At 34.6% G+C, this 67,589-nt stretch overlaps 3 protein-coding genes and 1 pseudogene across 3 annotated transcripts; 3 read left to right on the plus strand and 1 right to left on the minus strand.

The window, feature by feature from the left end:
- The first annotated feature begins 13,267 nt into the window (after positions 1 to 13,267).
- On the plus strand, positions 13,268 to 28,761 carry LOC134243762 (uncharacterized). Its single transcript, XM_062726006.1, has 13 exons — positions 13,268 to 13,289; positions 13,389 to 13,500; positions 13,669 to 13,847; positions 17,787 to 18,017; positions 18,115 to 18,159; positions 21,560 to 21,685; positions 21,766 to 21,891; positions 21,988 to 22,254; positions 23,956 to 24,085; positions 24,976 to 26,140; positions 26,494 to 27,694; positions 27,792 to 28,457; positions 28,736 to 28,761. The coding sequence occupies exons 1-13, from the start codon at positions 13,268 to 13,270 to the stop codon at positions 28,759 to 28,761; spliced, it is 4,296 nt and encodes a 1,431-aa protein (XP_062581990.1).
- Positions 28,762 to 29,055: 294 nt separating this feature from the next.
- On the plus strand, positions 29,056 to 35,985 carry LOC134243764 (uncharacterized). The gene is made up of 11 exons (XM_062726008.1): positions 29,056 to 29,113; positions 29,195 to 29,873; positions 29,979 to 30,095; positions 30,350 to 30,657; positions 30,744 to 30,851; positions 31,035 to 31,188; positions 31,488 to 31,671; positions 31,764 to 33,334; positions 33,491 to 34,720; positions 34,902 to 35,417; positions 35,594 to 35,985. The coding sequence occupies exons 1-11, from the start codon at positions 29,063 to 29,065 to the stop codon at positions 35,866 to 35,868; spliced, it is 5,193 nt and encodes a 1,730-aa protein (XP_062581992.1). The 5' UTR covers positions 29,056 to 29,062; the 3' UTR covers positions 35,869 to 35,985.
- Positions 35,986 to 48,457: 12,472 nt separating this feature from the next.
- On the minus strand, positions 48,458 to 53,646 carry LOC134243765 (uncharacterized; annotated as a pseudogene).
- A 3,006-nt stretch (positions 53,647 to 56,652) lies between these two features.
- Positions 56,653 to 67,494, plus strand: LOC134243763 (uncharacterized; the record flags this gene model as incomplete). The annotated part of the gene is made up of 14 exons (XM_062726007.1): positions 56,653 to 56,725; positions 57,477 to 58,058; positions 58,285 to 58,431; positions 59,028 to 59,228; positions 59,952 to 60,143; positions 61,089 to 61,238; positions 61,406 to 61,776; positions 61,937 to 62,030; positions 65,078 to 65,335; positions 65,996 to 66,289; positions 66,412 to 66,441; positions 66,633 to 67,181; positions 67,343 to 67,366; positions 67,477 to 67,494. Coding segments are annotated over exons 1-14 (2,983 nt in total), but the record flags the coding sequence as incomplete, so codon positions are not given.
- Positions 67,495 to 67,589: the final 95 nt, after the last annotated feature.

The raw sequence follows: 67,589 nt of genomic DNA on the forward strand, positions 1-67,589 counted from the left end.
CCCAGACCTGTATAATTCAAAGACTTACTTTTTATTTAAAAATAAGAGTTACTTTTCCTAAATTCTCCTTCCGGGTTTAATTTCCTGTGTGACCCACACAAGGAGACCCAAGCTAGTTTTTCTTTATTTTTTGACTATGCTGCCACACACTGTAAGTAACCCTGTACTGTTTATGTTTATTACGCGTATATTTATTATATTTACAGTGTTTTTGTATGAAATGTTTGTAATTTGTTTATTAGGAATATCTATTGTTATCTCTTGAAAGTATGGAACACTGTTGCTGTCATAATCTTTAAACATAAAACTGGAGTATATGGCACGCCAAATTCACAAAAATGAGCTAAACATAGTTTCACAATTGATAAACTAGGTTTATCGACTGTAAACTATAGTTTACAAATCGTAAACTATAGTTAACGATTTGTTAACTATAGTTTTCATCTGTAAAACTACATTTGACGAATGTTAACTATAGTTTACGAATGATAATCTAAGTTTATCTGTCTGTAATAAGCGTTAACAATAGATTTTGTTGATAAACATAGATTCACGTTTGTAAACTATAGTTTACAATCGTAAACTATAGTTAAGAGTTGTTAATCATAGTTTCACAAATCGTGAAACTATATTTATCAGATCGTTAACTATATTTAACGGTTTGTAAACTATAGTTTACAAATCGTAAAACTGTATGTATAGATAATCATGTTTTGCAATCGCAAATGATTGTTTTAAGTGTTAAGTATAGTTTACGGTTGTGAAACATAGATTATCGCGTTAACTATGGTTTACGGATGTAAAATATAGATTAACGTTGTTAACTATAGTTTACAGTCCGTAAACTATAGTTTACAACCGATAAACCTAGTTTATCGACTGTGAAACTATGTTTAGCTCATTTTTTGTGAATTTGGCGTGCCATAGGAGTACGTTCATAACATTTTTTCTATGGAAACCCATCTGTGTTAAAACTTTATATTTTGGATTTAATAGTTATTTTTATTACAACTTATTACACAATTTATGCTATATCTATAGTTATATAGTGACATCATGTAACTGATGAGTAATTCCTTTGTTTTGTTTTGTTTCAGTTCTTTACCGTTAAAACAATAAAATCGATGCAATGCATGATAGTTGTGTGGTTAACTATCTCCAATATACAGGCAGAATACTATAAAAACTGCTGTCTGATAGGTGGTGGGATGATCGGCGTAAGGTCATTGTAGGTCTACGTAGGATCGACAGGAACGTAGAGAGTTCGTAGTGGGAACGTTGTAGGACCCTACATCACAAGTTCCTACGCTTTTACTGCGCTTTTACTACGATCATGATGATCTCTACACAATGCTTCCGCGCTGCTTGTACAATTACAGCGCTTTTACGATTTTACCCCGATTCTTGTTGGCCACGATCCCGACACGCCGATCATGAAGACCCTACCGTGATCAAACTGCGTTTATGAAGACCCCACTACGTTTTTTCTTCGATTGGCCACGTTTTTGGCCACGCTTTAATCGTAGTAGAAACGGCGTCTATGTGTGAACGGGGGGTTACGACCGTACTACGATAATTCTACGTCAAACGTGCTGCTAACACGCTTCTACTACGATGCAGACCGTTGCCGACCAGCGGCCGTGTTTACTGCGTTTACGCTACGCTGCCACTACGACATTTAAGATCATACTACAACGCTACGCAGATCTGGAGACTGTTCGACGATATTGCTACGGTAGTGCTGATCATATTACGATTGTTTTTTTGTTTTTGTTTTTTTTTTGTCACTTGTACGGTTTTGGCGATGATGTATGTATATTTTGCAACCGCAGATTTTTCTAGCACGATTTTGGCGATGATGCATATCTTGCAACTGCAGGTTTTTCACTGCCTTTACCATGTGGTTAAAAGGGCATTTTCAATTGTAATTGTAACAAGATGAGAAAAGTTTGGAGTCTCACCTGCAAAATGAAATGATTGACAAATATAGTGTCGCCATTTACATGTAGTTAACAGATAATGATTGGTCAAATATCAGCACTATAAAAACAAACTGCTGCCTGATAGGTCGTGGTATGATCGGCGCAAGGTCATGGTACAGTTATTTGACCAGTTTCAATAAGAAACGGATTCGGCGGCGCTATAAATATAAGAGGCATTATTTCAAAATGTAAGTTTTTTGTCAAGGTAGTTCAATGACTTGTGGAATTAAATATTGTTTAAAAAAGGTTCAGTACGGAAGCGTATTGCTGCCACTTGAAAAAAAAATATTGTAAGTGTACGTACGACATAATAAGTCGTACGTACGACATAGTAAGTCGTAGTACGAGATACTAAGTCGTAAGAACGAGATACTATGTCGTACGTACGACTACTAAGTGTACGTAACATAATAAGTGTACGAACGACATAATAAGTCGTACGTACGACATAATATCAAGTCGTACGAACGACATAATAAGTGTACGTACGACATAATAAGTCGTACGTGCGACATAAAAAGTCGTACGTACAGATACTAAGTCGTACGAACGACGTAATAAGTGGTACAACGAGATGCTATGTCGAACGTACAACATATTTAAGTCGTACGTACGACATAATAAGTCGTACAACTAGATACTAAGTCGTACGTACGAGATATAAGTTGTACGTACGAGATACTAAGTCGTACGAACGAGATAACATTAACCCCTTGTAGTCATGTGTTTATGTTACTTATACGATATAATATGTAGTTATCCGGATTTCTTTAAAATATCATGAATAGACGGGCGTGCCAATAGTTGTGCTTTTGATTACTAAAACGGAAGAACCTAAATTTCATATATATATGTAACTTCAATCTATTTAACTTTTAAAAAAAAAGTCAATTAAAAAATTATTTTACATGTTGACTAAGAAGTCCTATCCAAAGCAGCCCCCGTCCACCCCTCAAAGAATCTGATAATTTGATACGTTTTTATCGAAGGAATATTATAAATTAAGCTTTTAGGGGGTACCGATGTGGGTGAAAAGTACAAAAATCCCGAAAATGAAAAATATTTCTTTAATTATATTTATGGTTTATATTTATGTTTAATGTCCTTTTAATTAGAAAAGCTCGGTTGTTTTGAGACTGACATTCAACATTTTTCTGTGGCCTGGTTCGAATCACCTGGTGGCACACGTTTACTCCTATAAAAACAGACTTGTATATTTCACTTCATTTTCCTCTATAAATGATTTCTTTTTCTTTAGAGATAAACGACATTTATGAGAATGTAGACCAGAAATATTATTCTCTAAAAATTATCCCACAGTGTAAGCATTCATTGTTTGAGGACAAGAATTATTCATTCTTCCTCACGATGAAGGAGTCACACACAAACCACCCCCCCCCCCAAAAAAAAAGAAGAAGAAAAAACACAAAACATGAATGATATGCGGTTGATCCTATAGTATACACCCCCCCCCCCAAAAAAAAAAATAATAATAATAAATAAATGCGTGAATAATCTAATACATTTAATGTCGGAAAAGTTTCCAAACGAATAAATTAAAATGAAATCGCAGAAGTAATAAATGATGTGAGGGACAGAATATGTTATAGATTTGATTTTAAGAAGATTATTTATCTATTTAACAAAGATGACATTTTTCTAACAGATTTTACGTATATGATCAGCTTGAAGACCTGGGGGCCGTAACAGAAAGCATGCTATTTCGATTTTAAATGACTTTAAGCAAAGTTGCCACCCTAAAATTAATATATACACTGTATACATGAAATGTTTCTTTATCAAATAAATAAGCCGTAAACTATAATATGATAAGAAAAAAATTGATTTATTTCAGCTGTTAAATTTGATCATTTTCATATGGAGCTCTTCTTCTAAAGGAGAGCAATATTGTCTAAAATGGCCATGCACGACCCCCCCCCCCCTCGCCCTTTTAAGCAGGGTTGCGCATACAAAGTGCTCACCCAGAAAAATAAAGAAATTAAGATTTCTTGCAGTGACATAGCATCGTTTTTGAATGGGGAAAGGGGGCAGCCAGAGAAAAAAAAAACTTACCTGAAAAAGTTGACAAGTAAAAAATTGCCCTAACAAGAAACATTATTTTGGGGAGGGGGGTCTTTTTAAAGTTCCAACTTCTTTCAGTACAATTTTCCCCCATATAATACTACATGTACATTACCCTTATTTCACTTTACTGTATCACAAAGTGGGGGAAGGGGCAATGGCCTTTTAATGCAAATTTTAAACAATAATATTGCTACGTGCCTGTTTTAGTAATATGCACATCTATACATTGTGTCCTAATTATCTACAATTTTTCATGAAATTTTATGCAGCTGTTTTAGAATAATTATGTTTATAAATAAATAAAAAAATAAAAAAAAAGGACTGACGGACTAACTGACGTGCCAAAGACATTATACCACTCGCAACTTGTTGTTATAAAAGTAATTTATAATTTCTCTCTACATTTAAACACTCTTTCAGACTTTCTAGACGATATCCTAAATAGCCATTTACTCTTAATCATACCATTTTAAGCCCGAAATTAATAAGGCTTTGAAATTATGCTGGGTCACGGGTAGAATAAATATATCATATTGAATAAAATCTTTATCCTTCCTAGTCTATAATTTATGAATTGTAATAAACAGTTTTGCAGATAAATATGAAATAAACAATGTAAAATCCCAAGTTCGAATCGGGCAGAGGTGATAAACTTGCTTGATTTGAATTTTCTGCAATCCAACAGACAATTCAAATCAAGCAAATTATCGCCTGTAGAAACGAATATAAAGGGCTAGAAGGTTAATAAAATAAACATATTGGTTACAAAATGTGTTTAAAAATTAGGGATAGATCAATGCTGGAAAAAGTGAAAATTCTTCCCAAAAGTGCGTTTAAATCTTGCGCCGTAGATTGCCTATTATTTGCATTTAATAAATGATCAAAGACTAAAATACAAAACCATAAAGCTACAGTTCTGCAGCTACGTTCTGAGTGTTATCTCGTTCGTACGACATATTATCTCGTACGTATGACTTATTATGTCGTACGTACGACTTAGTATCTCGTTCGTAAGACTTATTATGTCTTACGTACGACATTATATTATGTCGTTCGTACGACTTAGTATGTCGTAGGTACGACTTAGTATGTCGTAGGTACGACTTAGTATGTGTACGTACACTTTTATGTTGTACGTACGACATATATCTGTCCGTACGACTTAGTATCTCGTACGTACAAATTATTATGTCTACGTACAAATTAATATCTCATACGTACGACTTATTATGTCGTACGTACACATAGTATCTCGTTCGTACGACTTATTATGTCGTACGTACGACATAGTATCTCGTTCGTACGACTTTTTATGTCTTACTTACGACTTAGTATCTCGTTCTTACTTATTATTTTGTCTAACGAACGACTTAGTATCTCGTTCGTACGACTTATTATGTCGTACGTACGACTTATTATCTCGTTCGTACAACTTATTATGTCGTACGTACGACATAGTATCTCGTACGTACGACTTAGTATGTCGTACGTACGACAGAGTATCTCGTTCATATGACTTAGTATCTCGTTCGTACGACTTAGTATCTCGTACGTACGACTTATTATGTTGTACGTACGACTTAATATCTCGTACGTACAAATTTTATGTCGTACGTACGACTTTTATCTCGTTCATACGACTTATTATGTCGTTCATACGACTTAATATTATGTCGTACGTACGACTTATTATGTCGTTCGTACGACTTATTTATTCGTTCGTACGACTTAATATCTCGTACGTACGACTTACTATGTGGTACGTACGACTTATTATGTCGTACGTACGACTTACAATATTTTTTTTTCAAGTGGCAGCAATACGCTTCCGTAGTTCAGCCTCCCCCAAAAAAAATAATATTTGCCAAAAATATACGCCCCACAGATTATCCATTGGCATGCCTAAGAAATGTTAAATTAATTGCTTACCAAAAAGTTATTTGTATTTCCAAATGATAAAGAGAAACTGGGGAACTGTGAGCACTGAGCTCACTTTAATGATACCCCACGCCAACTATATGATTATTATGACAAAGTCCATGTTTTGTTCTGGGAGACCCGAAGTAAGTATCAGATCAAAAAGTAAAATACGATGTCACATATATAATGGCACAATGTAATAAAGAATCTATGAAAGTATCATTAAATCATATTCAGTGGAATGGAGGAATTGAGGATATGAAATGGATATTCCCTTCAATATTAGAAAAAATGGCAGTATCCATGTAATGCTAAGGGGGCCCAAATTATGTGCCAGATCAAAACAAAGAAATTAAATAGGTGTACTTTGGCACTATTTAACAAAGACTCTGTGAAAACCTCATTAAATTCTGAGAAAACTCATTAAATTTCATTCAGTGGTAGAAGAGGAGTTGTGGATAAGAAATGGGTACCCCACAGCGTATCAGACGAACGGAGGTACAGCTAGACGGACGGACATACAGACGGATGGATGGACAAAGATCCCATCACTATATACCTTTCCCCATGCTTTTCAAGCGGAGGTATAATAAGTCATGTTTACAATGAAGAAAACAAAGAAGAATGAATTAATAATAGTGTTTAAAATGGGTATTCAGAACTAGTAAAATGACATCACGAAAATATTCCGATGTCTTCCAGTGTTCCAAATATTTATTTTAAACAAGTTTTTAGTATTTGCTAGAGTACATATCAAACTTACTTTTGAATCCTGAAATGTTGTTTTATGTGAGAAATTGGTGTCTCTGCAGAGGTTTTTTCTGCAGAATAATGCGTCGCGGTGATTCAGATTTGTTGCATTGAAAAAGTATGTCGACTCTTTAAAGTACGATAACGAAAACGAACTGACGGCAAAAAGTCAAAACTTCGCATAATTCTAACACGTCTAAATAAGCCTTCCTACAATAGGTATCAATTTATTTCTACACCTTTGAATGTATTAACTATCAGCTTTTAATAATTATACGGCACTGGTCAAAATTTGGAACTGGTCAAGCGACTGTAAGTCTTCGTAGGATCGCCAGGAATGTAGAGAGACCGTAGTGGGAACGTAAAAAACGTAGTGGGAGCGTTGTAGGAGCATACTTAATAAGTTCCTATGCTTTTTACTGCGCCTTTACTACCATGATTGATTGATTGTATGTTGTTTAACGTCCCTCTCGAAAAATTTTTACTCATTTGGAAAAGCCACCACATGCCGATGGAAAGCTGCAAATTTTGTCTTATACTCGGCTCTTACAGCCATTTAGCAGCGAGGGATCTTTTTCGTGCCAGCACCTACTGCAACACGGGACCTCGGTTTATACAGTCTCCTCCGAAGGACCGTCTCCACGTCCCACAGTGATCGTAGTAGAAGCGGCGTCTATTTGTGAACGGGGGTTATAAATTTGACACTAGCTTACATGCACATACCCGTGACATTCGTTAAATGAACAGTACACGTGATAAAGACGTAACTTATAATATTATGTTTTTTATTAAATGCATCGATACTGAGAACATAAAGATTAAAACGTGAAGACAAGATGGCATGGTTATCTTGCGCTCGCATGCAAATGTGTACAATTAAAAATGCATAAAATGACCTTGATATAGTCGTTACTTTTTTTTGCTACTTGATAACGAGGGTCATTAAAAAATACGTAGAAAATGTTCCTCATCGTTATATTATTAGTACACGATTATAGATCAACACAATTTTGTAAATAAAAACATTTATTTTGTCGAAGTGTGAAGTTTCATTTCATTTTTAGCTGAGATTTGCTGAAAGCAAAGTCCTGGCTATGGGCATCATGATCGACTGTCTTTCGATAAATAGCACAGAAAACAAAAAACCAAACAGCGTCAAACCAGACACTTTTAAAAATAATAGTCCCATTGCGAGACGATATGCAAACAAATATTTTTAACATCCCAATCATTGGAAAAAATACTGATCAATTTTTTTACTTGAGAATTAAACTGAAAGAGAAATTAGATATTTGCTTTATTGGGATAATCGTGATATAACAATTTGTGCACAGACTGCACACACGCTGCGGACTTCATATTGCAAGCGAACTATTTTCAATAGCGCGTGCTTTTCGAAATGTTTAAATTGCTGAAGAGTTAAATGTTTCATATCGTCTTCGTCGATATTATGTTAGTGGTTATATATTCTCTTTTGATTTTTAGCAAATTAGTAGTAAAGTGAATTGGAATTTTAAAACGTAGAATGCGTGAAGTCGCTTGACAATGTACATGTATCAGTGTCTCTACATGTAGTTGGCGATAAAAGTACTGTTTGTTTGTAACTATTAGAATGTCTATAAAATACACATGTGCATTATTCTAACTATTTCAAGACTGAATTTTTAAATTATAAGAAACTAGAGGTACTGTGAGCAATGAGCTCACTAAATGATACCCCCGCCTCCCAAATGAATATAATGGCAGTGTCCATCTTTTGCTCTGGAAAATCCAAAATATATATCAGATCAAAAAATAAAAATAAGAGGTGCACAATTGCAATATGTAATAAAGATTCTGTGCAAGATTCATTTAATTTCTTCACTGCTATGAGAGGATTTGTTGATAAGAGAAAGGTACCCCCAAAGCGTAACAGACGGACGGACGGACATACCGATTATTATTATACTTCTGTTAAAATGTTTCCAATATAAAGTTCAGAAGGTAAAATAACTATCCTTTATAGTTGAACACTCCATTATTTAAATACTCCGTTATTTAAATGTTCATGACTGTATGCCGACATGGTAATTGTCAATAAAGTGAATTGAATTGAATTGAATTATTTCAGTTTGTTCATTAACATGTTCATAAACATAAAAACTATAAGAAATGTGAAAACTTGACTATGTAACTCATATTTCAATATGACTGTACCTCGATCTATATTGAGAAATTCAATGTATTATCAGCTCATGAAAAGATGTACACATTTGACCTTTATTTATACCCCCCCCTCAAAAAAAAAAAAAAAACAAGAAAATCCTGTTCATATGACTTCTCGCTCTCAATTTTCACACAAATGCATAAAATAAAGGTAAATTAGCATATCTTGTATCGATTAAAATGCAACCAAAAAATTTACGGTGTCTTTGAATAAAAATTTCATGCTAAATTGACATATTAAAGATCTCACCTTCAATTAGCTATTTTCAAACTGTTTTCCCGTGGGTATTTATTTAATCGTATTTTATTTTCTTCTGTATAATAACGTTTGTATTCTATTATGACAGAGATATACAATTATGACTCGCTTATATTGTACTCTCTAACTGTTAGGGGTAATTTATATTTCACGAGAAAGGGACGCCATACATTTTTCAGTAAAAATACATAACACGGCGTTAGTCGTTTAATTTCTTTAAAATTTCACGTTTTGTGAATAGTGCACAAATTAGAAAAATAAGTATATGGAATACTTTAATGGGAAATAAAGACGAACGAAGTGTAGTTATTTGTTTTTAGAAATTATATTGAAAAATAATAACGCCATTGTGTCCTCTTTGTTACCCCAGCAGTGTTTGTCGTGTGATTTTAAACTTATTTGACAACCGTATGAATTAGGTTTAATAAAAATAAATCCACAAGATACTGATGCACAAGATACGTTACTCATAATGCGTTTCTTTTTCTTTAGTTTTATGAAAGTTACGAAATACCGATTTCGCGGATTCAACGATACCCTAATATCGAGTATTATACGCGATTTCACGGATAATACCCGATTTCGAGTATTCTTCGACCTGTTTAATGAAACTTTCACAGAATCTTTATTGCATATTGCCCTTGTGCACCTCCTATTTTACTTTTTGATCCGACACATATCTTGGGTTTCCCGGCCACAGCAAATCATGGACTTTGCCATTATAAAATGTAACCATAATATAGGAGGCGGAGGATATCATTTAGTGAGCTCATTGCTCACAGTACCTCTAGTTTTTAATCATAATCATACAAACTCTACCTGTTAAAAATCAAAGATCAAAAGGAAGATCACTAGAGGTACTGTGAGCAATGAGCTCACTAAATGATACCCTCCGCCTCCCATATGAATATAATGGCAGTGTTGTGGGAAACCCAAAATATGTGTAGATGCGTAACAGACGGACGGACATGACGATTACTATATGCCCTCCCCTTTTCAAGCGGGGGGTATAAAAAATATGTTCTAATTTCGGATCAGACAGATTTTTATTTTTCTTTCAAAATCTGCTTTTCAAAAAAAATTTAATTTTCCTACTCTAAATGTAATGCATTACAATAGTGTTATTAGTGCCATTGCAAAATGTTTTTAAAATATGGCAATTAAGAGAACAATGTTGAACAAAAGTTGTCTGCCTTATTTACCTTTTTATTTTGAATATATTTTTTCGAATACAAAATGTTCAAAAATCATTTACAATGTCATAAACAAAAATTGTTTGAAGCCTACAGCAATTTCAAAGTGGAATTCAGAGTTGTCCCCTCATGGAGTGAATGATATATGCACATAAGATGTTTTTGAGTGTGTTTCAAGACAACAAATGATTCTTCAGTACAATGGCTTCAATACCGACTTCTTCATAGAATTCTTCCTGTCGGGTACTATTTTAAGAAAATTAATATAAAAACATCTGATTTATGTAACTTTTGTAAGGAGGATACTGAAACTATTCAACATGTATTTGTAACTTGTTATGACGTGGTGGATTTATGGAGAAATTCGAGTATGCATATCTATAGAACAACTGCTAAAAGAATCGGTTTTAATTTCAAAAGAGCAGAGCAAACACGGACCTCCGAAACATCAGAGGTGGGATCAGGTGCCATGGAGGGGTGAGCATCCCCTGCTGACCGCTCACACCCGCTGTGTGCTCATGGTCATGATCAGGAAATAACGGAAAAATCCGTTCAGTGTATGAATAATGGACTAACAATTGGTATGAGAAACGTCAGTCAGCGTTTGACTCAATGATAAATTGTATTTGCTGACAAGGTAATTTTATCGACCATAGAACTTACGAAATGATGACTTTAAACGAGACTGCTGATATTCTTGTTTCATTAACTTGCTTATCAATAATTTACCTCGTTTTAGAAATTGTTCATACATAGAGCATCCTCTTGCGTATCGAATCAACTGATATATAAACTCCGTATGCAGGTGATGAAGGTTTATTGCTGCATAAGTAAGAAAAGATGACAATAGTTAAAGTCATCATGTTTATCATAGAGCTTAGTTGTTATATTACTATTTAAGTCTTTTTAAGTAAAATATCCAAGTATGAAACAGATGTGCCAGACTCTGTGGTATCTTTTATCTCGAGCTCACCAGAATATATCGTATCGACGTAGGAATGGAAATTACCATTGTTAATTGACAATACGTCGACATATCTAAATGTCGAGTTGAGGGCCACAGCAAGTGTTTTCTTCTTTTCACGCCTAAGATTTTGCATAAATTCTGCTTCATATGAATATAGAAATAAGTCTGCCAATAACGGAGCGCAATTTGTACCCATGGGATTCCAATAGATTGTTGGAATACCTGGTAAATGTATTATATTTAGCTTGTACCATATTTGGCAAAAATTGATTTTTGAACAAGTTAGCGTAGATTTCATTTAGCGTATTTCTTAATATTCTTAATGGAGTTTTATGAAGAGACTTACTTTTACATTTGACAGCTGACTTTTACATTTTAGTAATTTGAGTTTGTCTATGTTTAAGTTGCAAAAGTCGGTCGTCGATTGTAAAAGTAAGTCTCTTCATAAAACTCCAATAATGTTTATATGTTTAAGACATTTAGCGTTGTACTTAAATTAGCGGAAAAAAAAAACAAAAAAGAATATACCGCTAAATGTAATACGTTTACAGTAGTTTTCCTGATATTCACAATTCTAAAGTATCTTAGAAGTAGCAAGTATATCGGACTTTCAGCATCAGAATTATACATTTGAACCAGTTTTTACATAATTTTTATCATTATGTTTACAAAAAATGTACAATTTTTTATGTTGACATACACTTTTGTTTATTTATATCTCCTATCCTAAATGATATGGCGACCTTTACATTTCTTGCAATAATTAGTAAATTTAAACTATATTAAATAAAAAATAAATGCAGTTTTTGTACTTTGAACCATTAAAACTGTAAGAGTGGAAAAACCTTAATATTACAGTATTTTTAAAATCCCAAACAACCAAAATGAATTCGAATTACCAGATCTTTATTAGATTCCGAAACTTGGTAAAAACCCTTACAAACAAAGATACATATCGGGTTCCAGTAAATGTTCAACCAAGCTTCTATCTTTCTCTCACTAAGATATTAACTGTAGTGAAGGAGAAACTTCATGAGTACTGTGCAACAATATATTCAAGAAGCTCTGTTATTAGAAGACCCATTTTTGTATTCACATTAAGCAGAATTTATCCAAAATCTTACATATGAAAAGAAGAAAACACTTGTCGTTGTCTTCAACTCGACATTTAGATAAATTAACGACGTATTGTCAATTAACAATGATTGTTTCAATTATTAAGTCGATACGATATATTCTGGTGAGGTTGAGATACCACAGTCTGACACATCTATTTCATATTTGGATATTTAACTTAAAGAGACGGTAATGGTAATCCAAGAACCAAGTTCTGTGATAAACGTGATGAGTACTGACGACTGTAACTTTTCAATCGTCAACTTCCTTTATTTTCTGATGGAGCAATATACATGTACCTTCATCACATGCATGCGGAGTTTATATCTCTCAGTAGATTCCTTATGCAGGAGCATGCTCTAAGTATGTACAATTTATTAAACGAGGTAAATTATTGAGAAACAAGTTAATGAAACAAGAATATCAGCAGTCTCATTCTTAGTCATCATTTTGTAGGTTCTTTGATCGATGCAATGACCTTGTCAGCATCTACAATTAATCATGGAGTCAAATGCTGACTGATGTGTTTCATACTAATTGTTAGTCCATTATTTACACACTGACTTGACAACGGATTTTCCGTAATTTACCAATCATAATAGTGAGCTCACGGCTGGTGTGACTGGTCGGCAGAAGAAGCTTACTCTTCCATGGCACCTGATTCTTTCAAACCCTGATGTTTTGGAGGTCCGTATTTACTCTGCACCTATTTGTTTTCTTTTATGGGCTCTTGGGCTTGAATACTTTTAGTTATCTCCATATATTTCATAGACAAGATGATTTTATCACCATGTCCATGCAAGCACTTGTGCGTTAGTGTAATGCGAAAAACGACTAATTTTAATATACTTAATTTAGCCACCATTTATATTTCATACAGCAACAGTGTAACGTTTTATACTTTTTGATAGCATTCTTTGAAGGTTTGGCAGTAGAAAATACCAAGCCCAGTATGCTTGATATAATGAAGATTATCAGGAATAAGGCACCGAAAGTGGAGGGTGGGGCATTTAGAGAAATTCTGTAACGGTCTCCGTTCCAATTCAAACTAGAGAATTAATTTTAAGCAAGGAAATACGTTTCTTAAAACAGTGGGGAAAATAATGTTTTATTGTTTTTTCCGTGTGGAAGCAATTTGCAAAGTATGAAAATCTTCTTTATCATTAATTGAATAATTATTATTTTTTACAGACAGGTGAACTCTGATAGACACTTTTTAATCAGTAAACACGAAGGCGGACATTCATCTGATGTTGGGAAATTTTGGTTCGGAATATTTGGGACAAGAATTTATGATCTGCTGGGAGAGAATCCAAGCCTTCCAGCAATTTTATATAGTCCAGGTTCTATAGCCTCACTATGGAATAGCCGTAAGAACAAAATGCTACAAAGACAATATAAATGCTTTTTTGTGTAACCGAGCAGCAAGACAGAGGTTATATTTTCATGATAATTTTTTTAAGGAAATAAGGGAATTACTAGTACCTAAAATAACAAAGTGTTTAAAACTGAGTAAGTCAAAATTATAGAAATTATGAAAATAACACGAGATAATTTACCTACAGTTAACAAAAGAAAAATAACTCTGAAAAATTGTGTTCTGTAAACAATTCAAAATATTTACATTCGTTGTATTTTTCTATATACTAAGCCAACTGTGAAAATTATTTAAATTACCATTTTCGTGTATTCCTACGTGTAGGCGTAGGAATATACACAGAGAAACGTGCACAAGTTTACGTGACGTCACAATGAGGCTTCAGAGACTTTAGAAAAAAGCAACGAAATAGGGCAGCAAGAATTCAAATATTGAGTATATTTTTTATGCTTTATTAAGACATGAAAAATGTAAATATAAAAAGTGTTTTTTTTACTTCAGTATGAATTATTGGTGTGTGAATTACACAGACTTGCACGTAGGTATATTTTTCATGAAGCTCTAGCGTGCTTTATGAAATATGCCTACGTGACAAGTCTGTGTGATTCACACACCAATAATTCATACAAAACTTAAAATCATTCTTTAATTGAAATCTTACAGACTCATTATTATTTAAGTTACAACTTTAATTGCAATTATGCAATTAAGTAAAATATTTGCAATCAAAATGATTACTTAAATCGAATCTTTTAATGGCAAGAATTAAAACACATAATCAAATATATAAGATACATACCATAAAATGCATATGACTGACTCTGCATTAACTTCTTTACTCCTTGAAAGCGTATTACGGCTCTGACATACATAGGTTAAGAGCGGTAAGTTTATACTTAAAATGAAAAATGTATTATGAATGAAAAATAAGAAATAACCAATCAAAAAAGGACCAATGAAATCATAGAATAAAACTTCACTTACACCGTATACAACGGGTAACGCGGGGGAGTCGCTAAAAAGTAAGGGGGAGTCGTTTTCAACGTATGGGGGAGTCGATTTTCACCGCTTCGGAGTAAGAAGAGATGTGGGTCACGTCTTTTTTCGGTATATTGAAGATGTATATGCAAAAAACAACTCGCCCACGGAAGGTAGCAATAGTTAAGCTTTCTGTTGGTCATTTGTCCGGCTAGCATATACGTCTAGTTTTCTCAAACACTTGAAACTATTTGACAGATTTCGTATTTACGTTGATTGAGTGGTTAAAACATGCATAGTTTGCACAATCTACGACTTGTGTAGGGATTATGACAGTTAAAACAGCAAAAGCAAACGTTAATCTTTCAATTGCAACTATTCACACTTGGGTAGACTTTATAAAAATTAATAATTAAGACATTTTCTCTTCAGACAGTAATGGTTACGTAGGGGGGAGTCGTTTCTGGAAAAGCACAACGCATAGGGGAGTCGCAAAATAAAGTGAAATGCATACCTAACTGGTGTTGTTTTTAGTTCAAGAAAATATCAGCAATATACATGTACAATTGGAATATATATCTTGGGAGCACATGTGCTTGGGGACAAAACCCTTTCCTAGCTCAGTATGTAATTTTCTTATACATCACAAAAATTCAAAAAGAACACGAACCCTCACTTTCAACAATGACAGCCTCTCCATAAAAATCAGATTTATAATATGGAAATTTTTTAATCGGAAAAGTGAAAATCTCTGGCGCGTCATTCCCGCACCTTGACTTCTTTTTTCTTGGGGGGGGGGGGGGGGGTTTAGAAATTTTTAAACTGGTGTATGCTTTCAATTTGGTCCACATATAAATAATTTATTTTTATTTTATCATATAAGATAACACATCTTCAGGCACAAACGATGCATACTTAATGAGAATATTTGGGATGATCTGGGATTTATACAGTCATTACTACATGTATACATTCATAGACAGAATTCGAGGTCAACATGCGTTTTTTACGAACCGAGGAACCAAACTGTTTGCCCGAGGCTGTTAAGCCGAAAACAAAAAGTTTGAGGGGTCGACAAAAATGTCATGTTTAAACTTTGTTAATTCCGTCAAGTTCTGACAGTGACCCCACCCACACTGTGAAGTAAGCGGTGCAATATCTCATCGACAGGTCCAACATCTCACTCCACTGTCAAACAGATTTATTTGACCGCTCAGAAAAACAGTAGAAAGGCTTTACTTCTTTTAGTTATAATTTTTTTACAATAACAATTTTTCATGAATTAGTATGAAAAAAAAAATTATAAACAACTTAAATCTGAAAGAATTTGACAAACAAAAAAAAAGGTTGGTGGAAGAATGTTACAACAGAGTTTCTCAACCAAATTTTATCATAACACATTTGCAAATATAACAATGATTTAAATATTCTGCAACAAAACGTTGGAAGACCTTTCATACTACGCGCCTGTTTCGTGAAATGTTTTTCAGAATTGTTATTATGGGTAAGGGCAGGGTCTGAAGTTCTAATCATAATCAGAGCTATAAAAATTCACAAAGAAAATTATTAAAATATCATGCCCTCATCCCAAAATACATGTATACTCTTTAAAAGAGTTTCATGTTATGTGTGAGGGAAATTGGCAAAGCTGAAGTCCCCTTCCTTCACCCCCTGCATATTTGTAGTTTCAATATTTTTTTCTTCGACATTAACTGCCTAACGGTATTTAATTTAAAATGCTGAAAATTTTGGAATATGCCACTGATCATCCGTGCAGAAACCATATCAAATGTTCACGTAGTAATGTATATGAAGTACTGGTACATGTATATACTCATGCACTTCACAATAAGAAACGATAAATACATGTTTTTATTTTCACATGTACATATTGCTTATATTGATCTTTATTCATGTTACATTTTACTAAAATTATAAAATTATCAAAATAATTATGTATGGAAGCATTTAGCAAAGGAAAAGTCGAAATTTAAAAAAAAATAGTACAATTCAATTGTGTGACTCCCCTATGCGTTGTGTTTTTCCAGAAACGACTCCCCCCTACGTAACCATTACTGTCTGAAGAGAAAATGTCTTAATTATTAATTTTTATAAAGTCTAGCCAAATTTGAATAGTTGCATTTCAAAGATTAAAGTTTGCTTTTGCTGTTTTAACTGTCATAATCCCTACACAAGTCGTAGATTATGCAAACTATGAATATTTTAACCACTCGATCAACGTAAATATGAAATATGTCGAATAGTTTCGAAGTGTTTGAGAAAACTAGACGTATATGCTAGCCGGACAAATGACCAACAGAAAGCTTAACTATTGCTACCTTCCGTGGGCGAGTTGTTTTTTGTATATACATCTTCAATATACCGAAAAAAGACGTGACCCACATCTCTTCTGACTCCGAAGCGGTGATAATCGACTCCCCCATACGTTGAAAACGACTCCCCCTTACTTTTTAGCGACTTCCCCGCGTTACCCGTTGTATACGGTGACTTAGGCAACCTAATTCAGGTGCGTAAACGAAGTTGTGGTTATATTTCTCAAAATGATATGAAAAAAATTAATAAAAACGAATAAACACATACACAAATAGAAATCATAATATCACACTTGCATGTTAGTTTAAATATTAATGTCACACTAGATGCAAAAAAAAAACACAGCGCGTAGCCAGGTTACATGTACGTATTTTTTTTTTAAATAGATGTGACGTTGATACCTGTTCTAACAACCAAAGAAAGACATTTTATTGTTTATATTTATATCTGTATAAATAGACATTTAAAGTCGGGTTAAAAAAAATATTTGTATTACTGATACGTCATAATGCGTTCCATTGAAGAAACAGCCACTGGTCTAAAAAATTTTAATAAACATCTATCATTGAAACGATTTATGATCTGTTTCTTATGTCTTTTGATAGTGTTATTATTGTAGTGAGCGCAACGGCAAAAGAACATGATTATTTGAGCATAAACTGTGCGTCTCAAGGGACTATTCACATAAAAAGAGCTACCTATGGGTTAGGTGGTCGGTGGACTTATGGGACATCTCAAATGAGAAGCAGGTGTAACTACATGGATGCCTGTTCGGTAAAGGCCGACAATGCTATATTTTCTGATCCAGCCGTAGGAGACAAGAAATTTTTAAATGTAGATTACACATGTGGTAAGTTGGCAGTCTTTTTGTAAGCACCAGTTTTTCTATCTCAATACTTTTTTACTCTGTTGCTTCCTCTAATTTGTTTCTGTTTTCTTCTTATAAGGACCTAGTATCGCTGATGAAATCGGCATTTATGTAAAAGCAGAAGGTAAAGTAGTTCCTTTCAGAAGGCTAGGAGGTTAAAGATATGTATGCCGTGTTAAACAGTATTTTTGCACAGCTGAAACCGAACAAAAATTTCTGAAGTATGATAAGCTATCAAAAATGAAGCATTCTTGCAAATTCGACGAAATATCATTCGGTATTAACAAAGTTCTGGTCGGGAAAAGAACACGATATTCTCATGCATATTTATAAAGGACTGACGTTTATTCTGGATCTGCGCATGTGCGCTGGAAAAGCATCGCGAGAATCATCAGGTCGAGGAAAATATTTTTTGTGACGTCTGTTCAGTGAGGAATCAATATGACTGACAAATAGACCAATCAGCCCAATGAGTTGCATTTAATGCATTTATGGGTTACTACATAAAATACTACATGTGTTTTTCGAAAAGGCTAGTTTTTTAAATCGCTCTCGGAAAGACTTGATGCATTTTTCCAAGCATTTACACGCTTAATGCATTATGTACATTATTTTCTACTAGTCCCAGGCTCATATTTGCATACAAATGATCAACAATGATAAAAATTAAAGTTTTCCCCACTCCATTGTAAAGGTCCGTTTGTTTAGAGTTTCCCCGTGCTGTACTGCTAGTGAATAGACAATTGCACGTGATTATTCCTCCGTACAAAAAGCAACCAACTCTGAGGTGTGCTCATGTATTGACAATCTCTAACTCACGTGTTTGTTACAGTAGTAAAAACGTAGTAGACCATCATGCTTTTCGGTTCATTCACGAGATTGGATCATTGTTTGCTGTGAGCATGCGAGACCACGTCATCATTAATATTTCAATAAGAGGCGGTTTATTATCCGACTTGGAGAGAAAATAATTTTTACAAAATAATATTTCATAACTTTTAAAAAGTGATGGAGTGGAACTGTCTTATTTGCAGAAAGTAAATAACTTATATAACTTGATGAGACACCACATATATTTATTTCTTTTAAAATAAAACACTAAACGGCATATATATCTTTAACAAAGTATTTTTACTAACCACCAGATATAACTAGATATAACTTAAATTTTGGGATATGATATCTTAAGCTGTCAACTATCATTTGGCAAAGAAAAATTTCATAAATTTTAGTTTTAAAATTTAGTCATTTTGTTATAGCTTTATATAGAGCTCTTCTTCTAGAGGAGATCAAAATAGTCCACGAAGCCCCTTTAACAGGTCGGAGAGAATACTCGAAATCGGGTATTATCAGTGAAATCGCGTATAATACTCGAAATTAGGGTATCGTTGAATCCGCGAAATCGGGTATAGGAGGTGTAAACACCTAATAAAACTTAAACAATGGGAGTTAACTTTCATCTAGATACACATGTTTTCTAAAGGTATCACTAGCCATGTAAGAATTTGGGCGTCAAGATTAATGCGCTCGGGACAACAAATACCCGTGGAGCTCAGTACATTTCATGATCTGCACACAAAAAGGCGTTCGATTTGCTTTATATTTTTCCTTATGTTGAAAGTATATGCATCTTGCTAATGTTCATTCCCAACACAACAGAATTGTTAAGTATCAGAATTCGGGAATTTATCATAATTCCACATCAACACGACAAACATGAACAATTTGTAAATAAATCAAATTATACGGAAACACATTTCACACACCAGATATGATGCCATGTATAAACAAGGGATTGTCTATCGTATCTAATTATGAGTCATTAATTACTTTCACATTCATCTTGTGCATAAAATCAAATTTTTTAATGAATGTATAAATAATGTAATGATAAAAATGGAGGGGGGGGGGGGGGCTAAAGGCTTCTTGACCACCTCTGACAAAACAACCTCGACTGTGTTCTACATGTGTCCAAGAGACCTCTCTTTGAATGTCACGGTCGGTTAAACTCGGTCATATAATTTTAATCGTAGGGAAGATTTATTCATCAAATAAAAATCATATACATTGTAGGTAAACAAAAAGCAACCTGTTATTTTCTAACACAATATAAGACTACAAGTAACTAGAATTCATGTTTATTTTTTAAACATATTTTTTCATTATAGATGAGTATTAGGAAAAGTTATTGCCATGAGTAATACGTATCATAGATAGAATAACTAAAAGAAAACTGTGACATATTGTCTAGAACCAATCAGATAGTGCGTTGTATTAGCATATTATAATGAGGTATAAGATAGCGATATAAAAAAAATATAGAAAGTAAAGAGGTAAAATTTACCCTGTCTATCAAATAGTATAATAAAGAAAGGAAGTGGCTACGATTTTTATGAAATTTTAATGTCTGATGAGGAATTATATTCCCAGAAAGTAAGACAAGACTTTCCAAGGCAATTGAACACTCCATTATTTCAGTTTGTTCATTAACATGTTCATAAACGTAAAAACTATAAGAAATGTGAAAACTTGACTATGTAATTCATATTCAATATGACTGTACCTCGATCTATATTGAGAAATTCAATGTATTTTAACTTCATGAAAAGATGTACACATTTGACTTTTATTTATAACCCCCCCCCCCAAATAAAAACAAGAAAATCCTGTTCATATGACTTCACGCTCTCAATTTTCACACAAATGCATAAAATAAAGTTAAAATAGTATATTTTGTATCGATTAAAATGCAACCAAAAAATTTACGGTGTCTTTGAATAAAAAATCCATGCTAAATTGACATAAAAAAAAAAGATACTCACCTTCAATTAGCTATTTTCAAACTGTTTTCCCGTGGGTATTTATTTCCTCTTATTTTATTTTCTTCTTTATAATAACGTTGGTATTCTATTATTGCAGAGATATACAATTATGACTCGCTTATACTGTACTCTCTAACTGTTAGGAGTAATTTATATTTCACGAGAAAGGGACGCCATACATTTTTCAGTAAAAATACATAACACGGCGTTAGTCGTTTAATTTCTTTAAAATTTCACGTTTTGTGAATAGTGCACAAATTAGAAAAATAAGTATATGGAATACTTTAATGGAAAATAAAGACAAACGAAGTGTAGTTATTTGTTTTTAGAAATTATATTGAAAAATAATAACGCCATTGTGTCCTCTTTGTTACCCCAGCAATGTTTGTCGTGTGATTTTAAACTTATTTGACAACCTTATGAATTAGGTTTAATAAAAATAAATCCACAAGATACTGATGTACAAGAAACAGTTACTGGCATAATGCGCCGTTGCTTTATTCTCTAGTTTGTATAGAAAGTTGCACGGAATACCCGATTTCGCGGATTCAGCGATACCCTACGCGATTTCACGGATAATACCCGATTTCTAGTATTCTCTCCGACCTGTTTAATGTTATTTTTGAATACAGATTTTTGAATACAGATTTGTATCGAGTATAATTTAAGATTAAAAAAGATGTTTGTTTTTTTTTTTTTTAGATCAATCCAAAATACAAAACTGTGTGGAAATTGACTTGGACTGCTATCTCTCTCCACATGGTCATTGCAAAAGATGCCACCCGGCGTTACCTGTGGTACTGTACAATGGGAGCAGAGAGTGTGCCTGTCAGTAATTAACCTAAATAATTCCAATTTTATGCTTTTGGAGAGAATACACTACTAAAATTATTTCATTTTCATTTTAGGGTTATGTTCTCAGGAAAACAGACAGTGCTGGCCCGGGTCATGTGGCTCTGATAATGTCGCTCACCATTGTCAGTGCGACGAAGGATTTTCTACCGTAAAAAATGCAGATCAAGCAAAATGCATAAGTGCGAAATATTGAAATATTCTTTTTTTCATTTGAACATCGAATTTTCTGTGAGCAAATTTAATCCGAGTGTGTTTATTTTCTATTTATGTTTCAGTGACCCGCAAACCAACTATTGTAACCTGTTTCGTTGGTATACATGGAAGAAACGGAGAACACAGCATTCTGAAAAAAATAAATTCGTCTTCAGCTTGCCAAGACCAACGAGACAATTTCATAAAATTTCAGGCTACAAAGACAGATTTTACCTTACAATATACATTTACCATCAAACCAACCCACCCAAAGCCAACGTTCATAACAGAGTATAAATTTGGAATAGGAGGTGGAAGTCTTTCTCTGTACTGGAAACGAACCGTAAAAGGTGAATGATATGAATGGTTTCCTTTTTAGATTAAATCATTCAAATTAAGGAAATGATCATTGCAGGATTAGATAGTATGTAATACATGATTAAATAGAATATTGAGAAATTGCATATGATTATTTTAATGGCCGTTTATTTAACTTGTATTAAATAATCAAGGACATTTAAAACATATTAATAACGAACAGTGATCGGTCTCAGAAAGCAAGTAATCAAATCAATGAGCAGGGCAAAATCGCGGACCTCTTGCAACAAGATAGGTTAAATCAGTAGCCCAAGACAAGAAAGATTTCCCCATTGACCGGGTACACCCGCCCGTGAGCCTTACGTATTGATCAGGTATACGAGAACTCGGCAGCCAAACCCAGTACAAAAACATCAATGGTATAATAAATGTTTTAAGCCTGCCCAACAATATACAACTCACCAAAAGGCTGTACAAAATGTATTTACATACAAAGTCTTTAAAACGATCATAACATTTGTTAAAAGCTTACTGAATCCGTAAATTCTTGTAACAATAACTTATTTGTCAGTGGTGTTTTAATTGAAAAAAAGATCGTTTTCAGAGCAATCTCTTCCATATCTAATCATATGGAAGATAAATACCATAATCAAAATATACAGTTGATATTAAAATACGAGGGGTGATCAAAAAGTTCGCAAACTATCTCTATATCTACAAAACCACAATTCAGATTAGAAAAAAAAATTGGTACAATTGGTACATATGTAGCCATACATAAGTTCTATAAATAGCATATGCTGAATAAAGCTTTACTCCTTGTTCGTGACGTCACAGTGTGAAAATGACGTCACTATGCAGGTCACTTGTGACGAAAAATGGTTTTCTCAGTCGTACTCGTTCAACAAACGACTGTAGAATTTATGGTATATCTTGGAAATTCCTTTGAAGTAGCATATAATACATGTAATTTGTACAAGGTTTATGAAGGCAAAAAACTTGCTAGAAGTTTAATCATTAATTGGATTGATTGTTTTAGTGAAGGAAGGGAGGTGATTAAAAATGATGCTTGTTATTTTGCCCAGTGAAAGCAACTTTGAAAAGAGATGTGTTTTTAATTAAGCAATATAGCTATGAAAGACCTCCAATTTACTCTTTGAAAAATAGCTGAATATCCTAACAATAATATGATTATTAAATACCTAAAATATCGTTTACTTTAGGTTGTCAATATATTAGGTATGATAAAAAGGAAGCACCCATTCTCTATCCACCTGGAATAAACATCTCTCCCGAGGCAGAAGATTTGGGTTTTGATGGTGTCCATGCTTATTTTTTGGAACGATATTCTTATCCACCCATTCTTTTGCCGAGATTTGACCATTTCTGACAAATGAACTGTTCTTGTTATAGAAATTAACGTACATGGAAAGAGATATAAAACTCAGAAAAATCTTAAAGCTTTTGTGACAGAACGCTACGGAGGGAGTCACGTAACCGGCTACATCACGTGATTCGCGCATGCGCAGAACGATGGCAGATGTGCATTAAAATCGGAGAGGATTAATTTAAAATATAATCAATACTGAAACCAAATATTTTGTCTTTTTTGGAAGATAATTAATTAGTTCGCGAACTTTTTGATCACCCCTCGTATTACTTCGTAAATATGGAAGTTTACCATACAGTTTAATTTTTACATAGAATCAAATAATAAGGAATTTATATTTTAGAATCAAGACAAATGCTATTTGGTGAAAGACTCGCTGACCACGTCGTGGGAATTAACCGTCTTGAAGATACTGTCAACGTTAAGAACAACGATACAACATTACCAAATATTACCCTTGAAAATGGAGATGGGTGAGTTACTGTTTATTCCTGAATCGTTTAACATTACCATTTCTGTAGAATGATAAATTCTACTTATAGAAGAAAGAACATAATATGTGAGAGTAATGTGTCTGCTTTGTTTATCTTTTAATCGTTTGTCTATAAAAAAAAATTCAAAACGCCACACTTACACTTATTTTGGTTTCAGACCTCACAAAAAAACTGCATAAAGGGCCCTTATATGGTCGCTATATATATGAATTTCAGCTAAATGCTAATATTTCAAATTGCTACTCCTTAAACAAAATTTGTCATAATTTCATATGGATAACGAACAGTATTCAAGATCAAAAGTCCATAAAACAATACAAAATAGGAGCAGAACAAACACGGACCTCTTAAACATCAGAGATGGAATCAGGTGCCATGGAGGAGTGAGCATCCCGTGGCGACCGGTGATACCCGCCGTGTGCTCCTTGTCATGATCGGGAAATAACAGAAAATCCGTCTCCAATTCAGTGTATAAATAATGGACTCACACTTATGAAAAACGTCAGTCAGCATTTGACTCCATTATAAATTGTATTTGCTGACAAGGTCGATTGTAATGACTATAGAATTTACAAAATGATGACTTAAAACACGACAGCTTACATTCTTGTTTCATCAACTTGTTTGTCATTAATTTTCTTCATCATAGAAATACGACTTCTTTTAACAGTAAACAACACTTAAATACATAGCTGTGTATAGTACTTTTATTTGCAAAGAAAGAAATGATGTTGATGTTGCTGATGCAGATGATGACGATGATGATGATTTTGATTTTAAACATGGATCAATATTTTTTTCACATTTATAATCCCATTTTGAATTAGATTTTATAGTATGGAACATAATTGTCAACTTTTTTTCATTAGGCTTTGCTATACGTTTTTGGCTGTTGGAAAAGGATATCTTCAAACCACAGTTTTACATGATCCGAACAAGCCACTACCTAGAGAGTACTACAATGAAACGGTGACAACAAGAGAATTATGTTTTTGGTTCGACAATTTACAACCTCTTCATTGTAAGGTCACTAGAGAATGTAACAATTTAGACGTTATTCAAATTCCAAACTCAATAACAAAGTCGCCATTTGTTACAGTTGGAATAAAAGGTTGGAAAGATATGGATAATTTCAAAGGCAAACATATAAACGCATCAGGAATATCAGAATACGAAATAACTGTCTATGGAATACATGGTGATGGTGCTTTGTTGAAAGCTGATATTTCAGCTGATAAAAGTAATACAAGAACATCAAACACACCAACGCCTATGCATATTGAGTTATCTACTTGTGGACTTTACGAGATCCACCTTGAAATTAAAGATAACTCTGGAGAAGGAAATGTTCAAATAGCAAGAAGATTTGTGCTATTTGACAATTGCTCTGATGTTCATAAAGATCCTCAAAAGAATCTTTTTATTGCGACGGCAGATCTTAGTTCTAGCAGAACCTGGCAAACACAGAAAACTGAACTTTGCTTTGACTGGACCGGCCGATTTTATAACACTTTACACAAAAAGACTAATCTTCTCAAACCGATTGAACGAAAATCTTTAATTGCAGAGGAATACGAAGACAACGAATATCCCTTGCCCAGAAATGGCACCGTCAATTTAGACGGCATTATAGAGTTTAATTTCACAATAACTGTAAATGGAAATAAAAGAATTATAAACCAGATGCATGAAAATGTAATGATGCCGAAACACTGTACCAACTTGACTCTCCTGGACGGGGATTCTGTTTCTGTTGATGTTTTTGCTACTGACATAATGGGTAACTCTAATAACGACTCGGTTACGGTTCATATAGACACCTCTGTTCCAGAAATTACCGACATGGGCTTAAACAATGGCGATTTTAAAGGACTTTTTGTTCACAATGCTATTGAGCTATCAAAAATGAAGATGATTTTAACTATTCAAGACCTCCATAGTGGACTGAGGTCCATTCAGTGGTATTTTGGAACAACGTTAGGTGAAATGGATATTGGGAACGGATCTTTAGCAGTAAATCGTCTACCTAATGGCGTACGTAATATTATTAGTTATTATAGTGTGAGGGCAGTAATTGTATTTACTTGAACAGTTTTAACTTACACGTATAAAAGTTTCAAGCCAAGCAGTTGCTAACCAAGAAATTTTCTTGAACATGTACATTGTACTTTAAATTGTTTCTAAAAGTTGATAAAAATCAATCTTTTATGATATTATATGGATCATCGTTGGGGGCCGTATGGGAGAGGATTTGTGATAGGGTTTAGGGTGAGGGTGTGTTTATGTGTGTAAGGGTGTGTGTGCTGCTTATATGCTTTCTCATTTTTAAATTTGTTTGAATACATTAATAGTCATCTATTGAAATATTCATTTGGGCATCATTTCAGAATGACTGTAACAACTATACAAAGTGTTATTGTCCATCACTTGGCCCCGGTGAAATATCAACATACAGCATAGATATGTCAAAACTGATGCACAACAATAAGAACATTGGACAGCACAATAGAGATTACTTTTTTACTTTTGTCGTCACAAACAACGCCTTTTTGCGAACTATTGATCATGTGGATATCCTCGTTGATGAATCGGCCCCTGTAAAAGGAGTGGTTATGGAAGGTGCCCCGGAAGAAAAGGATAAAGATTTTACCAACGAAAACAATACCCTTTTAAACTGGAATGGATTTATAGACCATGAGAGTGGGATACGATTGTACCAGGTAGTCATGTTCTCTAGATGCCTCGGATCGTATGAAATTTTAGATGTTGAACTAAATGAAAGCATGGTTGCAGTTAATACAACAAAAACGTCTATTCGTCTTTATTTCCCAAAGAAAGGAAGGTATGTCGCATCCGTGATTGCATTCAATAACGCAGGTGAACGTTCCGATGTTGCATGTTCTGATGGTATAATGTATGACTTGTCCCCAGTTCAAATTTTTAACCTGACTGGTCAAAGGTTTACAACAAGGAAGGGTATAGCATGTGATGAAAACGACAATCCTTTCCTCATTTTGGATAATCTGTCAAAGATATCATTGACGAATTCTTCGCGGTGCACTCAAATTTGTAGAAATTTTACATTTCCTGGGTTTATAAAAAATTTACCGCAAGTTTCCAATCGATCTGCAGATGAGGCATACTCTGAAGGAATGTGTGAAAAGGTCTCTCCCTTCAACAATCGAGAAATTTATGTTCCTTCCGATAAGATCGAAGTTTCATGGGAATTTCGTGATTTGGAATCTCAGCTTGATGACTTTCTCGTAGGATTTGGCATCTCAGATTCGGAATATCTCAGTCCTTCTCTTGTTTCATACACTAAAACATTAGGACGACCAAAATATATAAATTATCACCCAGGGTTACGAAGTGCAGATATATTTTGGTTGTATATCAAAAGCATAAACAAGGCTGGAGTTGCGGAAACTGTTAGAGTAGGACCAATGATTATTGATTCTACACCAGTTGTTTTTGTTAAAGAACTAGACTTGGTTATTGAAAATGGAAATATTTATATTGGATGGCAAAATGATACATTCATTGATCAGGAAGAGATAGATCCAGTGAAATCTATTCTGTTTCGAATAGGTAATATATTTCACATGAAAGTAAATTTCTGTTCGGTAATTACGTATTATAAGTTTCTGATTTTAATATCATTTGAAATATATTTTTTCTCTCTTAGGTAAGGGGTCTAAATTCGTCACCCCTTTTCTGCAGCATTACAGTAAAAATGATTGTCCACGATCTAACATGGCTGACTGTATTATATACCCTATTCAACGTCTTCATCTCTCAAAAACAGAAAACTCGGCCGAGTATGTGGTAGAAATAATAGTTACCAACAAAGCAGGTCACATTGCGAGTGCAAAGTCAAAGTCATTTCGGATTCCCTCTCAAATTCCCCCCGGACCTGGTGTTGTTATTGATACTGATTCTGTAGAGTTTTCCGATCTGGATTATTTACTGTATCCATCTAAACTGTGTGTAAAATGGAAGGGATTTGAACACCATGAAAATATCACGTTTGAAGTTGGAATCGGAACGAGAAAGGGTAAAGATGATGTTGTTTGTTATACACAATCGTCTTCAAAAGAAAGCCATTGTTTTGACACAAATGTCTTCGAACCTTTTGTGAAGTATTATTCTCTTGTAAAAGCCAGTTCCTACGGAGGAGAGACCACTGTTTCCTCTGATGGAGTAACATTTATTGATGAGAAAAATTTAACGTCAAGCATTCAAGTATATGATGGTAAAGGATGTCCAAAAGACACTCCCAAAAATATCAATTTAAATAGGGTAGGCTCTATGAAAGGATTTGAAGTAACATTCAATGAAGCATTGAAAATTGGTAAAATATATTCATTTGTTTTCAACATATCAACCATTTTAATTAACTCCTCAGACGCGATGGTATTGAAAACAATCATAGGACTCAACCACAAAATTGTAATCTTCGTAGCAAAATCAAAGTCTCTTAAATTTTCCACAAAATATGAGACTGCATTTGAAATCAGTTTTTATCAATGTAATTTGGAAAAAGACTTCACGGATCAAACAGATGGTGTCATGCTACATTGGGCAATGAGACGGGATGATATAATTCAACCCACGAGTTATATTGTAAAGCTTATGAGGAAAAATCGGGGGTCTGAGGATAATCTTATTTCGATGAAAGAACAGTATAGTAAGGTTACTTCTGCTTCGTTTGAAAACGTCAAATTAATCGAGGAAACCGCTTACTTTGTAGAAGTCTCCCCGTGCTTTGGTCATGTCTGCCTAAATTACACTAGCTCAGACGGGTTTATGTTTCGTAAAGAAACTTTACAAATAAAATTTAAAGAAGCCACACTAAATTTTTCTGGTAAAAACAAAATTCTTACTGCAAGCTGGGAAAAACCAATCATTAAGGAACCAAACAAAACACTTGAAAGATGGACACTCTCTTTGGACGCCATGGCAAGAGACCTCCTCTTTAATTGGACCTTCGTTTTAAATGGGGAAGAGGTAAACTATTCTTACTTTTATTCAAGTAGTTGGATATTCTCTTTATTTTGTACAATTTACTTAAAATAATTTCCCTTTCAGGTCAATCAAGAACTCGATCATTTTATACCCATAGAGAGAAGAATTTATTTCTGTCTTCAAATTTGGACAGAAGATGAAAACTGGTTTCTTCAGTGTATTCCTGTGACTGTGATGAGCAATCCTGTTGTAAATAATCTTAATATTTTGGACGTGGATCTTAATGCAATTAATAGAAGCTTGGCTGATTTAATTTCTCGGGTATCGTTCAGTAAGAGTTTAGGGAAGTTACGCCACACAATCCAAGATCTCGAAATTGATTATTGTACACCTGATGCCAAGATGTCGGTTCTCGTTCTGGGGCATGACGGAGAAGACCTGGACGCATTCCTTATGACGTCACCATACACGCCCGAGTCTGTAGTTGAGTGTAGCAAACGGTTAGACTGTCTGTCAGCAGCGGATGTCAACAAAGGAATAGCAAAGTTCACAAACATACCACTAACTCATGGAACAATTTTGTTTTCTTGTATTCGGGGCAAGAATGACTCGTGTGGCTGTAGCGATGGTTTTTTCGTGGATTCCACTCCACCTCGACGTGGCCAAGTAACCATAGAAGATCATCATGGATTTATCACCTCCCTTTCAGATTTAGCACTGAATATTGAACCATTTATTGAAGATGCCAAACCTACAGGAGAGAAAACTCTTCCTCCTATAAGCTATTACGAATATGGAATTGGTAAAAACCAGCTAAAATTAAATTCAAAACTTTTCTTTTTTTCTTTTGAAAACTGCAACAAAATCCCCCAAAGTAAATGCATTTAAAATCATAATATTCTTTTAGGTACAGTGGCAAGAGCTGATGATGTACTGGTCTGGCAAAAGACGGCAACCCATGGGCCAATAAGAATCCGTGAACTTAGTCTTCATCAAGGAGAGTCCTATTACCTCAGTGTTTCTGGTATTTAATTTATTTGATTTGAAAAAAAATATCATTGTATACAATAAATGGTACTCTATAATTCTTTCCTTTGGGAGAAGGGGTGTAAAACTAAATATGTTATAAACTGATTTCACGAATAATTTATCTATAGTCTTAATGTTGATGGAAAGCGATAACTAATCTTATTTATTACTGTATTTTTGAAGTTCATATTTATTCTCAAATATGGAGAAAACGCGTATAGATAATTTTTATCATACGTATCTTCTTAGCTACAAACAGGGCAGGACTAAAAAGCGCGTACGTCGTTACCCAGTTCACAGTGGACATTTCTCCTCCCGATGCTGGTAAACTTTATGTAGGTGATGTCATGCAGGACTACTACATATCGAATCAGCCTATAATGGTCCACTGGCGAGAATTTGCAGATGATGAAAGTAACATTATGGAATTTGAGTGTGGTCTCGTATCCCACAATGGGGAAATCATCGTACCACTAACTCATGCAGATGGCGATTCAATGATTTTTGATAACGTTAAAAACCTGGTAGATGGTCACTCATACAGAGCAGTCTTAAAGGTTTGATACTTGCAGTTCTTTTAACAGCAATCCTATATGTTCCGATTTCTGAATGATCTTTTCACATGTAGTCATCATATTTTCAGATAACTAATCATGCTCTTCTGTCTTCGATTGTGTATTCTCATAATTTTACCTTGGATACCTCTCCAATTCATCCAGGAACAGTTTTTGACGGCTTTGAAATAAATACGGTAATGTTCAACTCTTCAACTCAAAATTTTAATTCTTGTTATACCTCAAGATAAACAACTCGTATATAGGCTGGATAAGTATTTACAGAATAAAGATAAATGGACTCTTGAAACGTTAAGTGTTGTCAACTATAGATATATTTGAAGATAACATTCATTGCTCGTTTATTTCCATTAACAAAGGACGAAGATTACCAGACAAGTATGGATGTCGTTTGTGCCAGTTGGAACGGATTCAGTGATCCTCACTCAGACACCGTAGCTTACCAGACGGGTCTTGGTACAAACCCAACTTTTCCTAATGTAGATCCACTTAGAGATGTCAGTCTTCGTCAAGGTAACCAAACGAGTACATGTATTAATCTTTTTCTTTCTTTGTACATGTAAAGAGATATGCTTGGGTTCCTTCAATCTAGGTTCGGACCAAATCTTTGATAAAGCCATAAATCAATTAAACAATGAACTACAGAATCGGTTTACTATAATTATAGAATCAATATATCTTGAAGGCTACATAATCGTTGTAAAAAGATTTTTAATGTTATATGTAACTGCGTTTATCTGATTGGAAAAAACGACGTACTCAAACTCGTACATTGAATAATGTTTTGTGATAATGTCCTTTTTATCCTTAAGATTACTGTTGGAAAATTAGTTTGACACCTGGACAGAAGTACTTCACGTTCATTAAGGCCTGTAATAGAGCTATGCTTTGTTCCACATCGGTTTCAGATGGTATAGTTGCGGACAATTCTCCACCTGTTGCTGGGATAGTCTACATAAAAGGTGTTTCAGGACGCATGGCATATTTGCATGATAGGTATGTTTTATGTTTTCAAGCATCAGTCTTAATTCTGATTTATGAATATAGACATTTTGTTCTCAATTTATTTATTTTTATGAATGTTACAGAACATCAATAATGGCATCTTGGGTAGGATTCCAAGACCCACACTCATCTGTTGAACACTGCGAATGGTGCATAGGAACGACGAAAGAAATTTGCGACATATTACCTTTCAGGAATTCTTTCCTTTCCAATGATGTATATCTTCCATCTCTGTGGCTTCCTTTAAGAACTGATTTATTTGTATCCGTTATGGCGTACAATAATGTGAATCTCACTACCAACATTAGTTCTCATGCATTTAGAGTAGACGACACACCGCCCAAAGTCATATCACAGCCAAAAATCCACACCTTGAAAAGTCCATTATCTGAAGCAACACAAATTCAATATGATAATTCTATTATCAAACTATCCTGGCTCTTTAGTGATAAGGAAAGTAGCATTTCTCATTATTCTATTTCTCTAAAGAGTCATCATAACAAAAGAGTACCGTATGAAGGAGTCATTCACGACAATGTGAACACAATTATTATCCCATTTAATGCCACTAATCGCCTGTTAAATGGAGATAAATATTCTGCGGTTGTGGCGGCTTGTAACCAGGCAGGCCTGTGTACAGTCAGTGAAAGCGAACCAATTCTCATCGATTCAAGCCCGCCCCACTTGGGCGGTTTTACATCTGAACACTTCTGGCAGGTTTCTACTAACCAGACCAATCAGACTAGTGCCACTATTTCTTGGTTTGGTTTTCTGGATGTTGAGTCTGACATAGCTTTCTTCAAACTTTCTGTTGGAAAAACATATAATGGAGGTGAATTTACTAATGGATTCCTACAAATATCAGGAAATCAGACATCAGCCACAATTCCTCTTTATGGTTTCAAACCTAATGCTCATAATGAAATAATTTTGTCCATTTATGCAATAAATTATGCAGGATTGAAGAGTAAAACTGCAAAGGCCACAGTGGTTACTTCGATGTCTGACAAATCTGGATTGAGAGGGCGATTTCTAACTCAGAGGTATTCCTGTAAAACGTCCTTTTGTAACAATGATTGTACTTGCGGGGTAGTTGGTTTGAAGTGTGTGTTTAATGGCAAAAATACTTGCAGGAAAGTAAATCACACAAACACCGAGGTTTTTATAGGTTCCTCAAATTTTTCGGACAATTTCATTCAGTCATCTACTTCCTGCATTGCTGGTTCCTGGAGATCAAACTCAAGCAATATCACAAGATACGAGTGGACAGTGGGATTGGCTAACGAATCTCCAGGGCAAGGAATATTTGACCTTCAAAAGGAAAATCCATGGACAGATAATGATTTGGAAACCACCATTCTATTTTGCTTACCCGCACACAAGACTTTAATAAACAAACAGAAGTATATTCTTTATGTTAGGGCTTGGGTCTCACAGGATGAGTATGCTATCTTCGAAAGCAAAAGCATAACAATTAAAGATACCCCACCTAGAGTCAGAAAAGGAAAATTTATTTCTGAATCCAGAAATAAGGCATGCGGAGTAGACATCGAGTTTGCCGAAAGCCAGTGGAAAATATGTGCGTGCTGGAAAAATGTGTTTAGTGATGCTGATCGATTAGTGTACAGTTTCAGCGTCGGAACCTCTCCAAAACGTATTTCTGTTTTGATTATCTTGTAAAATTGCCTAATATAATAAACTTAATTTTGTTCGATTTCCATAATTCATATATAAATCTTTAGGTTATTCATTGAACATATTGTACGCAAAAAATTTATCAGTCATATTTAATTTTGTTCATTTATTCTAGTGGACGATGTACTCGAGCCAACCAACCTTGATAATCAGACGGAATATTGCCCATCTCTGTCGCTAGTTCCTGGTGTGCGATACTTCTTTACAGTTAAAGCCGTCAATAATATTGGACTTTATACCACTTTATCGTCAGATGGATTTCTTGTTGATGACAGTTTACCAACCTCTGGCGTGGTATTCAACTCACTCTCGCAGGAAAACAAACCATTCTTCTCAAGTAAATCACCTACTGGGGCATCTTGGATCGGCTTTACCGACACGGAATCCTTCGTAAGAAACTTTTCATTCGGGACTCAAATCTTTGAAAATGGTTCGTTCCATCTCTTAGAGTTAACGTCCGCAAATTTCTCTACAACAGCTATATCACCCATTTTAAAAGATAGCTCGACATACAGGTATTCTGTACAAGCCAGTGATGCAGCAGGACATGAGGGTGTTTTAGCGTTTTCCCCTTCTTTTACTGTAGACAACACTGAACCGAGTAGCTTTCAATGTAAAGATGAAAGCTTGATTCGACAAAAACTCTTGCATTCGGAGAAAACATCTTTTAATATTTCAGTTCAACAAGGACTCTTTTATAAGTTTTACATTCATGATACAGAGGCTTCCTGGGACACTGAAATTGTCCTGAGATTTGAAGATGAAATTATGCGACTTCCTGTGAAAATGAATGCTAATGGATCTGCCGATATCCATCACGGCATACTGGCAACAACGTCTGGAATAAAAACCATTTCGGTCATACAACAACAGATGCCTATTCATAAACTAAACATTAGCATCTATCAATGTCATCCTGATGAATTTACTTCAAAACGTGTGATAGAATTCACACAGCTTTCACCAGACATGTTGCAAGCATGTGTCAAAGCTATGGATCCTGAAAGTGGAATACAAAGATTTGAGCTTGGCATTGGAACAACTGAAAATGGAACCCAGATAAAACCTCTAGCTGATATTGGGAGAAAACATCATTTTTCGATGCACTTCTCTCTTCCCCATGGTTCTCCAATATTTTCGCATGCTGTTGCTGAAAACGCCGCCAAATTACAAAACTTTTTTACATCGAACAAAAGTATTGCCGACCACACACCACCCTATATAGAGATTCTTTCGGAAAAACTGGAATATCAAGAGGTTGACAACAGCACTCTGATTAAAATGATCCTACAATTCCGATCGGAAGACATCGAAAGTGGAGTCAAATTCTGTAAAGCTTGCATCAGTAAGAATAATAAAAGATGCATTTTCTTGTTTCTTATTTATAAAATTCATGCTGTTTTCTGCTGATTACTTTTCTCAACCTTCAGAAAATTGTATCATAATGTAACTACAGTGTATTTTATCAATTAAACAAACAGATCTTTGATACTTTTCAGTACATTTTCAAATTTTAATTATTGTAGAGAGCATACAAGGAGCTGTTATTTATCCCTGCGAGACTACGGCAAGCCCCTTTGTGTCAAACTACATTAATGCCACACACGGAACGAAACTCGTACCGGAGGTGGTCTGTGTCAACGAATTAGAACTACAAACAACACTTCGAGGAGGAATCAATATCGTTTCCATTGAGAAACCGTCACTTGAGAACGCAAGGGTCGAATTCGTGGTCCCTGATCCATATTTTCGTATCGAGGGTGTTCCAGTCCAAAGTGATACAGCCATAATAGAATTCCGGTGGTTTGGCTTCGAAGATGACTCTGAAATAATCTCCTATGATGTCAAGCTTCAGAAGGGTTCAAGTATCATTCAAAACTGGGTCAATGTTGGCAGACATGACTATGCTTCTTTCAGTAACCTTATACTCCGAGATGCAGAAATTTACACAGTCTTTATCCGGGCAAGGAACAGTGGTGGATGGATAAGCCCTGCTCTAAATGCTTCTGTTAGAATTGATGTGCAGCGACCTGTCCTAACAGGTAGAGTTTTCAAATTTCTTTTTGTGGAGCAATTAAACTATATTACAGGAAATATTGCTTCCAAAATTGTATCAAGAATGGTAAAATTCAGCAAATAGATGTTCATGCATTTAGTTTTTATAATTAAAACAGCGTAACATAATTTTATAATTATAACTTTTGAGCTATATGTGCAGGTTTTCCCGCCATATTACATTCACTGAATAAAGACGGATTGTACAGACTTGACTGGAGCCGTGTGTTCGTTTATAACGAACGTCATCCTACTAGATATGACGTCAGCGTTGGGACTTCTGCTGGAGCTAGTGATATTCTGCGCCAAGATGGCTTAGTGGACACCACCTACGATCTGGACGACATGGAGCACATAAGTGTGGTATACGTCGTTGTGAGAGCCTCGTTTCCAACTCTAACATCTAAAGTATACGCTGGAAGAATTGTGTTACAATAATTTGTGTGATTATATTTCAGACGTGAAATATACAACTGATATATAATCAGATTTGAGGACTTCTGTATTTCTCTGGCTTTTACTGAAATGCTAGTACAAATTGATTTTTTGTTTGTTTTACCCATTTTGCATTTTAAATACTTGTATTCTGCAGAATAAAGTATGCTATTAATATTTTGATGTTACAATTCACAAGCACTTGACGTTTTAAACCTTTCTTTTTTTGATAAAAATTTCCCAAACTATAATAGTACGTTGATACATGTATTTTCATAAATGAAAAAATAGTTTAAAACGCCAAGTACCGATGATAAGAGATTATCAGAAAAATTAACGATTTGGAATCATGAATAACAATGCCCATTCTTCGATAACGTTACAATCAATGTTACCCGCGTGGTGTAGTGGTAAGAGCGGTTGCCCGAAGTCCGAAATGAAGACTTGATCCTAATAACGTCGTGATCTAGAATCCCACTGCGGGAAGTGGATAGCGGTCATAGGGATAAGACCGTGAACTAGTATAAAGCGACGTCCCATGTTGCAGTAGCTGCTGGCATGAAGAAGACCCCTTACTACTCAATGACCGAAGTGCCAAGTAAAAGTCTCCAATTGCAATTAATCGGGGCGTCTCAAAAGGAGTGAAAACTTTTCGAAGGAATGTAAAACAAACAAACAAGCAGTTGTCTGAATTGTTGCGAATTTCTGTAACAGGTGTTAAGGAGGCTGGTGGGTCAACAATTTAATCCAAAATTAACCACCAGATTTAACTTATTTTTTTATATACGGTATATTTAGCTGTCAACTATAATTTGGCAAAGAAAAAATTCATATATTTTAGTTTTAAAATTTTACTATTTTGTATATCTTTATATGGAGCTCTCCTTTTAAAGGAGATTGAAATAGTCTAAAAATGGCTGCCACCCCCTAGCCTCGTTAAACATCAGTGTCGCGAAAGCATTTTTTAAACTTGAAAGTTCTAACATTTAGCATGTTTAAATTTACATAATTCAGTAAATTTCGATTCAAGATCGTATAACATGCTTATTATAAGGGTTCAATGGTGTGTGTCTTTTTTGGAGAAATATTGCTTGCTTATATAACAAGAGGCCCACGGGCCACAGCGCTCACCTGAGCACATCGGCTAAAAAAAAGCACATATCAGATCAGAACTGAAAGTTTACTGAGGTTAGTGGGGGGGGGGATCATGATTTGAACAAACTAGAATCTACACTACCTGAGGATGATTCCATATAAATATTACTAATCATGGCTTTGAAGTACTTGAAAAGAAGATTTTAAAAGGTTTCCCTATATATTCTTATGAAAAACTTTGGTTGGCCATTTTGACCCCACCCTAGCCCCGGGGGTCATGATTTGAAAAAATTTGAATTTACATTACCTGAGGATGATTCCACATGAGTTTCATCTTTCCTGGCCCAGTGGTTCTTGAGAAGAAGAATTGTAAAGATTTTTCCTATATATTCCTATGTAAAACTTTGATCGGCCATTTTGGCCTCATCCTACCCCCGGGGGTCATGATTTGAACAAATTTGAATCTACACTACCTGAGGATGATTCCACGTGAGTTTCATCTTTCCTGGCCCAGTGGTTCTTGAGAAGAAGATTTTTAAAGATTTTTACCTGTATATTCCTATGTAAAACTTTGATCAGCCATTTTGGCCTCATCCTACCCCATGGGGTCATGATTTGAACAAATTTGAATCTACACTACCTGAGGATGATTCCACGTGAGTTTCATCTTTCCTAGCCCAGTGGTTCTGGAGAAGAATATTTTTAAAGATTTTTCCTATATATTCCTATGTAAAACTTTGATCGGCCATTTTGGCCCCACCCTTCCCCCGGGGGTCATGACTTGAACAAACTTGAATCTACACTACCTGAGGATGATTCCACATGAGTTTCATCTTTCTTGGCCCAGTGGTTCTGGAGAAGAAGATTTTTTAAAAATGCCATTAATTGTTCATTAATTCATAATTATCTCCCCTTGGAAAAGGGCATGGCCCTTCATTTGAACAAACTTAAATCCCCTTCACCCAAGGATACTTTGTAGCAAGTTTGGTTGAAACTGGCCCAGAGGTTCTTGAGAAGAAGATGAAAATGTGAAAAGTTTACGACAACGACGACGACGACAAACAACGGACACATTTTGATCAGAAAAGCTCACTTGAGCCTTCGGCTCAGGTGAGCTAAAAATTGTTTGGGAAAAAAATATTTGTAAAAAAGTAATTATATCATTATCAGATTGCTTTAAAAGTCGTTTATTCTTTTAATTCAGCTATGACGGGTTTTTAGGGTGAGGGATGGTGGTTGAAAAAAATCCTGAAGTCCTTCTAAATGATACAGGGTTTTTTTTGGATATTAAACCGGATCCAACAAGTAACGTATGGTAAAAACTGAATTCTTTGAATGAAAGAATATGAAAGAACATGATAGATAAGGAATACACATGTTTTTTTCAGTTTTGAATTCAATTAGTTTTCTCGCTGATACTATGTTCTCTATATAAAAACTAATAAAATCACAAAACTATTGAACCAGCTTCGGCTTGAAAAATAGGCGAACCTGTATATAGAGACATGTGGTGGCATAACAGTTTTAAAAATTGTTCAGATATTATCATAATTTAGCACATTTATAGTACAAACATGTATAATCCTTTATATCTCCTATTCTGGTAGTGAGAGATAAGACATTTCTCCAATAAAAGTCACAGGTTTGCCAAGAAGAAAATATGGAAATAATAAATTCGGTAAAAACGGTGATATCAACTTTACTGATAGTCCAAGGTAATTCACGCACTATCTTTGAACTTTATTATATAAGCATGGCACCGGTATCTTGCAATCGGTTTCTTGCAATTCTGTTCTCATTTGTCTGATATTACAGCATATTTGGTGTATGGGAAGACGTACTCAGAGTGCTTACAGGACGTAGAAAACGGAGTCTGTCAGAGATATACCCACATCACAATCTGTACCAATGACGGCATCGTCCATAACGGTCAGTGTGAAGGATCATCTGTTTAGAAACGTGTCTAAGTTGATTGATTGAATACAATCATAACAGTCTAGAATTAGCTTAATCATCAACCATTATACAAGAAATATATTTTCTCAGATAATGGGTGATTATAGAGTTAAATCAGATTTTGAAAACAATATTAAGCCTTATTTGGTTTTAAAAGTAATAAAACTCGCTGTTTGCAAATTGGCTTTTTGTGCACTTCAAAATGCACCTTTTCTTTCCACACTACCATTGTTATAATTATATAAATAACAAAATGACATTTTCTTTCACAGGTGTATGTGATTATCAAAGGGCTATTTGTGATGCATTCTATAACCGTCACATTTCTCTCACGGTAATAGGGACTGGAGCGAACGGTGTCTGTAACTTCACCCATCATGTCACTTCCACGTCCCCTCGCACTCTCTCTAGTGTGGAGACAAACCTATACCGAGCCATCGCTGATGGTATTGACGACAGACTCCTCAGGACACAGTCAGCAGGTACAGAAGTATCAGAAGCCATTAAAATCTTCTCCAAACAGGATCACGTCCACAACGTCTATGTCAGAAATTCGGAATGCTGGGCCCATGACCTTGACCTTACCTGTATGTCACCTTGGAACAGCAATGGCCACAACCGTAAAGCAGGAACCTTGCTCTCTCCTCGACATGCTATTTGGGCCAGGCACTATAACATGCCAATCAATACGACGTTACGTTTTGTTGATATGAACAATAGGGTTGTGGAACGAAAGATTATCAAAATCCATGCTCTTCCTGTCCCAGCTCATACAAACTATCATAACGGATACGACATGATGATAGGGCTCCTTGATCAAGACGTACCTTCCTCCATTACCTTTGCAAAAGTCCTTCCCAGAAATTTCACGGAAATATATGGTTCCCAAGTGAATCACGCCCTTCCAGTTCTGAGTACTGATTACGAAGAGAAGGCTCTCGTAGACGATCTCCGAATGATGCACGACAAAATGGTCAGCCTTACTGCTCCAAGTTTATCATATCGCCATGCTTTCTATGAGAGTAAAATTGTGGGTGATAGTGGGAATCCCAGCTTCTTTGTAATCGACAACCAGTTAGTGTTCTTATTTGTCTTCACGTATGGTGGGGCTGGAGCAGGCACTTCCGTACAGTATCACTTTGACGACGTCAATCACGTGATGAAGAATCTTGGTGGCGGATATTCTTTAACCGAGATCGATTTGTCCAAATACGCTAGTGACTCGCAAATCACAAATATATTTGGATAAAAATTGTTATGATAAGTTCTTAAAAGCTAAGAAAACAAGCATTATATATATAGTCTTATTACTCTTATTAAATTGATGAAAATTTTGTTCATGACGAAAATGAGTATACGCAAGATATCATGATGATTTCCACATATTCAAAAGCGTGAATTATATGTTTGACTTCTTTCAAGGCGCCATAAATTCTTATATACTTTGTTTTTTTGTGTATAAGTAACGAAAACATGAATTCAACTGTTTTAGATCCCCTGTCTTCTAGTGTATAAACTCTCCTTATTCTTTTCTTCGTTCTGTTTAAGACTGTGCCTTAGATGTGATTTCAGATCTTTCCATCCCCGCCTTTGTCAATGTGTAACTTAATCAAATTGAATTTTATCATTTTCTTTAGAGATGAAGTTTCTGGTTTTTCATAGTTCTTTCTTGTGTGTTTGTTTTATGACCTTTCAAGAATAATTTACAAAATGTCCAGAAGCAAAGGGCACTTATGGCCAATGAAAAAATGAGACATGAAAAACAAATTTATTCTAAGAGACTTACAATACAAAACAAATCGATCTTAAAGCTGACATGAATTCTTAAAAACGCAACATTTTCATCTATGTACGACTTGTTTCATACCAACTATAGCCGTATTCCGCCATATTTCTTTCAGATACTTTGTCTCATTGTAACGATATATACCCCAAAGCGCTCGTTACAGTTGAATGATTTTTTGGTTTGGGTATCGCCTTGTGCACATCTCCGATGGTAAAGCATATGAGAACACATGAGTTGATGAAGACATTTCAAAACCACAATAAACAACATAATAATCATATTTCTGAAAAATTATTGATTTGAATCAAAAGAAAAAAATGCAAGTTTGATGAGAAATTCAGATGCACGTCACGCGTACGTATTTTTACAGTGCGCCAATTTATGCAGAATAAACTTGAAATAAAAAGCAGTAAAATCTGCAAACACATTTTGAAATTATATCATTTGAACGGAACAAAACAACCAACGTGCAGCCCCTATGCAATTGGTGCATATTGAGAAAACGCCTCGAACGCTGTAAACGTACCCATACCTGGTAATAAGGTTACTGCATCGGTTCGAAGATGTGCACAAGTCAAGTGATATACACCCTGAATTCCATTTATTGAAATATGCATCACAAAAAAGAAATAAATTCCGTAAAAGCTCAAAGGTAAACACACTGTCATTACTCCCTACAGACTAGCAGGCCGATACACTTAGTCCGTGCTGATCAGATTTTGGTCAGGGAAAATATCACAAGTGGAAAGAGAAGTTATTTGGTATTTGCGCGGCTGAAAGGGGGGGGGGGGGGGTATTATAACTGCTGTTCATAAGCTATAATTGTGAAATGTCTATCTACATGTAGTTCTAATATACATTCTATACAAAGTCATGTATATAGTCTGCAGTTGGTTTGCGTCGCAAAATTCATTTGTCAATTATAACTGATTATTTTAGTACTAATCTCAAATCTAAACCAAGTAATTTGATGTACGGTAATTATTTACTTCAAATCGTAAAAGCAATTAACCAGAATACAATTTTCTTATGTGTACATAGATCTATACGTTCTTTAACACACAAACACACGAAGAAATGCCATCCCCTGTTCAGATTGACATCTAGGCATTTGACTTTTAGGCGGGGGGGGGGGGGGGGCGTGCAAAAATAATTGACATGACCGTTATCTAAATATTCTTGGAAGACAGACATCTCTGCCGAATTCAATTTTGAAATTTTTTTTAAATGTGTCACTCCGACCACAAAGTATGTGCATTTTGAGGAATGTATAAATGTTTTATAATTATGTTGTTATAGAGAGTCTATCGAGATTTCAGTATCCCTGATAGTCTCGCTATTTTTTTTTTATATGAAAATAATTTCTGTAGGAGTATTTGGGAGATATTTTTAAAAGCTAGGGTAGGGATTCTTGACACTGGTTGAATACGGATAATTTTTATTTACTCTTTTGTATATTGAACTAACTCTCTCTCTCTCTCGATCCCTCTCTCGATCCCTCTCTCTCTCTCTCTCTCTCTGTAACCATCCCTTACAGCAATAATAGGTATAAGATCCTACGCACTTTCTGCTGTACCATTTATTAAGCCTTAGGACAGATCAAGGATTTTTTTTTCAGGCGGGATGTCGAAACTTCATAAATTGAATAATAATTTAAATTTGGACAAAAAGATAACCCAAACGGCCAAATTGAAAGAGAAACTAGAGGTACTGTGAGCAATGAGCTCACTAAATGATACCCCCGCCTCCCATATGGTTATAATGGCAAAGTCCATATTTTGCTGTTGTCGCTAAACCCAAAATACGTGTCGGATCAAAGAGTAAAATAGGAGGTGCACAATGGTAATATGTAATAAACCTATAAGATTCTGTGAAAGTTTTAGTAAATTTCACTAAGTGGTATAAGAGGATTTGCGGATAAGAGATGGGTACCCGAAAGCGTAACAGACCGACGGACGGACATAACTATTACTATATACCCTCCCACTTTTCAAGCAGGGGATATAATAAACGTGAAATATACATCACAGGAATGGGTACATGGGGAACTTTCTCAAATACCTTCTCAAACGCATTGGCGTCGGAAGCAAATTGAAAGTGGGGGGGGGGGGGGCTAAGTGCAAAGAATTTTTTTTATACATTCAAAAAATCTGAGAAGCTTAAAAAAAGGGGAAATTTCCTTTTCCAAAACGCGAATATCATATTTCGTTTGGGGGGAAAGGGGGGGGAGGAAGGTAGGTTCGAACTTCAATAACAAAATTTTTCTCCAAACACCAACACTTTCCTCTTTTTTAACCTATACTGCGACTTGTCTGTGGAAAGTGGGGGGGGGGGGCGGGGGGCTAAACCTACGCAGCAATATTCAATGTCTATACTAAGTACCGGGTATATATTTGTAAAAAAAAAAAAAAAAAAAAAACATCCCCCGGTTCCGACACCTATGCTCAAACGTACGAGTCGAACCTGAACCTGGACAATAGATAAGAGAATTTTTAAAAAGCTAATTTTAGGTAGAATGTGAAATTCTCACGGGGGGGGGGGGTTGCTCTCTCTTTCTATCTGCTTTTTCTAGTAATCATTAATTATTTATGTCTAGAAATTGAATTCACATTAAATTCTGGTCAGCGCAACTTCTTATAAACAACTGAACAGAGTTTTGTCGAATTTTCGAGATATTTATAGGAGTCAATGTGTGTCTAGATTTGCACATCACCAGGAAATTCCGAATTCTATAATTTTTCGGGAATTTCCGCACTTTTACATTTAGATTTTGGCCATATCTTGAATATAAAGATGAGCAGTTTGTCAGCGCAATTCCTCATAAACCGCTGCACACAATTTCGTCAAACTTCGCAGATATTTAGGACACAATGTGCATAGATGTGCATATAACAAGAAAATTACGATTCCTTTATTTTTTCTGGGATTTTCAGCACTTCGACTCTTGGGGAAGCGTGCATTGGGTATGTTTTCATTCATTGTGCATAAAATTATAAATAACTTTAAATCAAATTATATTAGGTCTAATAAAGCCAATACACAGTATTTATTTGATGATAATTAATCATAAAGAAATCAATCTGTTTCAGACGTTTTCTTAAATTATTTTTATGAGAGTGTTAATATGCATGTTTTATTACACCCCCCCCCCCTCCTATCACAGGAAATTATCTTCAAAAGGTGAATGATTCGTAATAATGCATGCTTTATTATAAATTTAATGAAGTTAAACCATGTAATCATAAATTCTATTTGCAACATTTACAGACAAGAGTAATGTTTAGTTTTGAAAAAATCACTTGCATTTTTTTCAATCAACCCCACTGAGCTTTCAACCTTTGATATTTTCCCTGAGCAAATAAAATGATCGGCATGGGCCACGTGTGTCCAAGCATCTTTTACTGTTGAGTTAGCAATGGATTACTGAGATGCATTTTTCAATAAAAGTAAAATAGGATAATTCTTTCGACATGTGCACATCCCTGTAACGATAGCAGTATATTCAGGTAAATGTTTTATCACGGCGTTTGACGCGTTTTCTCGACCTGCATGGATTTTTGCTGTACATGAATGTATTCCGTGTTAGTGTATTTTCTATATTGCAGCAAATGCATTCAAAAATAATTTAATTCTCGGTATAGTTCTATTGTTTGGTTGAATTCTTACTTTTCAAACATGTATTTGGTCAGTTTATTCAGTTTATGGACTTCTAAAAACTATGCTATCGGAGATGTGTACCTGTCGACAGCCAGGCTAGAAAATCACTGAAGTGAAACAATTCTACAAGGCTATATATAGCAGGTACAGGTGGCCAAAAATCTTCGATAAATATGGCGGAATTGAAGAAATATGGCGGACAAGGGCGTACAGGAATGTAGTAAGTCGTACAAAGATGAAAACTGAAGCCTTTTTAAGAGTTCATGTCAGCTTTAAGCTGTTTAATGTGTGTTTGAAAACTGTCCATAAGCTTGCTGCATACAACTTCTGCATACCTATACTACATGTTATCAAAATATAGCTCTTAATTTTACAAAAAATCAACTTTCTGCTTGTATAATCAATCAAATATGACATTACATGTACACTTCAACATAAACAAAAAGCATGTTTTCAAAGTATTTTCCATTAGCAAAAACATTTTCATTGTTTTATAAATATACAAGAAACTGATACATTAACAAGTGAAAAAAATATATATACTGCCGACCAGTGACTGCTTAAAGGTGATTAAAACCGCTGTTTATCAATAAAAATAGATTATGTACAGCAATTAAAAAAAAATTCACTTATCAACAAATTTCCTTAAAAAGAAATATCATTTCATAAGCACGAGTATATACTTACCAGAGTTACCCTCTTCCATCTGAGCATTTATTATTTAACAGTTTGGTTTTTTTTAAACATCATTTAAGGTTCACTACCTTCTGATAAGATAGATAAATACAACTGGGATAAATAACTTATGTTCCTCAAAAAAACTTATGCAAGAGCCATATCTGTGAAATTGCATGCATCACTATATATATATCACTATGACTAGAAGGCACATGGCTGATATTGTAAAATTTAACAAAAAAAATTATTCATGAGGTGCTAAAACAAAATTTTAATATGTATGAATGGACAGAAGGATTTGGAACCTTAATAACTATAGATATCTATATACAATGTAGACAATATAGCAATATATACAAAGGTTTCTAAAGGATTAAGGCCTGTACAAAGTGAAAAGCAAAATTATTAGTGCTTTGAATGCGCAGCATCTATTGATAAAAAATACCTCTATTTTAATATAGAGATAAAATATACTTCTCTTTTAATGCAAAATAAAAATATATATGAAATGTAAAATTAATGAAAAAACAAGTATTTTGCCAGATGAAAATAATAGATAAATAATATATACTGATATGGCACAAAAAATGAAATTCTAAAAATATACAAGGCAAGATCCTAATACCAAGAAAAATCAATACAAATATACAGGGCAATTAAGATTCCACTACATAGAATAAATGAATATACAGTTCATCTGTAAATCTGTTTGTGGCCTGGTGACTTTCCTGGTTACTCTTTTATAATACTCTTTAAATCTGTTTGTGGCCTGGTTACATTCCTAAGTACTCTTTTATAATACTCTCTAAATCTCTTTGTGGCCTGGTTACATTCCTAAGTACTCTTTTATAATACTCTCTAAATCTGTTTGTGGCCTGGTTACATTCCTAAGTACTCTTTTATAATACTCTTTCAATCTGTTTGTGGCCTGGTTACTTTCCTAAGTACTCTTTTATAATACTCTCTAAATCTGTTTGTGGCCTGGTTACTTTCCTGGTTACTCTTTTATAATACTCTCTAAATCTGTTTGTGGCCTGGTTAGTTTCCTAAGTACTCTTTTATAATACTCTCTAAATCTGTTTTGGCCTGGTTTATTTTCTAAGTACACTTTTATAATACTCTTTCAATCTGTTTGTGGCCTGGTGACTTTCCTAAGTACTCTTTTATAATACTCTTTATATCTGTTTGTGGCCTGGTTACTTTCCTGGTTACTCTTTTATAATACTCTTTCAATCTGTTTTTGGCCTGGTTTATATTCTAAGTACTCTTTTATAATACTCTGTAAATCTGTTGGTGGCCTGGTTACTTTCCTAAGTACTCTTTTATAATACTCTTTAAATCTGTTTGTGGCCTGGTTACTTTCCTAAGTACTCTTTTATAATACTCTTTCAATCTGTTTTTGGCCTGGTTTATATTCTAAGTACTCTTTTATAATACTCTGTAAATCTGTTGGTGGCCTTGTTACTTTCCTAAGTACTCTTTTATAATACTCTTTCAATCTGTTTGTGGCCTGGTTACTTTCCTAAGTACTCTTTTATAATACTCTTTAAATCTGTTTGTGGCTTGGTTACTTTCCTAAGTACTCTTTTATAATACTCTTTCAATCTGTTTGTGGCCTGGTTACTTTCCTAAGTACTCTTTTATAATACTCTTTAAATCTGTTTGTGGCCTGGTTACTTTCCTAAGTACTCTTTTATAATACTCTTTCAATCTGTTTTGGTCTGGTTTATATTCTAAGTACTCTTTTATAATACTCTTCAAATCTGTTGGTGGCCTGGTTACTTTCCTAAGTACTCTTTTATAATACTCTCTAAATCTGTTTGTGGCCTGGTGACTTTCCTTAGTACTCTTTTATAATACTCTTTAAATCTGTTTGTGGCCTGGTTACTTTCCTAAGTACTCTTTTATAATACTCTTTCAATCTGTTTTTGGCCTGGTTTATATTCTAAGTACTCTTTTATAATACTCTGTAAATCTGTTGGTGGCCTTGTTACTTTCCTAAGTACTCTTTTATAATACTCTTTAAATCTGTTTGTGGCCTGGTTACTTTCCTAAGTACTCTTTTATAATACTCTTTCAATCTGTTTTTGGTCTGGTTTATATTCTAAGTACTCTTTTATAATACTCTTCAAATCTGTTGGTGGCCTGGTTACTTTCCTAAGTACTCTTTTATAATACTCTTTAAATCTGTTGGTGGCCTGGTGACTTTCCTAAGTACTCTTTTATAATACTCTTTCAATCTGTTTTTGGCCTGGTTTATATTCTAAGTACTCTTTTATAATACTCTTTCAATCTGTTGGTGGCCTGGTTACTTTCCTAAGTACTCTTTTATAATACTCTCTAAATCTGTTTGTGGCCTGGTGACTTTCCTAAGTACTCTTTTATAATACTCTTTAAATCTGTTTGTGGCCTGGTTACTTTCCTAAGTACTCTTTTATAATACTCTTTCAATCTGTTTTTGGCCTGGTTTATATTCTATGTACTCTTTTATAATACTCTTTAAATCTGTTGGTGGCCTGGTTACTTTCCTAAGTACTCTTTTATAATACTCTCTAAATCTGTTTGTGGCCTGGTGACTTTCCTAAGTACTCTTTTATAATACTCTCTAAATCTGTTTGTGGCCTGGTGACTTTCCTGGTTACTCTTTTATAATACTCTTTAAATCTGTTTGTGGCCTGGTGACTTTCCTAAGTACTCTTTTATAATACTCTTTAAATCTGTTTGTGGCCTGGTTACTTTCCTAAGTACTCTTTTATAATACTCTTTCAATCTGTTTTTGGCCTGGTTTATATTCTAAGTACTCTTTTATAATACTCTTTAAATCTGTTTGTGGCCTGGTTACTTTCCTAAGTACTCTTTTATAATACTCTTTAAATCTGTTTGTGGCCTGGTGACTTTCCTAAGTACTCTTTTATAATACTCTCTAAATCTGTTTGTGGCCTGGTGACTTTCCTAAGTACTCTTTTATAATACTCTCTAAATCTGTTTGTGGCCTGGTTACTTTCCTAAGTACTCTTTTATAATACTCTTTAAATCTGTTGGTGGCCTGGTGACTTTCCTAAGTACTCTTTTATAATACTCTCTAAATCTGTTTGTGGTCTGGTGACTTTTCTAAGTACTCTTTTATAATACTCTCTAAATCTGTTTTTGGTCTGGTTTATTTTCTAAGTACTCTTTTATAATACTCTTTAAATCTGTTTGTGGCCTGGTGACTTTCCTAAGTACTCTTTTATAATACTCTCTAAATCTGTTTGTGGCCTGGTGACTTTCCTAAGTACTCTTTTATAATACTCTCTAAATCTGTTTGTGGCCTGGTGACTTTCCAAAGTACTCTTTTATAATACTCTCTAAATCTGTTTGTGGCCTGGTTTATTTTCTAAGTACTCTTTTATAATACTCTTTAAATTTGTTTGTGCCTGGTGACTTTCCTAAGTACTCTTTTATAATACTCTCTAAATCTGTTTTTGGCCTGGTTTATTTTCTAAGTACTCTTTTATAATACTCTTTAAATTTGTTTGTGCCTGGTGACTTTCCTAAGTACTCTTTTATAATACTCTCTAAATCTGTTTTTGGCCTGGTTTATTTTCTAAGTACACTTTTATAATACTCTTTAAATCTGTTTGTGCCTGGTGACTTTCCTAAGTACTCTTTTATAATACTCTCTAAATCTGTTTTTGGCCTGGTTTATTTTCTAAGTACTCTTTTATAATACTCTTAAGAAGAGTTATACAAGTATGAGTTCTATTCAATGAATACTCTCCTATATGTTTATGAATACTCTCCTATATGTGTATGAATACTCCTCTATATGTGTAGGAATACTCCTCTATATATGTAGGAATCCCTTTCTATATACACTGTATGTTTATGAATATTTTCCTATATGTGTATGAATATTCTCCTATATGTGTATGAATACTCCTCTATATGCATGTGTATGAATACTCTTCTTTGAATACCTTCCTATACGTGAATGAATATTCTCTTTATGTATGAATACGGTAAACCAACTTTTATTCACGTGGAAAAATTTTCGCGAAGTTTGCAAGAGCCTTATGATCGCGAATATTTCTCGCCGTGAACCAGTCCTTAAAGTCTCCGAGACTATTAACAACATATCAAAAAAGGCTAGATAGCAAAAATTAATCGCCGAGAACTAGTTTAACCCAAGTAAATTGGGAAATAAAGTTGTCCCGAATAAAAGTTGGTTTACAGTACTCTCCTATATCTGTATGAATATTCTCTTTTATGTGAGTGAATACTCATCTATATGTGTATGAATATTCTCCATTATGTGTATGAATATGTTCCTTTAAATTATGTGTATGATTTCTCCTATATGTATAAGAATACTCTCCTATATGTGTATGAATATGCTACTTTAAATCATTTGTATGAATTCTTCTAAATGTATATGAAAACTCTCCTATTTGTGTATGAATACTCTCCTATATCTGTATGAATACTGAGCTATATGTGTATGAATACTCTCCTATATGTGAATAAATATTCTCCTATATGTGAATAAATATTCTCCTATATGTGAATGAATACCCTCCTTTACGTGTATGAATACTCTCCTACGAGTTTTGACAAGCATTTCTCAAACTACTGTGTCCTCCAGAGCAAATGTGAACTGAGCCAATGTTGATAAATCCTTTATCTTCAGCATCTCATTCAGAGTTTTATAGAAGTAATCCGGGGACTGAAAGCATATTAAAATACCTTTATATTTCTAGGTTTTATTAAACAGCAAAATTCATCTTCCTATATTTTTTTAAAGAAATAAAACCTATTTTTTGTAAAATTTAAAACATTTGGAGATTCCTCATTTATAAAAAACATTTCTGAACTTGATGCAAAATCATGCAAGTTATAGTTTAATCCTTAACTGTGTCAAATTGTTTTAAATTACCTCCTGTCTTAGAACCTGAAGGAAGGCGATTTCTGTCCCTGTCAGCTTAGAAAACTTGGAGCTACAAGAGATAATAATTTTGTTACAATTTAGACTGTAGTCATAAAAAATGTATTTTAATCTGGATCTTTTTTTTTATTTTATCTATACTGGCACTATTGCACAAGAAAGGGAAGCTGAGGAGTTTGTGGTGATTGTTTGAGCTTACCTACACAGATTGTACACATGAAGAACTTAAATGTGGTTTACATGTGGAGCGTACCTTACCGTGGAATTTTATTTGTGGTTTATTTGTGGTTAACATGTGGAGCGTACTTTATCAAGGAATTGTGGCGTTTATTTGTGGTTTACCTGGGGAGTTTGTGATGGTTGATCCATCTGAGAACATCACTTTCCGTCCACCTCTTCACCACTTCTGAAGCCTGAACCTTAACCATTTTACCATTAGAACTCTCAGGTGTCTTCTAAAAGAAGGAATAGTTGTATTAAACAATTAGGAGTTGAAGTCAGGAGAAAATTTATACCTTTATATATTTGTAATCACATAGACGCTCATACAATACCATAAATATGGTAAATCATAATCAAAAAGTGTCATATGAGCTGTACCTCTGTAGGAACTTGTGCTGTTTGAGGAATGATAGTCTTTTCAGGGACCTCCCTTTTCTGTCTGGTGAGGATTTCCTTTACTAGGGCATTAATCTTAACCTCAAAAGGATACTTGTCTGTGAACTCAAAGAACAGCCTAGAACCAATAATAAAACCCAACCACTCCCTAGCCTGGTAGTTTCTCTCCATTTTAAGAGGAATTATTTGTTTTCTCAGCTGAAAAGCATATTCTGCCTCTGAAAAGGTACAGAAAGCATTCAGTGATCACATTAAGCCATGTTTGTCAAGTTACTGTATAAGTACATTTTTTCCACGGGGTCATAATTCCGTGGAATCTCAATTTCTGTTTGATCCACAGGTAGAAAATTATGCGGATTTCTTAGACGGTCACTAAATGCCTTACGTTTATATTAAGTATGCTTGGATAAATTTTCGCAGAAAATTTGTGACCGCGTACATAGCATAAATTAATACCACGCGGAAAAAAGTACTTCTACAGTATCAAAAAGATCTTGAACATCATTTGATTCTTTGTCCTCATCTTTTTTTCTTAATATATGTCTCAAGAAATATTTTCGGAAAAATAGCTTAAATACTTAGTTCAAAATATGTTTTTAAAATCATAATTTGTTTTACATAAAATATAGAGATTCATGCAAATTAGGTAACTTATGTCCACCAACCTGCCCTGCAGTTTGGACTGTCATAGTATTTTTTTGAGTAACAAATCAGAATCATATCAGCTCTTTCCACAGCCCGAGCCATGGCGTTGAGAGTAGAACCCTGCATATCATCAATATCCATCCAGCATTTGATCCCATTCTCCTGCAGACTGTCCCGAATCCTCTTGATAATTTTCTGATTGGCCCATTGGTAGCTGATCATCACATGACCTCTATGTGAACCAGATGACTCTGAAGTTACTTCCTTTTCATCTCTCTTGTATTCATTACCTAATGTAAAATATAAATAATGTATCTGTGGTAGGCTTCAGTACTTTACAATAAAGAGTTCATTGGAAAGAAATAGAATTTTGCAAAATTTAGCTGGAAAATGAATATATCAAATATATAGGACAAAAACTTGCAGCAAGATGGTACATAAATCTCAAAGTTGACAGTATCATACATGACACAAAGGATATTACCATTAAACTATTACCTAGTTCCTTATACTTGTCTACAGAACTCAGCTTTTCCCTCATATTCCACAGGGCCCCATGACAGCATTCTTGATTTTCTTTGTTGGGGATTTTTGGAGGTCAATTAAAGTTTTCATGACAGTATCGTCCTTTACCATGACATCCTGGTTTTCTTTGTCAAAAGACAACATCCACAATGCTCCCAGAGCCTCTGTATTAAAAAAAACAATCCCAGACAATTTAAATTTAACCTTCAACAATGTGTTAAACAACTAATATTTGTGTAATCTTTTTTTCGCGATTCGTCAGCTTGCAATCAGTCCGCGATGTTTAATTTTTGCATCTGAGGAAACATTCTCTACCAATGCAAGGCTAAATAATATAACACTATTATAGCCTGTCATTACCTATTTGTTCATTTTCATACTTGGACTGCGCTAAGGACACAAGCACTGGAAGGCAGCCCTGGGCAACCAAAGACTTCTTGTTAACATCATTTCTTGCAATTCTCCTTATAGCTATGAAAGAAACCAAACATAGTATTTTAAAAAACTGCAAAATTAATAAAACTGCAAAATTAATCAGAAATTTCCTGCATGTCTTTCACTGTAATTAGATGAAGAGTTATCAACAAAATAAGTACTTCTAGCCAGTTCCCATGCGGCCCATCCTTTACATCTTCTATGCCGATCTTCCATTGATGACCTCAGACACTTCAGCAGGAAGGTAAAGAATTCTCCGTGACTCTCTAAATACATGGCCTGGGTTTCATCCACCAGGTCGGCCAGAGTGGCCAGTGTAGACAGAAGGATTCTCTCCTTGGTGGATTTCAGGTACGGCAGGAGCACTTCCACAAAGCCGTGATCTCGCAGCTCAGTGATACTGCTCTCCGCCTGGGCAATGTTGTGGATTATTGACAGGTATGATTGAAGAATTTTGGCATCCTTTTCCTGTTCAAATAAAGATTAAATACCTGGTACATGTATATCTAGTTTCCCTATGAAACATTTCTTAATGTATCATTTACAGACTCTGACTACTCACCAACATATTGTCCTGTAAGTGACTCTCCCTCAGTCTCTGAAGAGCTTCACAGATCTGGGGCAGGAAGTCCCCATGTTCCACCAGTAAGTGGGCAAAATTAGGATTAATGTCAGTAAAGTTAATCATCACAATGGCCGAGTTAATGAGAGGAATCCAGATCCCCTGAATCAATTTACCATCTTCCATATAATACCCGCGCCTTTCACAGTAAACAATCACATCACACACTGTCTTCACACCCCCTAGTTCCACAAAAACAGCACCTTGTTCTTGTTTGAAAGCATCATTAATTTCTAAACTAGTCTTATTCAAAGCAAAATGACATTTTTGTAACTGAAATGTTGCCCCTTTGAAAGCTTGGTTAAAGGTTCCTTTTTCATTCAAGTGTCCCTCAATGTCTGATAGAATCTCCAGATTGGTTTGAATGGACTTCAGAGTCTTAGTTTTGATCGCCTGGATTTCCTCCTCCGTGAGCTTTTTATTCTTTTCTTCAGTCACTGTCTCTTCTTTCTGAGTCTCCTCTTCATTGCTGTCTTTTATTTGACTTTCTGCTGGTTTGGGAGGCTCTGAGACTTCCTGTGTTATGGTGCTGGTATCTGTAGGTTTTGACAAATTTTTCTCCCCACTAGACATAGCTGTCTCAGATATTCCTGTTTCTTTAACTTCAGTCTTTTCATCCTTTGCGTCAGACAAATTTAGTTCTTCTTCCATGTCTTGTACCACCAATTTTTGTGTTTCAGAAGCTGAAATATCCCCGTGATTTTTTTTCTTGTCAGAATCTGTGTGTTTCTTTTCGGTTGGAGATGAGTTTCCTTTTGAGATTTTACTATTTAAGGAGGAAGTAAATATCTGACTGTCAGTCACCACAGTCTTACCCCGTGTAGAAGGCCCTGACCCCATCAGATATTTAAGATAATGACAAACTCAATCCAGTTGAAAATCTACCAAAGGAATTCAAAATATATATATTTCAATCATTTGACGCCATTACTTTAATCAAGACTGTATTAAAGAGCATCAATGACTTTTCCATGTCTAAACATGCATGTGGCAATATATGTATTACATGTATACTAATCAATTAACTCTATGTGCCCAATGATTTTTTAATTCCTTCAACACTGTTCAAATTTTTAAAAAATGGAACCATATTCCATTTAGATTATTGTTTACAGGTATTGATTAATCCTCCATTGAATTGATATATTGTTGAAAACTTGTAATAGAATTTACTGAGTACGATACAAACTGTCAATAGAGAGAAAATGAAGTAAAAATAAACATTTGCATGTCAGTTATTATAACAGAGACTGCATGCTAAAAATTTCTGGTTCCTCACCACCAAAATGTAAAATGCATATTTCTTATAAAAAATATTTGAGAAAAAATTATTTAGGCCTATATTAAGCCATAAAAAGAAGATCCTTTTTTACAAAATCATCGGAATAGGCTATTGCGTAATCGTGTTTACCTTATCAACATGTCCAACCTTGATGCAGCGTGCCCATAAGTGACTTCTGGAAGTAAAATCCAATGCTTCCTTCAAAATCCTTCATTCTTGCTGATAACTTTAACGATCAAAGCAGAGTACTGGGTTAAAATCGTGGGGTATGTTCACACAAAGCATCCAGGACAGTTTTGTTTTGTTCAATTCAATATAACCCAATTCTACAAAGGGAGGTTATTAAGAGAATGATTCCCGAACCCGACTAAATAAAAACATAAAATAGCAAACAACAAAGAAAACAAGATGTGTTTGTGAAACACTATGCGCCCGACAGCAACAAAGTTCGAAAAAAGCTATTTTTAGCATATAGGTCACAGTCAAGGTCCCAAGGTCATTGACCTTGGTGTCATTTGAAAGAGCTTAATTAGTGGAGTATGCATACTAAATATGAAGTCTCTATCTTTCATGGTTCAAAAGTTATGGCGAAGGTTAAAGTTTGGGGACAAACAAACAGACAGACAGACAGGACAAAAACAATATACGCCTCGGATCTATCGATACGGGCGCATAAAAATTAACATCTCTGTAATTTTTTTGTTTAATAAATGTTTTCATTTTTCTTAAATATTTTTGATAAGTACCTAAGTGTAATAGAATTATAAGTGATTTGATGTCATCTAACAAGCTTGGATACTTGTTGAGGAATGGGAAAATTTTTGTCTTAGTCGTAAGATTTTTTGTGAAAAGGGTCAGTATATTGCAAATAGCGAGATCTATCCGATCGAGTACCTGTTCATTTTATTACCGGGTATGTATTAATTTTGAACAAAAAAGTCCATGATAAAAATCACTGAAAAATAGGACTGAACTATTCGTAAGACTATAATTTATACTAGGATCGGAATATTTTTGGGGGAAATAATGCAGGTTAACATATACATGTATATAATGTAGATGAACTCAGAGTAATTGTGAGCACTGCGCTCACTATATGATACCCCCTGCCTCCTATATGATCATAATGGCAAAATCCATCTTTTGCTCTGGAAGAACTGAAATTAGTGTGAGATCAAAAAGTAAAATAAGAGGTCACAATGGCAATATGTAATAACGAAATCTGTGAAAGTAGCAATAAATTTTATTGTTCAGAGTGGTATAGGGCATCGGACACTTCCGAGAAAGGTGTCTTCATCTTCATCGCCTTAACCAGATTTCTAGAAAGCGCAAAGGGGGGGTGTTAGGGACATCTCCATGCTGACAGAATTTTTTTTTTTTTACCGTTTTCTTGTGTTCTAGTGTCTTTTTTTCCACCTATCAAATAAAACAAAATCTAGCAACAGTACTTAAAACGGATGAATTAGGATGGAATTAGTTTGTCTTTTATATAAAATTTAACAAATGTTCAATGTTCTTTTTAAAAGGGGGGGCTGATCGCATCCAACGCATATCCGTTCACCGACGGAGTCATATTACTTTTAAGAAAATGGAGAGAAAAAAATCAAATTCCGGTGATGATGAGTGGTTCTGACGTTTAGATTTCTCCACGTGACCCGCCTAGAGCCAGCTTCAGGTGGAGTGTAATGGATTTATTCACGTGTAAATTTCCCGTTATCTCAATGTATACCCTACGGTTATCATATATTGACGAAACAAAACAAGATTTTGTTCTTTCATAACCTATTTTTTAACCCTTCAAAATTAATTATGTTTTTTACCTCATTTAATTGTTGATAATTTTAATAATTGTAATAAAATGATGAATTCGTAAAAAAAAAAACGTACTAGAGCAATACTTTCACTAGAAAAGGGAGAAAGAATGAAAAGTAGTCGACCAACTGCGTATATCCTGCAAATGACCACTGTACTTCGTATTAGTCGAAACAACCCAGAACCAAAGAATTTCTATGGAACAAATTTTTTAGCATCCTTCAAATTTATTAATTTGAAGTGCCAGGGCTCCAGCTCTGCACTTAGTAAATTTCAAACAACAAAATGTATATTTAATCGGTGATATCACTTGAGTAATTATCAAAGAAATAAATATAATATTATTTAAAAAAATAGTTGAATGATTTATATTAAGTATTGCTTAACTCTTCCCAGAATGAATGCAACTTCCGAAATCTATTTACCAAAGACAGAGACATTAAATGTCACCCCCGATAAGATACGAGTCGGTCCCCCGGGCCAGCTGACGACCCAGGCTGATCAGTGGTTATTGATCTGGAGTCGTGTACTGGACAACACCTTTACTGGATATCAGTTAAATCAACTAAAACAAACCCAAAAATTGATTTTAATTGATTTCCGGGATATTTTAACTCTCAGGTAATTGAATTTTTTCAGGAAAATTTAGAATAACCTTTTTTTGACTGATAAATAATCAAATATTTCATGAATGAACTCCTGTAAAACCAAATCATTATACTGTTTATTCTAAATTATTCTATTTTAAAGAGATGGCGCTTTGTGCTGCAGTTGCGGTCCTGCTATACTTCGTTTTGGGAGTATACGGCCAAAATCCACCCTTGTGTAAGTACTCATAGCTAGATTATCCACTGAAAGTTTAAAGAAAAAGTAAAAAAAAAAAGTGGTTTGAACTTTCTTCATTCAAAAGATTAAAAAGGAATTGTTCCTTTTCCTCGTGAAGTTTTGGTTCGTTTATTTTTCTTTCCGATACTTTCCTAATGCATATATAGTGAAGAAAAATTAATTAACAGATGATTCATTTTTTTTTTTTGGAAGTGTTGAATGGGTTTGAATAGACTTTTTTCTTAATTTTTTTTTTTAATTAGAGTTTTTAGCCATTTTCTTCGCTTTCTTTAATCGCAGTATTTTTGCCACGACTTCCGTCAACAAATGATATCTTACCTTAGGAACCATCAGCTTCATAGTTTTCAGTCTGTTACTTTGAGACCAGATTTGTCAGCTTCTCTATAGAATTTGCCTTCCCTATAAATCTTTGGTTTGTTGAGCAAAATTGTCAACCGAAGTCTACTTTATTTCCGAACTTCATTCTTCATGATTGAAATCTCAAAGTAAACCGACAGCACAGAAGATACAATTTTATTTCAAAATGTTTACAATAGGAAAGATTTAAAATAAACCCTGCTGTTCTGATCGTGAAAAACTTCATTTGAAGCTTCTGCAAATTAGTTGTGTCACAATCAACAAGAAGCCTATAAAATTGTTTCCATGTCTTCAAACTTTAACTTTTTTCCTCAGTTAATATACACTTTACATATACGTGTATAAGGACTTGATTCAGAACTCTTTTTTTAAGCTTTCGCCTTAACGAACCACTGTGTTGGACCGGGTGCAGTAGCATTTGCATTAGATGGATCAGAAAGCATCAATGCTTCCAATTTTGAACTATTGAAACAGTTTGTAAAAGCCAATATTCAACATTTCAAGATTGGACCAAGCAACATTCAAGTGGCCGCTTTTGTATTCAGTCAAGCTATCGGGGACGATGGATTCCCGTTCGACAGTCAGGACACAAACTACACACTCTTTGCCAAAGTGGATGCCTTGAAGTTAATACGTATGGCTACATTTACTGACGTAGCGATCACCGAGATGATCCGCCTTCTTATCCAACCAAACGTCCCCTACCCTAAGGTGGGCGTGATCCTGACGGACGGGGCATCGTACGACCCGGTGAAGACCCAGACAGCGGCCGCTGCGGCCCGTACCCTGGGGGTGACCCTCATTTCTGTGGGTATCGGAGTCTCCCCTGGATCAGCCGCTGCGGCAGAACTTACCGCCATTACAGGAAACCCCTCACAGGTTCTCCTGTTAAACGGATACAGCCAGCTGACAAACTTAACTGGTGTAGCCATACTTAGCGATTTACTGTGTCGAGGTAAAGTTAAAAATCTACCAACAAATTGAAACAAAATGCACCAGTTTTTACATTAACACATGTTTAAGATTGGAATTTTTTTTAAAAAGTCCACAATTACCGGTATATATACGTATACAAAAGAGGACAAAAAAACCTTTGGTTTCCTATTTAGATCTATTACAAATAAGACGTTTGAATTAAAAGAAATAATTTAAAAATAACAGTTACTACTGTTTATGTTTAGCAATAACAACATCCACGAGCACAACTACAACAACGACACCTGTCCCAACGACAACAACCAGTACCCCGATCCCGACGACACAAAGACCAACAACACCAACTCCAACATTACCACCTCTGACTACCCAGAAACTCCAGACTGATAAAAGTAAGTATACTCCACAATTATGAACCACTTATTCCAGCATTACTAACTCTGACCACCCAGAAACTCCAGACTGATAAAAGTAAGTATACCTCACAATTATAAACCACTTACTCCAGTAGTACCACCTCTGACCACCCAGAAACTCCAGACCGATAAAAGTAAGTATACTCACAGCAGAACACCAACCGAACATTACCACCCATGTACTTAAGAATGGTGAATGAAAGACAGGCCACCTAGCCTATTATCACCAAGAAATTTCAGACCGACAAAACTGAGAATACCATAATAATAATATAATCAGCGTGCATTACCAAGAGGTTTTTGAAAGATATCAATTGATGAAAATTCTTGGATAATTCAAAGAAAAATATATAAAAAATACAAAACTTATATTCTTGGTGTTTCTTTTATCCATATTGTTTTCAAAAAAGTGTATAGCACCATAGATAGACATTAAAATGCAGCACACAGTTCTTTCAAGAATTGGAACTTTTCAACTCCAAGGAAAAAGACAAAAAAGAATCAAACTACGTTGTACATGTATGTCCTTAATTGAAGGAACTTAGTCTTACATGATCTGATTCTAATTGCAGTCACTAACCCTTTGTGTGAGGGCTGTATTATAGCTGACGGTGTAGGATACAACAGGCACGGATCTAACTGCCAACGCTTCGTCCAGTGCTACTTTGAGGATGATAAAGCGGTTGCCGTGGAGAAGAAGTGTGGATTCGGACAGTTCTTCTCGCTGTCTCATCTGACGTGTGTTCACGCTGAATACTCGGACTGTCCATATGGTACGTACAGTTGTGTGCCAAAAGTGAAGATAATTTTATTTTTTCTTTATATATTTCATTGAAAACAATATTTTGTAAAATCGCTGGTATGACAACATTTCTTGACAGATTTTATTAAAAATTTCTTGATAATCCAAGAAATTGTTGTAGTTAAAAAAACAATAGTTTTTATCTGATAAGCATTGATAATTTAAAAATATTGTAGTTTAAGTGTGACATGAATTTTTAAGTCATATACTAGTACTCACAATGAATTATATAGTCAACATTGATCTTGAATTTTAGAACTGATGTTTAGTGATGAACTATATTTTACTACATATTAAACGTGTAATGATCTTTTAAAGAAAGATAACTACACATTTTCTGGTTTAAGTACTGAAATAAATAATTAAATTGGACAAAAATTGACCATTAACCTATGATTTTAAAAAATGTTGTTTTCAATGAAATATAGAGAGAAAAAATAAAATTATCTTCACTTTTGGCATGCCACTGTAGTTTAATCCTACAGTTAGTTTAAATCTTCCGTTTGTGATCGACTTCCTAATATTTTAAAAGATTTTTGGAGCTATAATAAGTAGTTGATAACTAGTTAATAACTAATTCAAGTGATCATTTTGTTAATCCAATTGATTTGATTGTTAATTTTAAAAACTTTTTTTTTTATTTTTTTCTTCATTTTCCTAATAAAATACTAGTAACTTTTATTTATCTTCGCAGATCCTTGTATTGGTCAGCCTGATGGCGCCAGCTGGAACATGGCAGAGAACTGTCAGGGTTACTGGACCTGTATAAACGGCCACTCTGTGCCTACTTGTTGTGGAAATCAGACTCGGTACGTCACAGGTTCCGGCTGTGCGGCTGACGTCACATGTACAGAGGCATGTCCACCAAAGCCCACCACTGTTGCATGTATGTAACAACGCAGATGATATATTTTCCCTCATGCCATGGTCAGCATATTTATCACTTGTCAATTAGTCCAAATTAGTCCAAAAACCATTATTAGCAGAGGACCAAAATTCTTTTTGTAATAATAACTATGAAACCACTACAATAATCAAACATTGTTTTGGAATGTTTGCTCCCCCTAGACACTTGTTCCTGCGGGTTTTTTTCACTTCATGATGTATTAAGAGGTTTCTGTTTGATCTTCTCCCAATCTGTACTGTTTGATCTTCTCTCAATCTGTACTGTTTGATCTTCTCTCAATCTGTACTGTTTGATCTTCTCCCAATCTGTACTGTTTGATCTTCTCCCAATCTGTACTGTTTGATCTTCTCCCAATCTGTAATGTTTGATCTTCTCCCAATCTGTACTGTTTGATCTTCTCTCAATCTGTACTGTTTGATCTTTATCCAATCTGTACTGTTTGATCTTCTCTCAATCTGTACTGTTTGATCTTCTCTCAATCTGTACTGTTTGATTTTCTCCCAATCTGTACTGTTTGATCTTCTCTCAATCTGTACTGTTTGATCTTCTCTCAATCTGTACTGTTTGATTTTCTCCCAATCTGTACTGTTTGATTTTCTCTCAATCTGTACTGTTTGATCTTCTCTCAATCTGTACTGTTTGATCTTCTCTCAATCTGTACTGTTTGATCTTCTCTCAATCTGTACTGTTTGATCTTCTCTCAATCTGTACTGTTTGATCTTCTCTCAATCTGTACTGTTTGATCTTCTCCCAATCTGTACTGTTTGATCTTCTCTCAATCTGTACTGTTTGATCTTCTCCCAATCTGTACTGTTTGATCTTCTCCCCATCTGTACTGTTTCAATGGACATTTAAGTTTGATTACTGTTAATTCATTTTCTTCATTTTCGTTTCATGACTGTTACATCTTTTGTTCATTTTTAGTTCTTTGTGAGTCCCAGGCTGATCCCGACCCTAGTTACTACCTTCAGAATGTCAGTGGTGCCCTCTTACGGCGCCGCTGTGCACCGGGGACCCACTACGATGCTGGCTCCTGTGGCTGTTCTATCCTGGTTACCATCAGTCCATCAGCAGGTTCTCTTATCTCGTTAAATAGATATCTTAATTTACGAAACGTTTTCAAAAGTACATAATAATTTACTTGCTCCTTCTATGTACAAAGGAAAAATTTACCATGCCATTCAGACTACAGTGATAGTGATGACCAGCCTCGTTTTCAATTATAACATTTTTTTTTTTAGTCTGCTCCCCTATGCTTTACCACTCTCAGTCCGACCCTTACTTTTATGATGCTACAAACATAATTCCAGTCGGAATGGTCAACGTCGCCATAACTACAGGGTCGCGTGGTTTTGGCGGAAATGGCGAAATCAACATTTGGCGCCTGGCAAACCAAGATTTTCAAGACGTTCTTGTTGTCCGGTTTGAGCTGACAGTAGGGACGTCAGCCATTCCAAGGACAGAGCAGGTGCTTGTGAATTGTCTTCACTCCAATGGCGCGATGACGCCGGCATCTGTGGATATTCAGGTGATCAAGACCTCCACCGCGACTCAGTTAGTGTACACCCTCAGAGCCGGGGGCACGTCCAAAACGCTGACCTCCCCCGTCACGGTAAGTTGAAAATCAGCAAATACCTAATAAAAGTTAACGTTACGTCTTTCTTAGTAGAAAGTGACGTTATATGTTTAGTAAATGATTCTCTTGGTTATTCTGAAAGTTAATCATAATTGTTCATATTCATTATAAACTTTAATTAACTATTGTACTGTAGCCTGGGGTTGCTACAGAAGTGATATATGCTTACGATGGGTCAACATTCGCCGTGTACTCGGGGCCTGGGACCGAATCCTCCACGAATCTCAGAGGTTGGTTGTGTTCAGAGTATTTACCTCTCTGAATCCTTTTTTATAAAAATAAAAAAAGTGATAGTGAGGTGCCATAGTATGGGAAGATATTTGAGCAAAGTTCTTTGAATTTGGAGAATCAAATAAAGCCTTTGTAATTAAAAAAATATATATATATAATTTTGAATGTCTTACTGAAAGTTTAAGGTGAATGATTTAATTCATTAGGTAATGTTGAGAGACGACAAAGCGGCTTTTTATTAGGAAGACCAGCAGCAGCTTCAGGATCTATAAATAGATTGTCAGGAACTATAGCAAAGGTAAGAGTCAAATGAAACTTAGAGGGGTATTTTGAAGATATTCAAATAAATTTCATAAAAAATTGAAATGATACGGTTGACAGAATGAAGAATTTCTCTGACCTTGAAAAAAAAATCTTGTCAGTTCTTTTAGCAAAACAAAGCCTTCTAGGCCAAAGAAAACGTAGCTGTGTGAATCATACAACATTGACTTTAATAATAATAAAAATAAATAAAATATCTTTACGTTTATCCAGTTTGAGGTATACAACTGTGTGAGCGACTACGTCAAGAACGTGCTAGTTTCCATGTGATTATGTTATGAATCTGTCAACTGCCGTGTGATTGGTTAATATGGAACAGTCAAGATGACTGGGTCATCAAAGTCATGTGATCATCGTAGAACTACATCATTACATCCAAGATACATTTCGAATATTAACATTTTGATTGGACGATTGATAATTCACATCAACCTCTGTTTGAAATATGTCTCTTTAAATTAAAATAAAAAACATGTTTATTGGTTTTGTTTTGTATAAGAGCTGTGTATTTTTAAATAATAGTTAAGTTACAATTGTTTCATGTTATAGGATTCAGTTAAAGATTTTTATTTATTGATTTATATTTCAATGTATTTGGGTCAACTTTTTGTAGTGACTACAGATGCCTTGAGCTATAAATTTCCATTATTGAGGACTGTGTTTATTATTGTTAGAAAGTAAAATTGGATATGTTTTCTTCGTATATTTATTCTTTGTATGTTTATCACAAAATAAAAATTCTGATGACTTTGAAAATCGGTATCAATCTTACTTGTCATTATTTAGACAAAATACTTTATTAGTAAGAATTTTAATTATTTATATCGTTACTTGTTGATTTTGCATTATATCAAATTTACATAGTAGAAAGAGAAATTAAATATTTAACGAAGAAGATCTCTGTAGTTTTGTGTTGATAACAGGTTAGCCCGAGGACTTTAATTATCTGATAATAATTGTATGGTTTCTTGTTTATTTGACAGAAAGGTTAACAAAGTGTACATTTTCCGACTATGATTAAAACTTTTTTTTAGAATCCCTTAACTGTTTGATATCAAACCCTTGTATTACTTTAGGTTTTTTAAAAAAAAATCAGCATTTCTTGCGCTCTTTAACCTTATAAATTTTATATAATGAAATAAAAACTATGATTCAAACTAATCATTTTTCTAGGTTTTCTACAACATTATCAATATAAAATTTATGAACAGGGTAATGCAAATGTAAAAATCACTCTTAGTATTCCTTCTGCAATGATTTTCAATTCGTCTTTTGTAAATCCTTGTTTTTACTAGGGACCTTTAACAAAAGAGAGCGACACAAATTTTAAATCTTTACTTATTTTGAATCATTTACTTATCATTTTGATATGAGTTCTATGCACTCGATCACTTTTATACATTGTATTTTGCAATTTGTTTTAAAGTGAAAAATTAGTGAATAAGATTTGAAGGCAGAAACAATTTTAAGTTCTTTAAGATGTTTGTAAAAAAAAAAAAAATAGGTGCATGGCAACAAAAGAAAAGAAAGTCTAATATATATTTAAACAAAATTGCGAAACAAGTCTTTTATGCATACAGAAGAAGAGAGACAGTGTTTAAAATTGCCCAACCTAAACAATATGAATTTTTCGGATTTGGGGCTTTGAAACCCAGCTTTGCTTATATTGTTTGAAATGTCCTCCTAGCCCCCTGAAGATGATTTGCGTCGGACTCATCAACAGTGACCTACATCCTTCAATCAACTTTAACATTTAATCTTTTGCCTTAAATGATCCATCCCTATACGTATATATATATTTATGAATTTTTTAGTGCCTAAAGGACTGTTATTTAAAAAGAAATATTATTTTTATTGAAAACCTAAAAATAAATAAATAAATAAATGATTTGGAAGAAAACTGCCGCACAGGATTTGTGGCATCCGAAACAGGTTTTCGCCATTTAAAAAAAAAATATTCCTTGAGTCTTTAGAATTTTAAACTGCAGGTATTCTTTCTTCTACGCGTTATTTTTCATCTATATACCCAGCATTACTTGAATAATCAGTGGGTCATGTAATTTGTCAAATCCACATGTACATTTTTGCATAACAATCAAATCAGATAACCTTAAAGAATTGCCGAAAAGAATTTCTTGGTCACATCTGGGATTTGAAATCTCACTGCAGCGATTAGAGTCAGTTAGATTATAGACCTCAAAGACTACAGAGGAATAAAGTAAAGATCAGAGGAGTATGTCATTAAGATAGGATATCAACAGTGAAGGTATGTATTTCTATATTCCATAAAATTAAAAATAAAAACGAAAATTTATTAATAAGGTAAATCGGTTCTTTGATACACATGTACTTATATAAATGGATACAACATAATATCAAATGCATAACATTAATTTTTCTTAATATCAGGTTCAGTATGCAGTTTCCCGGAATATTTTTGTCTTTCATCAGTATTATTTATAGTAACACAAAACTCACACAAGCAGGTAAGTTTATATTGAAAATTAACCATCTAGATCTGTGTTGAATTTGTTTTTGATTCTGGAAAATTCGCAAATAAGAAAAAACCAAGTAAGTATATACTACAGTTAAATTTGTCAAATCCGAATGTTGCATTTTCCGAAATCTTAAATATCACGATTTAAATTCAATAAATTAAAATGTTGGAACAATAATGGTGTCCGTATCAGACAAGTTTTACCGTTTATATATCATGTATTAGCAGAAGTCTTCTGTGATGGCCGGGTCAGTTTGGTCATCGCGATGGATTCCTCCTCTAGTCTGACCTCCATACAGTTCCTACAGATTAAGAACTTCACAGCTAACGGTCTGGTGAAGCGGTTCATGTACCCACACACCATCGCCACGGTGGCATTCGCCGAGAACGTGGAAATTGTCACTGATTTTGGGGAGCTAAACAGCGATAAAATTATGATGTACAATTCTAACAGGAACTACCAGACCAGAATTGACTATGCTATCGGTGAGTATCTGTTTTTCCCATGTTTTTAATTCTTCCGATAGATTTTCAAGTCTTTCAAGAACTTTTGGAATTTTAAGTCCATTTGTTTTCTTCCAAATCCAAAATCAGTACCCTCAACACATATAATTACCTTTGTCCATTTCTTACAACCTTTCCCTTCGACAAATAAAAAATACTTGGCTCTTTGACATTTGCAAATTCTTCTTTCGAATAGATCTCGGAATTTTTATACTGGTCGTCAACAAAATTGATTTGTTAATAACAACAGCTCAGACTCTACACACAAAATATGAATGAAAACTGCTTTTCAGATTAGAATCCTTCTTCCCCTTAAAGGATGTAAGAGATCCTTATTTACAAAATCTGTGAAGTCTTTAATTTCATAGTTGAAATTTCATTGGATACTGATTGTTCTCCTTTATAAGCCAACCCTGTTTTATGTCGCTGTGTAACAGAATTTATATAATAGAAATCTACTTGAGAAGAGGAAAATCACTTGATGAGGCTTTCAGATAAAAGATAATTCTATTCCTGTGCCTATTTTATATATTCCAGTAAACTCGAAAGAAAAGACCAAATTTCATTCTTTTAATGACTACAGAAAGATTTTCTTTTCAATTTCAAGAGTCGATTCATATAGTCTGGGTTTTTTTTTTTTAGGAAACATGACGGACATGTTGTCTAGTAGTCCTTTTCTGGACCCAGATGTTCCGAAGGTCGCTCTAATTCTGACTGATGGGAAGAGCACGAGCGGCATCGAACTACTACACAGTGCCGCCATGTATGCCGATAGAAATAATGTATATGTGATGGCTGTCGGGGTGGGAGAGGAAAGGAACCTATCCCCAGCTGAATTGAATAACATGACTCATGGAATTCAAGAACATCAAAAAATCATCCCATACAAAGAACTCGCGAGTTCTCTCGACAAAGTGGTAGAGCAAATCTGCTACCGTAAGTTTAGATCTTACAATATATAAATAAGCTAACGAAATTATATGACGATTTCGGTCCTTTCCTTTACTTAACATCGATTAAAATGCAACGAGACTGAATAAAACATACATTTTTTTCAGTTTCTCAAAATGGAGCCATGAGAACAGGAGGTAAGACGAAACAGCAAACAAACACATTCATATATGTGAACAAATTTGTTATTATAGCTTCGTGCAGTTCTATACTTTTTAAACAGAAATGAATCAAGATATTAGAAATGCAGGTTTTAGAATACTAGGATTTTCAATCTTTGAAAACGTTTAGGCTAATAGACTGTGTTTTTGTTTGTATTTTATCTCAGAAATCCGAGGACGTTATCTTCTCACTATTGTTTTTGACGTCACGATTCAGAGCCTCGATCTGACAAAGGAGTTCATTTCCCGACTCCTTGAATACATTGAGTTCGGTAACCCTTCGATGAATCTGATAATTGCAACACTAGCTGATGGAGCAGCGTCTATCGGGCGTTTCGATGAAACGGCCAGTTTAATTGAAGTTAGGAAGTTCCTAGACCACATGACTACTAGAGATCACGAGTATTTTGACGCGGTTTTGGCTTACAAGAAAGTAGAGAGCGACTTCCTGTATGCTCCAGGAGACTCCTCCAAGATGGCACTGTTTATTACGGACAAGCCACTACATAAGAGTGGCTTTGCTTATACAAGGGTTTTCTTAAATTCAAAATCAAAATCTAGTAACGTACAGATCATGTACCTTGGAATAGGCTCCGCTGTAAATCCGGATTTTAGTCTTGCTCTAGCTAGTTCTAAAGTCGCAAACAGAATCATTGTGTCTAACCAGTCACTTCTGTCAAGTGGACTGAACAATATTGTGAGAGCAATTGGTACAGGTAAGATTTGTTAGTAGAGTTAAATATTTAAAAATATAAATTCCACCGGTAATAATTTTCAAGTTCATTATCTGTTCATCTGATTGCACTTAACATGTAGATCGACTTATTCTATCATTTATTAATTTTTGATCATTTATCCTTTTCCTTTCAACCTACAGAATTGTTGAAATATCCAGTACCAAGTAAGTATGTTGAATTGCAGTCATTCTTTTAGATACATGAATATTGTAAATTATTATGACCTCCACTGAAGAATTTATTTTTGTTTATTTGATCCTCTGTTTTGTTTCAGGGAATGTCAATCACCGTGGTAAGGGATTAATAAATAAATACATATGTGTACTGTACTTTGTAATGACTTCCTGGACATGAGACTTTTGCATCACTTGATTACAACATTTGCAT

This window comes from Saccostrea cucullata, unplaced genomic scaffold (genome assembly GCF_032062105.1).
Source record: "Saccostrea cucullata isolate Sc308-1 unplaced genomic scaffold, CSIRO_AGI_Scuc_v1 ctg2337, whole genome shotgun sequence".
In the NCBI taxonomy this organism is placed as follows: domain Eukaryota; kingdom Metazoa; phylum Mollusca; class Bivalvia; order Ostreida; family Ostreidae; genus Saccostrea; species Saccostrea cuccullata.

Excerpts from the sequence above, each read along its gene's own strand:
- LOC134243764 (XM_062726008.1), top strand. The coding sequence starts at position 29,063 with ATGGCAAGAGACCTCCTCTTTAATTGGACCTTCGTTTTAAATGGGGAA. Across the intron at positions 29,874-29,978 it reads CTATTACGAATATGGAATTG|GTACAGTGGCAAGAGCTGAT; the intron begins GTAAAAACCAGC and ends ATATTCTTTTAG. Across the intron at positions 30,096-30,349 it reads CTATTACCTCAGTGTTTCTG|CTACAAACAGGGCAGGACTA; the intron begins GTATTTAATTTA and ends GTATCTTCTTAG.
- LOC134243762 (XM_062726006.1), top strand. The coding sequence starts at position 13,268 with ATGTCCATGCAAGCACTTGTGC. Across the intron at positions 13,501-13,668 it reads GGGGCATTTAGAGAAATTCT|ACAGGTGAACTCTGATAGAC; the intron begins GTAACGGTCTCC and ends TATTTTTTACAG. Across the intron at positions 18,018-18,114 it reads AAATGTAGATTACACATGTG|GACCTAGTATCGCTGATGAA; the intron begins GTAAGTTGGCAG and ends TCTTCTTATAAG.